At 32.7% G+C, this 72,089-nt stretch overlaps 3 protein-coding genes and 1 long non-coding RNA gene across 7 annotated transcripts; 1 reads left to right on the top strand and 3 right to left on the bottom strand.

The window, feature by feature from the left end:
* Positions 1–2,270: 2,270 nt before the first annotated feature.
* Positions 2,271–16,010, bottom strand: LOC117917980. The gene is made up of 8 exons (XM_034834482.1): positions 15,468–16,010; positions 15,237–15,386; positions 15,024–15,122; positions 4,955–5,041; positions 4,603–4,722; positions 4,106–4,504; positions 3,153–3,616; positions 2,271–3,053 (listed from the first exon to the last, which is right to left on the bottom strand). The coding sequence occupies exons 1-8, from the start codon at positions 15,976–15,978 to the stop codon at positions 2,448–2,450; spliced, it is 2,436 nt and encodes an 811-aa protein (XP_034690373.1). The 5' UTR covers positions 15,979–16,010; the 3' UTR covers positions 2,271–2,447.
* A 30,997-nt stretch (positions 16,011–47,007) lies between these two features.
* On the top strand, positions 47,008–52,687 carry LOC117919364. Of its 2 annotated transcripts, none has more exons than XM_034836546.1 (15): positions 47,008–47,175; positions 47,574–47,696; positions 47,843–47,902; positions 47,996–48,097; positions 48,844–48,927; positions 49,032–49,150; positions 49,247–49,348; positions 50,350–50,466; positions 50,715–50,780; positions 50,874–50,940; positions 51,206–51,253; positions 51,338–51,427; positions 51,881–51,943; positions 52,021–52,059; positions 52,221–52,687. In XM_034836546.1, the coding sequence occupies exons 1-15, from the start codon at positions 47,059–47,061 to the stop codon at positions 52,338–52,340; spliced, it is 1,317 nt and encodes a 438-aa protein (XP_034692437.1). In that variant the 5' UTR covers positions 47,008–47,058; the 3' UTR covers positions 52,341–52,687. The 2 variants fall into 2 exon arrangements, with proteins under 2 accessions (XP_034692437.1, XP_034692436.1); XM_034836545.1 differs by having other exon boundaries at positions 51,206–51,259.
* Positions 52,688–52,865: 178 nt separating this feature from the next.
* LOC117919365 (cis-3-alkyl-4-alkyloxetan-2-one decarboxylase) lies at positions 52,866–60,923 on the bottom strand. The gene is made up of 13 exons (XM_034836547.1): positions 60,767–60,923; positions 59,334–59,388; positions 59,196–59,251; positions 57,701–57,801; positions 57,466–57,535; positions 56,752–56,821; positions 56,204–56,260; positions 56,008–56,075; positions 55,856–55,936; positions 55,276–55,353; positions 54,931–55,086; positions 53,952–54,104; positions 52,866–53,165 (listed from the first exon to the last, which is right to left on the bottom strand). The coding sequence occupies exons 1-13, from the start codon at positions 60,914–60,916 to the stop codon at positions 53,082–53,084; spliced, it is 1,179 nt and encodes a 392-aa protein (XP_034692438.1). The 5' UTR covers positions 60,917–60,923; the 3' UTR covers positions 52,866–53,081.
* Positions 60,924–64,123: 3,200 nt separating this feature from the next.
* Positions 64,124–67,551, bottom strand: LOC117918961. 3 transcript variants are annotated; one of them, XR_004651978.1, is made up of 6 exons: positions 67,269–67,551; positions 67,132–67,160; positions 66,458–66,482; positions 66,117–66,250; positions 65,547–65,688; positions 64,124–64,381 (listed from the first exon to the last, which is right to left on the bottom strand). It is a non-coding gene; the product is annotated as an uncharacterized LOC117918961 (long non-coding RNA). The 3 variants fall into 3 exon arrangements; XR_004651977.1 differs by having other exon boundaries at positions 66,173–66,250; XR_004651979.1 differs by lacking the exon at positions 66,117–66,250.
* Between the last annotated feature and the right edge of the window lie 4,538 nt (positions 67,552–72,089).

Genomic DNA, 72,089 nt, shown 5'->3' with positions numbered 1-72,089 from the left:
TTTTATATGTTTTATATTTAATGTGTTATTTTTTTATTATAATTTTGATTTATTTATAATTTGAAACTAATTTTTTGATTTTCAAATAAAATTTGAATTTTTAAATAATATATAAATTATTATTTTTATTTTTATAATTATTTTAAATTTTAATAATTTATAAATTACATATTTAATTATTTATGTCATCAGTGATTCAACCGTCGATCCGATCAATGAACCATGAATCGATAACTTTTTTAGTTCACTGACTGGTCTGGTTATGAAAACATTGGTTAAAATAAGGTATATGTAGGCATAGAGGTTATAGGGAATTGATATCTCAAAGTTTCCAAACTCAATTTGTATGAATATCTCAAAAAATATTTTGCCAAATTCTAGTAGATTCGACAAGAGCGTCAAGCATTTGAGCGGTGCCAACGCTTGAGGGATATTCCCTGCTTGAGCGGTCCTTACAGTTTTTAAATTTAAAGAAAATACTTTTTAATTCCATAAAAATATACTAATCCCTTTTATACCTTTGAGAAACTTAACTTGCCACAAATCAAACCTTTTAAACGTACCTATGACTTTTCGGTTTGATGAACAACAACCTTAGATCTTCAATGGAAAGTAAGTCACTATCTAAAAAAATTTCTGGGACAGAAAATAAAATGGAACAAAATTACCAACAAATAATGACTTATTGTCCTAACATCTTTAATTAATGAAATTTTTTTATGAAGTTAAAGGAGATCGATTCATAAAAACATGTGCAATTTAAAGAATATCATATAATTTGAAGATTTTCAAGATGATTAGTATTGGATAGTGAAGAGAGAAGAAGAGTGATATAATGCTCAATTTTATTTTCTTTTTATGGTTCTTTTAATTTCTCTTGTTTTCCTTTTGTTTTTAATATATGGTGCAAATAACTTATACTTATTCTTTAAAAATTGTTTCCTATATCATTTTGTTTTTTAAAACTAGAAACAAAGAACAACAATCAAATGGTTTTATAGATTTTTAAAAACAATTTTATTGTTTCAAAAATAGAATTTTTTAAATCACATGGTCAAACAAACTCTAAATGACTCATTACTTCAATATATTTTCATTTTTATTTTAGAGTATTATATACCAATATGCCAAGCTTAAAGTCAGAGTTGCTGAAATTAAATAATGTTTAAAAATAGAAATGAAATGTGTCCTATCTACTTAAAAGTGATGGTCTATTAATTTCATGTATGTGACAAGGACATTACTAAAAAGGATTAAATCCATCTTTTGTCCTTGATAAGTGTGGTTATACTTGCCGCCCAAGAGGAGTTGGCGTGTAATGTTTTGAGGAACAGCTGGGGAAGGAAGTCTGTATTTCGAAGTTCAAAAGTATTTGCTATCAAATAATAGTAGATATTTCTATCAGGCACGGTGCGCATCCTCACTTCAATGCCACATTTCCAACCTTCAATCATCTAGCTCAAAGAAAGGATATGGTAATGCCCTAGGAATCACACATACGTACCCATTTTTGGCACCTTCTTCAAAAGGTTCGGCCCACATAAGATCAAAGTGTTATGGAAACTGAGGCACAGAGGCAGGCATTCCACAGCATTCACTGGAGATGCTGCATGTTCAATTCATCTTTAGTGACAAAGAAGTGCTTTGTGCATAGAGTAATCAATAATATGGATAGCTACTATTAATATAAAGCAAGTTGTCACACTGAAGGTTGTAAATGAGATGAAATGATTGCTTTTCTTCATCTTTAATATTTATATATATATATATAAGAAATTATTCAATTTGGTATATGGGTTTTCTAGTTTGGGATTTAATGATGTTTTTCTTTCCATAAGATCAAAGTTATGTATGTCATGTCTATTTATTAATAATTTTTGTAAGTTTATTCAATTTAGAGTGAGTTTGACAATGATTTCAAAAAGTGTTTTTAACCTTTCTAATTCTTGAAAGATAAAAAATTTTAAGTGTTAAAATGTTATAAATGCTTTTTAAATCACCGCCAAATGAATTCTTAATTGACATTGCTTGTACTGGTGCTATTTTTTCTATATTTTATTTTATAAATAATCTTATTTCTAGATATATATATATATATTATATATATATATATATATATATATATATATATTATATATATATATATAATTGATCAAACATTATATTGTAATCAAAATGGTCTACTAAGTTTTATTAGATTTCTTGATTACCCTCTCCTGAGTCAAAAGAGCATGCCAAATTATTTATGCTGAAGCTTAGAATTATGGGCAACAAAGCAGAATAATGTCAATTTCATTTGTGAAGTTTCAATGAACAAAGCGAGACCACAGAAAAGAAACTGGAACCAAACTCCTGACCATCAAAAGGATGGCTATTCTAGGAATCAACGAAACAGGGGGATAAATCACCATATGAGATAAGGAATAGAAATTAAAAATCATGAAACCCTATGTATCATCCAAACAAGCTTGTGGCACCTTGCTAAAAGTAGCCCATATGAGATCAAGGTATAATGGTAGCTGGGCAACAGCAAAAAATGTTGCTGGCAGGCACGTCACAGCATATACTGGCAATGCAGCAATTCTGAATTCGTCTCTGAGCACAAAGAAGTGGCCTGCGCAGAAAGTGACCAAGATAGACAATATGGATATGAAAAGTGAAGTTAGTCCTAGCAAAAGCTTTCTCGGCAAATCTTGGGCAAAATCTTTTTCCTGACGCCTAGATGTGAGAATGGCAAGAAACATGACAGTGGAGGTGACTGAAAAGCAAAGAGCAATGAGTGATGAAATAGCAAAGATATGAAAGGCTGGCTGCTGCTCAAGAATGGGTTTTCCGCTCCCTTCCTTGGTGCCGCCTGGTACCGCTGTAGATGTGGCGAAGGCCACGGTTGCAATGAGCGTAGCCACCACCGAGCATGAAGTAGCGGTGCTAGTCAGCCATTCTCCACCCATTTTCACCAGATCTTGGTGTTCACGTGTGAAAATCTGCTTCGCAGACTCCTTTTTTTCGTTGTGGATAGGGAAGAAATTTGGGGGCATGGATTGCTTCACATACTGCCATAAATGCAGCAAAAAAAACAAAGTACTTAAAAAGTGAGCCAAGGTCTATTTTTAAGGTCTATATATAGAAGAAAAGAATTTGATTTCTCATACCTGGTACCACTTGACTTCCCATTGCATTTGCAATGCAGCACCAGGAATAGGCCAAGGATGATCGCCTCTAAACATTGCGGCAAGATGCAATGCGCTATTCCCATTATTATCCACTGCACCAAATACAGTGTCTTTCAGAATTTTTTTCTTCAGTAAGAGCTGAAACACATGGGGATGCCTATTCTCCACAGCCAATAGCACCAGATTCTTCTTCTCTGAGTCAATATCATGAATGGCCTTGGGGTGAAAGTTAAGGATGCTCTCCACCATTTCACTTATACCATTCTTTGCCGCCATTAATATGGGCGTCGGCAACCTTTCCACCTCTTCATTTTTCTTCTTGGTTTCCAAATCGAGCTCATGAAGCTTATCATCCAATTTTTTGGCAGCTTTACCTGCTACAAATATTGGATCAGCAGAGAGGCCGGCTTTACCAATTCTGAGCAGAAGAGCCCAACTGGGATCTGTTACAAGGTTGAAAATTGAAAAAGATCATTATAGGGCATTGGATTGTCTCTGAACTCAGTTAGCGCCTAGAGATCAACTATTGAAGATTTGGACTCATTTCTATGCGTCACTTTTGTATGTGATATATATATATATATATATATATATTCAGTCCTTGAATTACTGTCAGAGTGGAGGCCATGGATACTGGACAAAAAGCACCATATACCCCCTTTAGACCTTGTCCCTTAACCTACTTTTCTTTTCAAGATCACAAGACTACAGATATTATTCACTCCACCAAACTAAACCAAGCTCTGGTTGAAACCATAAATGACCCAAAATAAGATATGTTCTGAGCTCAGTGAATGTTTAGGAAACAACCCCTGTTATTTTCACTTTCAAATTGGCCGTTTTTCACTCTCTCTCTCTCTCTCTCTCTCTCTCTCTCTCTATATATATATATATATATATATATATATATATATATTAAAAGGAGAACTTACCTTCCTCCGACCTTTCCTGCTGTCCCCTGTTTGTCTTGGAAGTACCTTCTTCAGGCCTTTTGCGTGGCAAAATGGTAAGTGAAACTTGTATCTTCTCTATTCCTTCCTCATTTTGTGTGGAGAACTTACCTTCCTCCAACCTTTCCTGGTGTCCCCCGTTTGTCTCGGAAGTACCTTCTTCAGGTATTTGGGGTGGCAAAAGGGTATCTGAATCTTGTATCTTCTCTTTTTCTTCCTCCTTTTTTGTACCATAAGGCATTTGCCTTTCCTCGTACCTGGGATTCTTTCCAGTTGTATCATACTCATATCTTTTAGTCTTCTCAAGTAAAATGTTCATCACCTTAGCAGCCCAAATGTTACTCTCTTTCTTCTTGCGTATCTTGTCTCTATAATTTGGCCCTGTCAACCATGTATAAAACAAAAATATTAATCCTTCCACCTATATTGTTTCTAGTATTAATAAAATAGATGGCTTGGAAGGTAATGTCATTTCCTACCCAGCCCCAAAACTAGGATACTCAGCATTGCTTTGATTAGAAGCTTAATGAAATTGAAGCAAGTATCATAATTTGGTGGATATTGCCTCCCCAGCATCATTCCTTCTTCCTTCATGCCAACTATAAAAGGAGGTTGAGTAAGGATATTGCATTTCATCAAGCAGAAGAAATTGAAAATATTTCATGAATGAATTTTGTATAGAATACTATTTCATAATGCTTGAAAATGTTAATGAATTGTTCTTGACAATGCATATGCAGACCATATATTTGTTAAATTCAATCCATATTAATTGAGTTTATGACTAATTATCAATTTGATTGAAAAAAGTAAAACTTGGGAATCCTTCACCTCGGATGCTACATTGCCCTTCTTCAATGTGCTGTTGACGGTTCTCTGCCTTAGCTGTTGGCTGGTTCTTGGTACTGGTTCTGGATACTGAAAGGGCCAGAAAATATATGAGAACAAATGATATAAAGAGCTGACAATGGTAGACATGCCTTTTTTATATATGTAAAGTTCCTCTTGGGGAGTGGTGGGAAGATTTCAGATGCCATATTGAGGATTAATTGTTTTCCCTATTGACAACTTAAAAACTCACAAGGGGTTGGTGAAATTTTCTCCTGTTATCACACGCACTCACATATTGATTGGTCTTGGTTTGACATGGTTTCCACGTTACTGGTTCTCGGAAGAGTTAATATCTCCATTAGTTAAACCTTTCTTACTCTGCCTTTGGACTCATATTTTGTTCGTACACAATCAACGGAGGCCTCAGCGACTAAGTTCTGGATGGAAATTATCCTAACCACTGGACTACCAAGGCCAAGGCTTAGGCAAAGGCATAGACTCCGGCTCTGGACAGAAAGGCCCCTTTATCCAGTCTTTAACTAATCATTCGACAAAGGAGTGTCCTTCTACATGGCTATTGACAACTTAAAAACTCACAAGGGTTGGTGCAATTTTCTCCCATTCTCACACACTCACTGACACGGGAGTGTCTTTCTACATGGACCAAGAATCAGAGTCAAAGGGGCTTCAAATTTTCACAGTAATTTCCTAAGCTTCAGCAAAATTAGAACCAGATTTTGAGAAATCTTTTGGAGCAAAGCTGGTGTTCATCTATCTAATTTTTGGTAAAATGGTTCAGCTTCATTCAAGTCACTTGGGAATTCCTAGTTGTACCTCCTTTTCTTACTTTCCTGAAATTCCTAGGTTAAATTTCAGTCCTACCATAAGTTCTTTAAGATGTCATTTATTTTTCAACTAGAAAACTTCTTGGCATTCACTTAGTTTGGTGTTGAGAATGTAAGTAAGGTGCTTTGAAAGCCTCTGCTTGGAGGGTTGTTCCAAGTCTATGCTATATAAGTCTTTTAATTTACATGGAATGAAGTTTTTTCTGCTTGAAAAAGAAATCTTCTGTTTAGCAGAGAGTACTTTTCTCTGAGAACTTTGTATCTCTTTGGTTGATTCCATTAGGTGGTGAATTCCAAGTTTTCAGTGGACTCAAAGGGTAGTGATTTTTGTATCCCTAAGGAGTTCATTGTAATTTTATCCTCTATTTTCTCCATTATTCTAGTATCAATTTGGTATCAAAGCCTAGGTCGTGAGTTCTCATGGCTGGTCATCATTGTCGCACACAAATGTTGAAGAAGAAGGTCCTACTCATGAAAGAGACGCTTGTGACATTGAGATGGAAGAATTAAGGATGCAAGTACAACAGTTGCAACAATGTTTAGAACATTACAAGGCTCTTAGCTGCACTGAATCACATCATAATATAGAACATGAGGCTCCTAACAATGAAGATAAAGACATTAACCCCTTTCATAGAGATCTAAACCAACACTCAAGAGAAGTCTCTCCTCCTCCCCATGTACGAAGGAATTGCAATGTTCTAAGAGATCATGATGTTGAAGTTGATATCCTAGAATTTGTGCGCAAAATGCAGCCAGACGATTTTGTTGATTAGCTTCATGTTATTGAATGGGTATTTGACTACAAAGAAGCTCCAAATATGCCTCTTTGTGGTGGGAAAATCTTGAAAATCAAAGGGCTCGTGAAGGAAAGGGAAGATTATGACTTGGGTGAAAAAGAAAAGAGAACTTAAGAGAATATTTTCTAGACAATTATGAGCAAGAGGTTTTCCTTAAGCTTATAACTTCAAACAAAAGGAGCCATCTGTAGAATAATATACAACAGAGTTTGATCATCTCATAATGAAATGTGATCTTGTTGAACCTAAAGAACAAACCATAGCTCATTTTCTTGGGGGTTTGAAGCCTAAAATTGATAATGTTATCCAATTAGATCCTTATTGGACATATGGAGGCATGTGCAAGCTTACTCTTAAAGTAGAAAAGCAACGTAAGGGATTAAGGGGCAATGGGTTTTAGCTTATACCTTGAGATGGATCTTGTGGTCAAGGACATATCTCCAATACAAAGGCAATGTAACTGTGAAACCCACATCTGAAATAACTCCAAAGGATGAAGGTGGAGCTAGTTATAATTAGCAGCAAAACTCATCAAAAACGTTTCAAGTCTCATGTACGTATATGGACATATTGCTTTAAAATGTCCTAATTGTAGAATTGTCACCTTGGTGGAAGAACACAATGATGAGGGGGCCATAAAAAATTCCCAAAATTCAATCAAGGTGGGTTGAGAGAGAGAGGCTAGAGAGAGATAGTTCATACGAGGGTCTTATCGTAGATAAAGATAGCTTGGTTCAACTAAGATGAAGGCAAGGGTGAGCTCCTGTCTTTGGTAGTGGATAGCCTGGTGTGTAGGTAAGGAAAGGTTGAAACCTTAATTTACTGCTCACGGTAACCCCACCATAGCATAAAGAGACTACTTACCTCCGAGAGAAAGGTGGGCCGATGAAGGGTCAATTAGACTTTGTTCGTTGCAACTAGTACTGATTGAAAGTTAGGTTATGCCTCTTACTTGTGTTCAGGGAAATAGCACTTAAAGGGAATTCCAAATGGACGATGATCCAAATCATCTGCCTCATCCAACGGAGCAGGGGGTACTCAACCCATATAATCCCAGGCTGCTTTCCCCCTCCAGTTCTCACTTTAACACCATCCTATCCCAAAAAATTTTTATTGAAAAAAATAAAGGAAAAAAAATGTGGAGAGCATCGTACTTGACTATGAACTCAAAATTAGAAATTTTATACTTGAACTCTCCAAAAAAAAAAAAGCAAAAAATGAAGGTAAGCTCATCATTGATCCTGCTTTGCCTTCGGACTTTGCCATTGAGTGAAGAAGAAGAAGTTACTTATGTTGATGAAAGGGAATCTCTTATCATGCAAAGAAATCTAACTAATGGCCATGAAGATGAAGAAGACTAGCTGCAAAAGAGTAATTTTATACTAGATGCACCTCTCATGACAAGGTGTGTAATGTTATTATTGATGGTGGCAGAAGCTTTCAAAATGTGGTGTATACTTGAATGATGGAGAGGTTATGTATTAAAACATAGCCAGATCTACATCCTCACAAACTTTCATAGCTTCAAAGGGAGAATGGGGTAAAGGTAAGAAAACACTGCTTTTGTGCCATTTTCTATTGAAAATAATTATAAAGATGACGCATGTTGTGACGTTGTTCCTATGGATGCTTGCCATTTGCTTTTAGGGAGACCATGGTAATATGGTAGAAGAACTTTGCATGATGGGTATAAGAACATATACTCCTTTGTCAAAGATGGAGACCTGCTAAATTAGAAGCCACCCTAAACCTTCTAAAAAAGGGAAGGAAAGTAACTTGCTAACTTAATCTGAATGTAAAAAGAAGTTGAAAATGGGAAATAAAACTTGTGTTCTTGTGGTCCTAGAAGAAATGAAGAAAACAATGAGCTACGTAACAGAGTGAAGTGTTTTCTTCAAGAATTTCTTGATGTGATTCAAGGGGATATTCAAATTGGCCTTCCACCAATGAGGGATATTCAACATCACATTATTCTTATACCTATGGTTATTTTACCAAACAAAGTAGCATAACAAAATGAGCCCTAAGAAGCATGAAGAATTACAAAGACAAGTAGATGAACTTATTACTGATGTCTTGATAAGAGGAAGTAAGAGTCCTTGTATTGTGCTTGCCCTTCTTGTACGTAAAATGGAAGGAACATGGTGAATGTGTGTTTATTCATTTGGTGTGGGTTCATCTTTGAAAAGAATGCTTTCCACCTAGGAAATATGCTAAGCTCAAACCTATGGCTAATGGGTCATTCATATCACTCCAATGGATTGGTGAAAATGCATACAAAATTGAGCTTCTTGATAATTATGAGGTTTCTGCTCTTTCCCCTTATCATGGTAAAATAGCAATTTAGACTCGAGGATGAATCTTTTTCCACCCAAAGGAGCTTAACATAGGAGTATCCATGAATCAGAGTCAAGGGGGCTTTGTATTCTCACATTAAGTTTCAGCCAAATTAGAACTGAATTTTGGGAAACCTTTTTGTAGCAAAGTTGGTGTTGATCTGGAAGATTATTGGTAAAATGGTTCTACTTCATTCGAACTCACGTGGGAATTCCGTCTTCATTTTCAAGATGACAGATTTTTATTTTTATTTTCCCTTTCTAGCATGCAACCAGGGAACATTGGGTTGGTATAGGACAGTAGAAGTTTTTGTAGTTTAATATTCCATGTACTTTTGTGGTAAGTGCATATCCCTTAGGACCTCAGTTGACTAAAGGAGTCTTGACAAAGGTTTGTTTGGATAATATGATCCCAACAACATTTGAAATGAGCAACTGTACATGATCAAACTTGAAAAGAAGAAGAATTGGCTGAATTGAATTTCATTGATGCCAATTGATGTATTTATACAACAAGTAAACTTTGGTTACACGTTAGTCTCTCCTATAATTAAGCTATCACCAATCAATCTAACTATAATCTAGGAATACAAAGGGAAATACAAAAGGGAAACTGTTATATACAGAATATATCTTCTTTATATAGAAGATTTGCTAGATTAATTTCTTAACACTCCCCCTCAAGTTGGAAAGTGAATATCATGTACTCCCAACTTGCGAATCATAGGAGTAAAGACTTCTTTTCCCAAAGCTTTAGTCAATACATCCACCAATTGATGTGTAGAGTTCACGAACCTTGTAGCAATGAATCTATCTTGAATCTTATCTCGGATTTAATGACAATCCATTTCAATGTGTCTGGTCGACTCATGAAAGACTGGGTTTGCTACAATATGCAATACAACTTTGTTGTCATAGTACAACAATGTAGGTTCTCGATGCAATACTCCCAAATCTCTGAGAAGGTATCTCAGCCAAATTAACTCACAACAAGCACCTGTCATAGCACGATATTCTGCTTCAACTGAAGAAAGTGACACTGTTTTCTAACATTTAGATCTCCATGAGACTAATGAGGGGCCAAAGAAGACACAGTAACCTATGGTTGACCTTCTAGTGATTGGACATCCTGCCCAATCTGAATCACAGTAGGCTCGCAACCTGAAATCACTATTTGAGGAGAAAAACAATCCTTGCCCAGGTACATTCTTAAGATAGCGCGCAACACGAAGTGCTACCTCCATATGAAGCTTACGAGACTAATGCATAAACCTGCTTAATACATGCATAGAATATGTAATATCCGGCCTTGAGACAGTAAGATATACCAATCTACCAACCAACCTCCTATAATGATTTGAATCCTTGAGTAAATCACTTTTATCAAACAATTTCAAACCTCGCTCCATAAGAGTATCAATAGGTGTTGCACCTAATAATCCCTCGTCCTTAATGATTTCTAAAGCATACTTACGTTGGGAAATAAAAATCACATTCTTAGAAGAAGATACTTTAGTGCTAAGGAAATACTTCAAATCACCATGATCCTTAAGACGAAATTGACTATGCAGGAATTTCTTAATAGCAGCAATACTCACAAAATCATTTCCAGTTATCAAAATATCATCAACATATATCAAGAGGGCAGTGAAGGACTTGCCTTGTATTCTGGTGAATAAAGAGTAATCAGCTCGAGATTGAACATACCCTGTAGCTCGAATAGCTTCTGAGAATTTTGAGAACCACTGTTGAGATGCTTGCTTCAAGCTATACAGTGACTTATGTTTGACACACCAAGTTTTCCTCCCCCTATCTCCGAAGCCCTGATGGCAGTGACATGTAAATCTCTTCATGAAGATCGCCATGAAGGAAGACGTTATTAACATCTAATTGGTGAAGTTTCACCTTCGAGCAGCAGCCAAGGCAAGGAGACAACAAACTGTGATGATTTTGGCAGTGGGAAAGAAGGTATCCTAATAATTGGCACCTCCAATTGTGTAAATCCCTTGGTAATTAATCGTGCTTTGTATCTCTCAATTGATCCATCGGAACGGTGTTTAATCTTATAAACCCATTGACAACCTATCGGTGTCTTTCCTACTGGAAGAGATGTGAGAGTCCAAGTACCATTGGTCTGGAGAGCCTACAATTTGAACCACATCGCCTCCTGCCATTCAAGATGGACGGCAACTTCGGAATAATTTCTTGGTTTTGTGACTTGACTGATCTGGGCAATAAAAGAGCAATGTTCAGGCTTGTAACAGTGATATGAAACATAATTGGCCAAAGGATAACGTGTACCTTTAGTCGGACCTGGAAGCAAGGAAAGAGATTGGTCAGAGCAAACATGTGTGATGTGAAAGCATACATAATCCTGTAGTTTCGCCGATGGATTATGGGAGTTGTTAGAGCGATGAAGTGTCTTGGTTGGGGTTGGTTGTGGCGGGCTAGGAAGAGCTACGGATGGGTCGGAGGGATTGGATGAAGATAGAAGCAAGGATGGTGATGAAGGAATGGATGATGTAGTTGGTAAGAGTGTCTCGACAGATGGGGAAGGAAAAGGAGGCGTTGGGATTTCCAGCAGAGGTGAAGGAGCATTCTTAGGGCAGCGAGTGTATGTTTTGAGGAAAGCTAGAGTTGGATTCATAGTGGGCTGCTCATCATGGAGAGAGTGGAGATTAGAAATTGTGGGTAAAGATATGACTGCAACGGAATTGAGTGTGTCTGAATTGGGTGCGACAGAAGAAGAGAGAGCAGAGTCTGTGGTGGGAGGAGAGATAAGGCAAGAAGGATTAGTGACATGAAAGGGAGTTGGGTCATTAATTGGAGTAGGAATTGGGCCTGAAGAGTAGCCAAAATTAGAAGTAGGAAGGACAGATTAGAAGGAAGCATAAGGAAAGTGATTTTTGTGAAAACGTACATCCCTACTAGTGAATATTTTTCTGGTGAAGAGATTGAACAATTTGTATGTTTTTTGTCCAACGGGATAACCAATACATAGGCGATGGCATGGTGATCAAATTTGTGAGAGACATGGACATTGGTAGCATAAGCTAGACAACCAAACATACGGAGGTGAGAGTAAGTAGGTGGTTTCAAGTAAAGGTGTTCGAATGGTGTTTTGAAGGAGAGAATGGGTGAAGGTAAGCAGTTGATGATATGGACGACGGTGAGTGCACATTCTCCCCAAAATTGAGTAGGAAGTTGAGCTTGAAATTTCAAGGCTCATGCAACTTGTAAAATGTGGCGGTGTTTGCGTTCCACTACCCCATTTTGTTGGGGCGTGTAAACACAAGAGTGCTGGAAAAGAACACCATTATCTTTGAAAAAGAATTGGAGAGAAAGGAATTCTTCACCATTGTCACTTCGAAAAATTTTGATATGAGATGCAAATTGAGTGGAAACATAACTAAAGAAACGTTTTATAAGAGGTTGTGCTTCATTTTTGTGTTTCATTAGAAAAATCGAAGTAAAGCGCATGTAATCATCAACAATAGTAAGGAAATAATGTGCACCAGAAAGTGAAAAATGTTTATAATGACCCCAAATGTTGCAATGAATAAGATCAAATGGTTTTTCGGATGAAATTTCACTAGTACCAAAAGGTAAACGCTATTGCTTTGCCAAATGACAAATAGGGTAATCATTATTAGACTAAATTGAAAATTTTTTAAAGTTCTTAGCAATGAAACTCAGATGAGAATGGGAAACATGCCCTAAATGGCTATGCCAGAGATCAGTAGATGAAGTGGTGAGGTTTCAAGTTGGTTGACAGTTTGGTGATGAATGAGAATAGGTCTCAGTTTTCTTTGTCGTTAACGCCACTAGGTGATACAATCCATCACACTGCTTACCCAAACCAATCATCCTCCTTGTAACCAGATCCTACAAAACACACCAATGAGGGGAAAATGTTACTAAACAATTCAGGCCTCTTGTTAGACGACTAACTGACCTTAAATCGACTTTGAATGTAGGTACACATAATACATCATGCAGATAATAAATAGAGTTTAGCGGCAAGGACCCCTTGGTGACAATGTTAGCCTTTTCCCCACTAAGTAACAATACTGGAGGCAATGAAATATTTTTATCTTTACATAAGAACAACTTTGGAGATGAAGAGATATGGTATGTTGCGCCGCTATCGATGATCCAATGGTGTGAAGAAATTTTAAACAAACCTAGTTTTGCTACAACTGCATTTGCCTGAGAACTTGTACCTTCATCTTTGTCATTCAGAAGGGACAGGAGTTGTTAAAGTTGTGCTTCTGAGATTCCAGTCAACACCGACTTCCCATCATCTTTGTTTACACCATCAAAAACTTGATTAGCCATAAAAGTATTCTTGTGGAAACTAAAATTGGAACCTGTTCTTGCCTTTGGGTGTCCTAGAGGATATCCATGCAACTGATAACACTTCTTGACAAAGTGTCCCATTTTCCCACAATAAGTGCACTAAGGTCGCCCTCTAGAAGATCCTGAACGACGTTTGTCTTGATTAAACTGTCGTGAATCTTGTGAACCACTGTAGAAGCGGTCTGAACGATTTGACCTTGCATTCTCAACAGAGTTGTTCTTCATTTAATTGCTCCTTACGGCCAGGGCAGTGTTGGAGTTAGACTCTGTAGTTGTGTGTGTTGCACTAAGAAGCCTCTGTTTTTCTTCTTGGCACACAGAGGAATATGTTTGACGGGCAGAGGGAAGAGGATTCATGAGAAGTATCTACCCATGAATTGCAATGTAGGATTCATTCAACCCCATTAGAAATTGCATTAATCTTTGTTGATCCTGTTGTGCTCCGCTTGACGCATCATTGTACGAGGCCAGTTCATCCCACAAGCTCTTGAGTTTTGTGTAGTAAACCAAGATAGAAAGCTACTCTTGTCGATGGTAGGCAATTTCTCACTGGATCTCAAATATGTGAGGTGCATTGCTTTGAGAGAATCGCTCACGAAGATCTTCCCAAACCTCATGAGCAGTTACATAATCGATTATAGAGTCTAAAATTTCAAGATTGAGAGTGTTGACGATCCAGGAATGCACCATATTATTGCAACATGACCAAGTTGCATAGTCATCAAGATGAGTTTCTTCTGAAGGCGGCTTGATGGTGCCATTGACAAAACCCAATTTGTTCTTAGCATTTAAAGCCAAGGTCATGGCTTTGCGCCAAGCTGAGTACATCCATTCAAGGGTTTGGAAATCAAAACCAAGCCTGGATGATTTGAGTGATGAGTGAAATAAGGATTTGAGAGATCAAACTTTGATGCATCTAATGGAGGGACAGGGAAATCGACTTGTTTTTCTATCTTTGATGAGTCTAGTTTTGATGTTCTAGAAGAGGTAGGATTCCTTTCATCAACCATGGTGGCCAAAGGATGAGAGATTGTTGCACGAGAAAGTAGAGTGCAGCTACAATAGAGTCAGGATTTTAGTCCCTGCTCTGATACCATGAAAAGAAGAAGAATTGGCTGAATTGAATTTCATTGATGTCAATTGATGTATTTATACAACAAGTAAACTTTGGTTACACGTTAGTCTCTCCTATAATTAAGCTATCACCAATCAATCTAACTACAATCTAGGAATACAAAGGGGAATACAAAGGGGAAACTGTTATATACAGAATATATCTTATTTATATAGAAGATTTGCTAGATTAATTTCCTAACAAAACTGACCTTGTTGCACCCAAAACAAATACGGAAATCTGATGCTATTTGTTTGAATAATATCAGTAACTAGAAATGTTGAATGCTATAACTGCAAGAATGGCTAAACACGAGAATAATTGTAAAAGGCTTGTGAGTAGTTACATGTAGGTATGAATCTGCATTTCTTCGTCTACTTATCCTGAAGACTAATCAACTACCAAATATACATTTGTCACATCTGTTCTTTTAGAAGCATGCATGAACCTGGCTTATAATGAAATACAGCCGCATGTCACAATTAATATTAACATTTCCATATGCTTGGAAAGTAAGTTATTTGATGCTAATAAAATTTTTATAGATTCATGATATTGCATTCCACAAGTGATTCACACATGTTTAGACAAATGTCAGTATAAAGAAAACAATACCTTCTGGTGTTTCTCTCTTGTACTTGTCATGTGTTTGGTTCTGGGAGTTCTTATCATCTCCAGAAATCAGTGGGTGGTAGAAGTCTGGGACAAATATACCTTGTAGAATGATACAGGAGTTCAACATCCAAATATAAATTAAATTAAGGGTGCGTATGCAGTACGTATAGGTCATATTGATGGCCGTCCAAGCTGTTGTTTGAGAAAACTTACATGGATAAATGATTTTTTCAATCAGGCTGAGTTTAGTTCCACTTCTGAATGCAGTAGGCTTATCTGCTAATAGATGGAGAGGGCTGAATCCTTTCTCGTCGAACAGGTTAACAAGATCTTCATACAGTTGAATTATTACAAATGCCAATTCTGTCGATCACAAGAATACAAGTGCTATTAAAATGGACACATGTTTGGAAAAGACTATGATGAGTGGATGCAAATGCTTACTGAAGTGTCCTCCAGTGATGGCACAGTGAAGAACTGTTTCACTTTTTTTGTTCCGATAAGGGAGATAATTCTCTCTTTCAATGCGAGCGACTGTAGATGCTTCTAGCAGGCAAAAGAAAACTTTGATCTTACCATGGCGAGCAGCCAAGAAGAGAGGAGTTTCTAGTTCTTTGTTGCGAACACCTAACGCTTCTGGATAGCGACCAGCAATGGTTCTGCACATTGAAACATTTCCAATTGAAGCTGCCAAATGGAGAGGGGTATTCCCTTTCGCATTTTGTATACGTAGAACATCCGCACTGATACCAATTACAGTCTCCAGTAGTTTTTCAACAACATCTTCTTTGCAATCAGAGATGGCTATATGCAGTGCGGTTTCTCCACTTGTAGTGATCTTTTCTTTGCTGGCCCAGGGCACGTCCTGGTATATTTTCACCACCTTATCCCATTTGCCTTCCATGGCATTATTGAATAAATCTATCCTCACTGCCTCGTCAGCTTCAATTTCCATGCCTCTTTTTATCTTGCAACAACTACAAAGAAGACAACGGTCTACAGAAAGAGCTGGTCAATTAACTGCAACTCTATGAGAATGCTGCAGGTACGCTTCCTCTAAATAAATTGAAGGCAGCTAGATACCTTGGTCCACATCTCATAAATGACGCTCCTTGCTTTTTGAAGAGTGAACCATGCAGGTAAAATCGACTAATCAAATCATATTGGTTTCTAAGAACGTAATCTTTAAGATGCCTAGCTCTTGGGTTTTGTCCCCACCTTCCTTAAAGCATTTGTCCCAAATAGACTTCAGAATTTCACTTTTCATGTTACTTAATTGCTTTGTCTTGCTCTTGTGTAAAGTGAATAAATAAAAGAGCAAAACTAAGAAGTTTTTGAAAAATAAAAAAATAAAAATAGAAGTGAAAGTTTTCCATTTATTTTCATATTTATAGTTTAAAATGCAAGTGAAGTGGGAGCATAACACTCAACCATGAAGAAACAAAATGACAGGAGCCTCTTTTCACTGATTTCTACTCCCATATGTTTAATTTTCAAGCTAAAAAAATAAAAATAAAAATAAAAAATAAAAACCCAAAATAAAAAATCAAAAAGCATTGTCTTGTACTTATGGGACATAAATGGTAAAAATAGAAAAGCAAAAGCCATATTCCTCTTTAGAATGTGCAAAGTTGAAATTTCATTTTCATATTAATTACAAATTTGACTGGAAAAGAGAAATGGGAAAAGGAAAAGCAGTGTCATACCAGCCCTATGAACATAATCAGACATGAAAAAAAAAAGGTAAATAATATTCCTATTTTGAATTGTAGTTGTAGATTTTTCCCAAGTTGGTAAAGAAAACTATTGGTTTCTAAGAACGTAATCTTTAAGATGCCTAGCTCTTGCACTTTGTCCCCACTTTTCTTAAAGCATTTGTCCCAAATAGACTTTAGAATTTCATTTTTCATATTAGTCAATCCCATTGTCTTGTCATTGTGTAAAGTAAATAAATAAAAGAGTAAAAATATTAGGATATTTGGTTTTTTAGTTTTTTTTTTTTTGCTAAAAGCCATTTACTTTCAGATTTTAAATTGCTTGTTTTTCTATTTTTTTTTTATGAGTTATTATAATTTTTTTGTTAAATAGAAAAAAACTAAAATATTTAATTTTTTCTAAATAAAAAAATAATATAATAGTTTTTTTTTCTTTTTAATGTTTAACATAAATAAAATATTACAAAAATAAACAACTTAATACTTAACAATAATAAACTTTATTTTGTTTTAATTTCTATTTAGTATTAAGTTAAAACAAAAAACACCACATAAGAAATTTTAAAAAAAATAGAAGTAATCATATTATAAAGTGAATGTTTTCCATTTATTTTCATATTTATAATTAAATTGCAAATGAAGTAGGAACATAATACTCAACCATGAAGAAACAAAATGACCGAAGCCTCTTTTCGTTGATTTCTACTCTCATATGTCTAATTTGCTAACCAAAAAAAAAAAACATTGTCTTGTTCGTATGAAACAAAAAGTAAAAATAGAAAAGCAAAATCCATAATCCTCTTTATAATATGCAAAATTGAAATTTCATTTTCATATTCCAAATTTGACTGGAACAGAGAAAGGAAATAAATTCCAAATTTGACTGGAAAAGAGAGAGGGGAAAAGGAAAAAAGCAATGGCATACCCCTATGAATATAATCAGACATGAAAAAAAAAAAAGTAAATAGCATTCCTATTTTGAATTGTAGTTATAGGTTTTTCCTAAGTTGGTAAAGAAAACCAAAGGATAGATAATTTTCATCTTCGACACTAATTTGAAATTTAACTTAAAAATCAACACCCATAATAAATTGTGATACATCATTTTGTTTTTTTTTGGTTTTTATTTATCATCAACTAGTAAGCAACCAATATGGTTTAGTGCCGTCCAGTCTTTTGGCATAATAATAAACTACATTACTAAGACGACACCATGGAATATGGTCTTAAACTAACACATCATCATTTTATTTTTTTTCGTTTTTTGCTTGTTACTTTTCTTCTTTTTTTTACCATCAACTGGTAAGCAACCAACATTAAGGTACAAAAATATTTGACCTAAAAGATTAAACTTTTATTAATGGTCCAATTATGTATATCATGTTATTTCACTTATTAGGTCAATTAAAACTTTAGACTTCCTTGAAAGTCGCCTTTTTTGAGTTTCGATGTTATTGAGTTGACATGTGGACTTAATTAATGAGAAAAATAAACAAACAATAACATTAAAACCTATGGCTTGCACAAAACTAAGATTATGGTATCATGTTAAACTATTAATCTACTATAAAGATTTGATTTGTTAGGCAATGGACCATCTATGCATAGTCCACTATTTTCAAAATCATCTTTTAGAAGCCCTTCATTCAATTGATTCCTTTCTTTTGTTCCAGTCCCTATGATACAACAATTGAATCATGGGATTTTCATACCATTATTGATTCCCTAGGGTATGTATGGTTCTCATAAAATGCTAGACAAAGGAAAACAATGCTAAGGAAAATCATTTCCCTTAATTTGGATGACATGGAAAATACGATGGCAAAAAAAGGGGAAGGAAACACATTAAAATATTTGCATTAGAACTTTCCTTGAAAAAATTAAGAGGAAAATAAGAGAGAATAGCAAGGGAAAGCTTGATGAAAAATTTCATAGGTAAACATTTCTTCATTGAAAGTACTCCTCTCTGATCTCACTTCCAACTATGCCTTCTCATCGTTGTCGACTCTTTCAATTGTTAGAACCAAAAGTGCTCTTGATGACCATATTAAGTATTCTTTTCTTAACAGTTTTGATACATTTTCCTTTGTAGGAATTGTTGTGAAATTAAATTCATTTTGAAATTCACAATACTTTTTAAGTTCACATTCCAATTATTGTTATTGATTAAAAAAAATTCAAATTAAGTATTTGATTAATGGTTCATTAATGGGAAGAACCATAATGCAAATATAAATAGAAGAGCTTTTGGTCTCTCTTTCTACTCCTACAATTTTCTATAAGCATTTCCATACCCATTATTAAAGAGTGCATAAAGGGAGAGTAAAAGAGTGAATATCAAGGATGAAAGAGTTCAAAATGGTTTCTTGAAGAACATCAAATTATATTGAAGTTAGGAGTACGAATCGAGGTGTGTTTTTTGCTTCATATCTTAGATGTTATCAAGGATGAAAATATCAATTTTTATGGATATATCAGTTACCCGATTTTATGGATATATTGGAATATATCAGGAAATATGGATGGATATTTTAAAATAAAATATTGGTGAGATAAAAATTGATTGAAACTCATGGAAATATTAAAAAATAAAAAAAAATAAACTCTAAAAAAAATGATATAACAAGTAATGATTAATAGACATTTTGTTGTTGTTTTATTAAAAAAAATAATATATCTAGCTTATAATTTATAACAACCAACGATAACATCCAGAATTTGCATGTATATTTTATAGAGATTTATTTGATTTGGATTTATTCAATGAAAAAAAAAATGGTGATACATGTATAAATATTTTTTATTTTAAAATATTGATAATTTATTTATAAATTTATATTTATTTTGTTTTTAATTATTATAAAAAATACATTGTATCTAAAATTAATTTATTTACAATAATTTTATTCTAATTAATTTATATATATTATGACATATCTATAATATAAATACATAGGATATTTGCATTTATGAATCATATATATATATATAATATTTGTTTGTAGTATAAATATATATATAAAACATGTACATTTGATCACAAACAACATGGTTGGCTTAATGACATGGGTCTTTCATTCTCTACATGAGCCTAAGGGTTCAATCTTGTTCTCTCTAGTTAATTTTTCATTTTAAGGATGGGATGCAATCCCACATCGGCCAGTAACAAAATAAAATTGAGTAATTTAAACAAACTGTTGATGATGTTCAAACGTACCTATAGAACTTCTACATGTTTAAAATTTTCAAAAAATCGGCTACATTGCTAAAAAGTCACAAAAAAATCGATGAAAGTCCAATGATTTAAAAATCAGACCGAACCGGCCGGTTCAACCAATCAAACCCTGGTTTGGTTCGGTTGAGCTTTTGAGTCAAAAAGGGCTTCAGACCGGCATTGAACCGGTGTTTGAACTGCCAAATCAAATGGAACAGGGACGGTTCGATTCAACTAAGAATCTAGGTTTTTCGGTCAAAATAGGCTTTAGTTTACCAATAGGCCACACCCATGCATGGCCCAATCCACCATAGCTAGCAAAAAACAATCGGTCTGGTGCGGTTGAGCTTTTGAGCCAAAAAGGGCTTCGGACCGGCATTGAACCGGTGGTTGAACCGCCAAACCGGATGGAACGGGGACGGTTCGATTCAACTAAGAATGTGGGTTTTTGGGTCAAAATAGGCTTTAGTTTACCAATGGGCCACACCCATGCATGGCTCAATCCACCATAGCTAGCAAAAAACAAATAGCATTTATATGTGCACTATGCACAATTTAGTGCCTTGGGGCTTGAATCTTGGACCAATGGTTCAAGGTGAGCATTTTGCACCAACCTACTGCTAATTGGTTTGTGCCAAAGGTTGTAAAAAAACATAATAAAATCATCTCAAGTATCTAATATTTTTTTCAACACTTTTTTGTATAAGGTGATAAGATAAGCACATAAATGAATATTGTAATAATGATTCCCTTTTTTTGCATACCCATAGAAATGGAGATATTTGTTACTTTTGTACATATATGTTATGATGAGTTATGTATAAAGTATGAATGAAAATTGCATGTTTATTCTCAAACTATGGACTCAACTGTTCTCACTTTTATTTATAAGAAACTTGACAATAGTTAAGTTCAGGTTTTGTCTAAAGATTGTAAACTTAACTACCTTCAAGTTTGTATATAAAACAACTTGACAATAGTTAAGTTTAGGTTTTGTTTGAAGATTGTAGACTTAACTACCTTCAAGTTTGTACATAAAACAACTTGACAATGGTTAAGTTCAAGTTTTGTCTAAAGACTGTTGACTTAACTTCCTTCAAGTTGGTACATAAAACAACTTGACAATAGTTAAGTTCAGGTTCTGTCTAAAGACTATGGACTTAACTACCTTCAAATTTATACATAAAACAACTTGACAATAGTTAAGTTCAGGTTTTGTTTAAAGACTGTGAACTTAACTACCTTCAAGTTTGTACATAAAACAACTTGACAATAGTTAAGTTCAGGTTTTGTCTGAAGACTATGGACTTAACTACCTTCAAGTTTGTTCATAAAACAACTTCACAATAGTTAAGTTCAGGTTAAAATGGCAACTGTAGACACAACTTCCTATAAGTCTATAGAAGATCAACTTGATACCTGTTAAGTCCAGATTAAATATGTTATTCTGGAATAGACTTCGACTTAATATCTGTCAAGTTTGTTCACAGTTAACTTGATAGTAGTTAAGTTCAAGTATTCTATTAAGACTATGGACTTAACTACCTTCAAGTTTGTACACATAACAACTTGACAACAGTCAAGTTTAGTTTAAAAGGTCAATTGTATACATAACTATCGAACAACATTCATCAAAATATCCAAGTATATATATCAAGCTATCCAACTATATTTATCAAAATGTTTAACTACATATATGAAGCTATCCAATTACATATAACAAACCATCCAACTACATTATCAAAATGTGAAATATCAACATGAATTCATTACATAGGCAAGTATTTCATATAAAATAACTCTACTGCCATCTTTTCCCAAAATCAGTCCATTCGAGCACTTGTTAATGACTTCAATGGATGGTTGTGCATTAAGTATTCAACATATTTGATAACAAACATGCCACAATCACCACTGCATGGTACACAGATAATCAATGTTAGGGCTATTATTAAGGATTAAGTGTATAAGATATGAAAGTAAATTTAAGATCATTTACTCATTTTCCTGTTGAGGAATATCTTGCAGTCGTTCAATTTCCCATTCCTAGTAGTTAACTTTTGTGTCACCATGAAACCCATAATATGCTATTGCATTCAGTATATGCGGCAACAATTTGGCTAATGGTTTAATGGCAACTTGCAATCTTGCATTATTATTGATGCCCATCAATGAGTCATATACATATATAATCCTTCAATGAAGGTGGACAACTCCTAATACCCAGTGACTAGCCCGAACATTGATGGAGACATACACAATGTCAACATTAGGCCATTTGACAGAATAAAGAGGCTACAAACCATTGGCATAATCAATAAGAATGTCATTCCTTGGTAATTTGAATTGGTTCCATTTCTTTCCATGCTTAATCCATCTTGCTTGAGCATTTTGCTACATAGAATAAAGTTAACATCTAAGTATATATATCAAGTTGTCCAACTACATTTATCAAAATGTCTAACTACATATATGAAGCTATCCAATTACATATAACAAACCATCCAACTACATTATCAAAATGTGAAATATCAACATGAATTCATTACATAGGCAAGTATTTCATATAAAATAACTCTACTGCCATTTTTTCCCAAAACCAGTCCATTCGAGCACTTGTTAGTGACTTCAATGGATGGTTGTGCATTAAGTATTCAACATATTTGATAACAAACATGCCACAATCACCACTGCATGGTACACAGATAATCAATGTTAGGGTTATTATTAAGGATTAAGTGTATAAGATATGAAAGTAAATTTAAGCTCACTTACTCATTTTCCTGTTGAGGAATATCTTGCATCCGTTCAATTTCCCATTCCTGGTAGTTAACTTTTGTGTCACCATGAAACCCATAATATGTTATTGCATTCAATATCAGCAACAATTTGGTTAATGGTTTAATGGCAACTTGCAATCTTGCATTATTATTGATGCCCATCAATGAGTCATATACATATATAATCCTTCGATGAAGGTGGACAACTCCTAATACCCAGTGACTAGCCCGAACATTGATGGAGACATACACAATGTCAACATCAGGCCATTTGACAGAATAAAAAGGCTGCAAACCATTGGCATAATCAATAAGAATGTCATTCTTTGGTAATTTGAATTGGTTCCATTTCTTGACATGCTTAATCCATCTTGCTTGAGCATTTTGCGACATAGAATAAAGTTAACATACATAAATAAATAACCAAGATCATAAGATTCATTATTACAAAAAAAAAAAAATTATAAATGATAACTAAAATTCAAACTACACATACCCAAAACATAGTATCCATTATGGTAAACTTTTGGGAAAAAATATGAGGATTTTCTATTCGCCGCTTCCGGAAAAAGAAGAAGGCAACATCAATGTGCTAACAATTACAATAAAGTAAATAAGTCATATTATTTGGTTGTAAGCTAAACATAATAATAAATAAAAATAAAAACAAAATGCATCATTTATAAACCGTGTTAGCAAGCCATGAACCATGATTAGACAGTGATTGAAACCATTTTTTATCTATATGCATGTAGTTAATGTCAATTGTGGACCTTTGACATAAAAATAAAAATAAAAATATTAGTAATTTTATAACTTGTGAAGAACACAAATTTACAAGTATGGATGTATACAACTCACCCTTGGTCATCACTCATCCACTTTTGAAAGGACTCTAATGCTTCTTTAGAGGTTGGACGCAAAGGATCAAATAAAGTTAATGGTTTCTCAATCTCTTTTCTTAGTTTCTTTCTCTTGGTGGGATCTGTAAAAGGGTGCTGCAAGATACGAGACTTTTTAATCTCACATCTTCGCTTAAAAATGGTAGGAGATAAATGGTGAGGTATGACATATACTGAAAACTCACCCGACATAGTTGGGGTACCAAACAACTTAGCAATATCAATAACTGGATCAACATTAGAGTAATCATCTTTCAACTCTTTAGTCATATGTTTTTCTACAAGCTGGAGGTTTCTAGAAGCTTCCATACCAATGTTCACATCCATGGGAATGTCATTCCTCTCCACTTCATCATCTATAACATCCTCAAAAATTCTAGTCTGGAAATCAAAGCCCATATTGTTGTCTTTTTCTTTTGTACTAGATTTTCTGAATCTAGTGTCATGCATACCATGTTCCTCATTCGAACTCTTAACCTAAAATTGCATACACCACCCAATAATAATAAATATGAGAAAACACAAATGTCAAAACATTGAAGTATTAGAAAATTGAAACAAGTAAACATGTCACTAACTTCTAATAAAAGTTGTTTCAATTCATCTATCTTCAAGTTGAGTCCTTCAATTTCTTTCTTTAGATGATTGAAATTTAACTCTGACCTTTGTCTGAATTTCACAAACTTCATCCATAATTTCTGCACATATTGCACATAAATGAAATAAAAATTTAACACTTACAACATTTATATATATATATATATATATATATATATATATATATATACATTATGACAAGTTTGTTCACTTTGAAATAACACACTTGTTAAATTTAGGTTTTTTCATGATCCCTACAAACTTAACTTCCTATAAGTTTATTTATAATAAACTTAACACTAGTTAAGGTCAGGTTCCATATGTTAATTATGGAGTGAACATCTTATATTAAATAAAGTACCAAAAAAAAGAACATGCATGCATTATTTATGATGGCTAAGTTTAGGTTAAGTTACCTCTATTGATGGGGCAATTGCATCATTTGTTGTTTTTTCTGCCATTGCAGCAGTAGCAGCAGCAACATATGCAGCAGTGTCAGATGAGCTTTTTTCATGTCTTAAGTCATCCTTCTTGGCATCTTGTGAGGCATTTGATTGGTGCAACATTTCTGCTGAAGCTCCTTGTTTATCTACATGCTTGTAATAGTCTTGTTGTTGCTCCTCTAAAATGGGTGTTAGAAGCGAATGAAAAGTTAACTACAAAGTCCAAATCAAATATAATTATTAATAAACAATAATACAATAATATTTATAATTGCATTCTTAAAATTTAAAGGTAAAGAATTACTTACATTAGGCTCTCGAAATACATTTTCAACCTCAGTAGACCTTGGAGCACTTGTTGCACTCCAATTTAATATTCAAGGATAGCTCTTAGATACACGAGTGGCATATTTCAATCCAATAAGTGGAATAGCCTCGTATGCCCAAACCTAGAAGGCATATGGAAATCCAAAAAGACTATATGCTTCAACTGCAGCTTCTCCCTTTGCTTTCTTCTTATCTTGGTATTTGGATACCCGGTTCTCCAAAGCTCTTTGCAAACCAAATAGTGTCCTCTCATAACAAATCCACCCCCCATGGATACTTGTTAAAAGCCTCCAAATTATCAACCAAAGCAACCCATTCCATATCTATTAAATTTTTCCCTTCTTTCCCAAATAAAACATGCTCTAAAATATACAATTAAAAGTGCCAACTTTATCACCTCTTCATCTTCAAATTCTTTTTTTTTCTTTCTTTTTCTTTTTCTTTTCCTCTCCTAGAGAAAGAAAACTTTCTCCAACTCATCATTACGCACCTTGTTTTCTCCTTTAAAGTATGTGTCCCTTATTTGTAATGATTTTTTATCACATTTTGTAATAGGACCAAAACTCAAGCCCGTAATCAATGCAAACTCTTCTTTACTAAATCTTAAGCCCTTTGACTTTAATAAAATCCATATTTCATTGTCTTTTTTGGTTTCACATTGACGTAACAACAATTGATGAATAATTTGGGTTGAAAATCTAAGTTCGGGAATGAGTAAAAAATGACCAAAACATGATTTTCTAAACATCTCCAATTGTGGTTCAGTCAATTTCTTCTTAATATTTTCAATGGCTACCAAGTGAGACAAACATGCAATTTTTCCAGGAAAGTACTCCTCTTTAGGTATTTTAGATATAAAAGATAGGAGAGGAGGAGGAATGTCAATCTGCAAGATAATAAAAAATTGTTAAAATATCAATATAAATTGAGCAAAATTATATTACCAAAGTTATCCAACTATGTTAAATCCATCATTTCGTATTACTTCTTAACATAGACTTTATTTTCCTATTATTTAAGGATGCCATGTGAAATGCTAATATTCTAAAGATATTATTTTACTAATGCAATTGAAGCTATTATATTTTACTAAGTTGCAACTACAAAAAATTGTAGACATTATTCTAGTGTTTATTGAAATTTGAAACAAAACCAAACCATTTTGAAATTGCAACCTGTTGACAGTGAACTTGATAGCAGTTAAGTTCAGTTTTTTATTAACATGTATATTTAAATCAAAATTCTAAATATTTGGATAAAATAAATTCATAAAAATTATATTCAAATACGTTATAAATTCATAACAAATAACTTCATTACACAAAATTTCAAAACCTTTTGATGGTAAACTTGATAGTAGTTAAGTTTAGTTTTTTCTAACCATTCAAATATTGCTTTAAACCTTGGACTATAACCTCACTGAGAAAATTTTCAACAATTAGATTATCAATTCATGAAAAATAAATTCATAAAAAAAAAATGGATAATTGATTAAAATGGATAAAATTTTAAAATACAATTAAAAATCAAATTTTCAAGTAGAAAATTAATGCTTACTGAATCAGTTGATTTCTTCTCATTTTCTGATGACGATGACGAGGTTTCAAAACCTTGCTTTCTTTCACTTCTCTTTTTTCCCAAAATTTTATACCTGTTCTGTTTCATATTTTTCATCATCGAATTTTTTTCTTCCGCCATTTTCATGAACTAAATCAATACACAATATTAGGGTTTGATTTAAAAAATAAAATAAAAGGAACCAAAATAAGACACTTAGGGTTTCTTCTCATTTCATGGATGAAGATTCATATGTACAGTTCGAAAAATTGAAATTAAAGAATGAAACAGTGAAACTTCCTTTTTGTTTTTTCATTGTGTTGTGTTGCCTTTTTGTTCTCTTACAATAAACGGAAAAGTCTTTCGTGATTTTTTTCTTGCAGGTTAACAGATGGAACAAATGGGTTTGCAGGATAAGGAAGAGACGCAACACAGGGAAAAATTAGAGTTGGAGGGAAAATAGGCTGAAAAGATAGCTGAGGGGTATTTTTGTCCGAGTTGGGTCATTTTTGAGACTTAAATAAGTGGGGGGTTAGTTTTACAATATTGAGGGATTTTTGTCCCTTTTAATCCGTTATCCCTTTTAATTATGGGGAAAATTCTCTTGATATGGAAAATTACAACTTGGCGCTATGAATAGACTACTTTATTTTGATAGTTCGATGTTATGATAATATTTATACTTTTATAATTAGAAGTTATGAATAAACAAATGCACATATCATAACCTAAAGTTATGAATAAGTGAGTTTAAATTTCATAACCTAAAATTTTGAATAAAGGAATTTATTAAGATCAAGACCTGGAGTTACAAAAAAAAATATTATTTTGCTATCACTATAACTTAACGTAGTATGCAAATTATTCTATAATTTTTCACAAATAAAGGTTACATATATATATATATATATATATATATATGTATATGTTAGTTTGTCTGTCACCAAACTGGTCAAACTAGAAAGTTTATAAATATCAATGTTCAATTATGCAATGTTTTTTTTTTTTGTTGTAAAGTGATAATCAACATAAATGATGATTATTATTTGACAAACAAAGCATGGTAAAATAATAAGTTAATGCAACTATATTAATATTAGACTTATACCCAAAGTTAGAGAACAGTTTTAGTTGGTTATAATTACATTAATTTATTAGTGAGTTTTCTCGCCTAGTTAGTAAATTAATAGCATGTTGTGAAGTACCCAACCCAAAAGAGGGATTGCAATGATGCAATGTTTACTCTTTATAATATAGTAATAGATTATGTAAAATTCTAGGTTATATTTATAATATTAACTCATGGTATAACTGATTTAATGAATATGTTTCTTTATTTCAGTAAGAACACCAGCTTCACTCTCTCTACGTTTGTTTGAGATTTTATAATTGAATGGTTCTAACTTTTCAAATTGGAATGAACAAATTTTTATTACTTTGGGCTACCTTAATTTAGATTTGGCTCAGCAAGTTGAGGAACCTCTTATGTTATCCAGTGGTAGTACATATGATGCAAAGACACTTTATGATAAATGGGAACATTCTAATCGAATGAGTCTCATAATTATTAAAAATAAGATTGCCAAAAATATTATAAGCTCAATTCCTGCTCCCACAAAGGTTAAAGAATTAATTTCTAGCTTTTGTGGAACAATAATTTGTAGCGGTATTAATTAGACATGTCACATGTCAAATCTTAAAACTATAGTTTAATTATAATGTAAAGGGGTTAACCCATAATACTAGAATTTGAAATGTGAATTAATGGATAATAATGATATGATATTTGTAATATAGTATATTAATAATTTATTTTTATATTAAAAATTTATATATATATATATATATATATATATATATATATATATATATATATATATATATAGATATTCTAATAGAGAGTTTTTATATTTACTTTGTATGTTACCTTAACCGTGTAGAAATTTCACTAAGTATGGAAAACATGTCATTTTTTAAAAATTTCAAGATTTAGGATAAATAGTGGTGGATTTTTTTGTTTTATATTGGTGATACTCAAAATACTTTTTCTAGATTTTTATATTTGATCATTTTACTCGGTCGAATTTTTTTTTCAAAGAAATTCATTAAAAGTTGTCAATTTATAACTAAAATTGGAAAATCATATTTTGATAACACAAAATCAGGTTATAGAAGTAACTTTATTGGATTAAAATGGAGAGTATTTTATTATTCACATTGTAAATATTTAAGTAAAGGTCCATTTACTTTAAGTTTACAATGTGAAACTAGTGTTAAGAGTAAAACCATGTCGAGCTATTAATTGGCCCAAATTTGTGCCCCTCTCAAACTGCACACCAACCCTACTCAAATTGCGCACCTCTAATCTAAATTACAAACCACAAACCTACGAACCCCACCTATGCACCACTAACACCAGTTGCACGTTTCTCCTTAGTGAATCCCAATTGGGCACCTCCCTTCTTTCACAAATTGCATGTCAACACCATAAGCCACCTACATAATCTTTCTTCCCATGTTCTTTAAATTTAATATTTTTCAACAGTGGACTAAGTTTTGTAAGTTATCTTTTTCTCTATTAAGTGATCTTCAACACTAAAGATGGCAAAGGGGCGGGTTCGGGACGAGTCAACCCCATCCCAACTTCATCCCGTTTATTCAAAATAATTCTCATCCTCATCCCATTTAAAAATTTAAACGGGGCGGGGCAGGTATGATAAATTCTCATACCAGCCTCGCCCCGCCCCGTTTAATTTTTTTTTGAACTTTTTAAATTTTTTAAAATTACTTTTAAAAATTTTAATTACATTAAAATAAATATATTTTATAAATAATTAAATTATTATATTTTTATAACTTATTTTATTAAAAATATTTTTTTATTATCTATATATTAAAATAGTAAAATTAAAATTAAAATTAAATTAATTTTATTATAATTGGGGCGGGACGGGGCAGGGCGGATAAAGCAGTACTCGAACCCACCCCGGATTTTTAAAAAAAATTTCAAACCCGTCCCAAACCCGTTTATTAAAATTGAAACCTGTCTCATAAGGGACGGGGCGGGTACCCAAAAAAACTCGTCTCATTGTCATCCCTATTCAATACCTTAGAAGCTTCTTGTTGTACAAATCATGAAACAACTAAAAAATTCAACTCATAATCAAACCCATATGACATCAACCACCTCAACTTAGTTTATTTATTTCATCCAAACTCTATACATACTACCCAATTTAACAAGATACAAGCACAACTATTACATACATTATAGTTCTCTCTTTCTATTATTATTTTACAAAATTTTCTAACATCAAAACACTTAAACTACAAACCCTCAGTTTCCAAGACCTCATATTAATAACCTAGTCAATCTAATCAATCAACTCCTTCCTTCTTGAACGCCTCTAGCTTAGTATGTGAAGAATAATTTAAAAATAAATAAATAAATAATGGGGTGTAACAACTCAGTAAGGAAGAATTTAATTTTAGCAAAAGAATTTATAGATTTTCATTTCACATGTACAATTATATCACATCAACCAATAAATATCACGTTAAATTTATCATCCATCTAACTCTTCTTATGTGTTCATATACTTAAATGAATATTACTATTTTATTTTTATTTTTTAGACTTTTTTAAAAAATTATAAAATTTGAAATAAAATAGGGTGAAAAAATATACATGAAAGTATAGCAAAAATTATTAAAAAATAAATTTGTTTAATGTGAATAACATTTTTTCATAAGTGTCATTCGAAGTATTTCTATTTTTCTAGTTTTTAAATTTTATAAAAACAAAAATTTTAAATAATTGATTTTTTTCCTTCCTTATTTAACAATTTTTTTTTCTCTTTTTTCAATCTTTTTCAAAAATGTTTACTAAGCATGTAAATGACATAATCTCATATATGGTGTTTGAATGAATAGAAGTAACAAAATGATGATAGAGTAAGTAAAGCTCTATTGAGCATAAGTAACTTAAACTCACATATGAGATTTAAATTTGGAACAAAAAAAAAAAAGTAAGAAGCACCAAAATGATGGTCAAATGAGTAATGCTCTATATAGCACTTGAGAGTAGCAAATATTATATATATTATTGGACAACTTGAAAGAGTAGATTTAATTTTTTTCCCTTCAGTGGAATATCCTTTAAGGTCACATAAATCACTTGTTAATAATTTTATACTACAGAAAGATTCGTAGATAAATCCTAGAAAATAGACATTTCTATCTTGGTCATGTAAATATTTTTCAATAAAAGTCTTTTTATTTATTTCATTAAAAACAAAGTTTATAACTGAAAAATGAATTTAATATGGAAATGAGAAAAAAAAATATTAATCATTTCCCATATAAACTTTATTTTAATTTTTGAAAAAAAAAAATATTTCATATTCAAAGGAATTTCTATAACATTAATATTATTTAAAAATTTAGTTTTGACTTTAGTATAAGCTTCTATTTTAATATAATTTTTTTTCTTTAGACCATATCATGCCCATAAAAATAGGATAGTGATAAAAGAGAGAATAATTACCATGAGATGTTGAAAGAAGAATTTGATATAAATGGATTTTAATTTTTATGAGGATGAATTTTTATCCTTATTTTCTTTTTTAATAAGTTAATAATACAAAGGAAAATAAAATAGCTTTCTTATTTCCTATTTCTTATTACAAGTTTTAGATCTTAATGAACTTTAGGAGACAAAATGTTTAAATTGATATTATCATCTATAACATCTCATAGTGGATTAATATTTCATTAAAAAAATACCTATTAAAAAAATAATTGATATATTTCAAATTTTGAAATATAATAACAACAAAATTTAAACTTGATCAGATGTGAGAAATAGTAAAAGTTATTTTTTCAATTAAAAATTGGATTATCTCATTTCATCTAAAGTTTCTTTTATAATATTACCCATAATGGAAAATATATATTTTCTTAAAATTAAAATATCTCACTCCTTTAAAAGATTGATTAAATTTATCTAAAATTATATATATACATGATTTTATTTAAATTATAGATATGAGTATTTCTTTTCCTTTTTCTATGGAATTTTATATAACATTGTTAGCTTTAGCCTAGATGGAGTGAAATGAATATTTAACCTGCTATCATGATTTTATATTTATATTATCATACAAAAATCCATGGGAAAAATAATAAATGGTATAAATATTAAATATAAATATCAATATTTAATCTTAACAAAGTTTGAAGGAACAAAAATAAAAAATAAAAAATAAAAAATAAAAGGCAACTACCCTCACAACAATCCCCTCGTGCCTTGACAAAAAAATATTATAATTTTTATTTTTTTTATGTATTTTCTAAATAGATTGACACTTATTAATTAATTTAAAATTTCCAATCACATAGGTACACAAGCAATATATTTGGAAAGCCACACATATAAAGCCCCTAGGAGACTTGGCAAATATAAAAATAGTTAGGTCACAAAGTACAAATGAGCTAAAATCCACTGACTATTAAGTAATAAGTACACAAATTTATTTTATTGTTAGTCCATGAGACTTACACTATCAATACTGACACCTACTCTTAGAAATGTGATGAAGCATCCTAGTGCTCCTCAGTGAACTCCTCAACATCTTAAAAAGATGTGATCCACTTAAAACTAGTTTGAGAGTATGAAGTTAAAAGCAAAGAGTAAAGACGCAAAAGGTAGGCACATAAAGACCAAAATTGCTTGATATTAGGCATGTATATACAAGCTGAACCTAGTGGACTAGATGAAATTTGGAACCCAAATCCCAATCAAATTAAATTTAGAAAGACCCTTAAAACTAGGGAGATTTGATCTTGAGTACTAGAGCCCCATTCTAGGATGCTTAAGCGCTCTGCCAAAATTTCCTTTTTCAACTATTTTTTGGTGCCCAAATTTCTATTTCCATTTTTTATTCTAAATATCTCGATTAAATTCTTTTTTAAATTGATTTTATTTTAACACGCGCAGCTTTCCTTTTTATCCACTCTATACACTTTGGAAGTTTTCCAAAGTGATGGAATGTATCTGGGAGCTGTATGTTAAATCTGATCAGGAAGTTAGATATAACTGATTCTGAAACTAATTGGTTAGTCTATAATGAAATACCCGTCTCCATAACACACCTCACTGCATATATGAATATTAATGACCATCTAAACTTGAAATTACAAGCAGTCCACAGTCCATTGTCCATTTCATATACATACATACTTCAAAGTCGATACATGTCTCCCTCAAATCAAGAAAATGTCTGAGAAAAGGCCAAATTTTGGACTGGATGAAGGAATGAAGAAAAAGTTGAAGTTGGATGGATCTGCAAGTGGAACAGTTGCTAATCAAGAAACCTTGAAGCCTTCAAGGGGAAAAGGAAAAAGAAAAAGAAATCAAGGTAGGTACCTTTGGTATATACAAGAAACCCAAATTTAGGGTTTTTCTTTTTCAAGATTTCATTTGATATCTTTCCTCTCTCTCTCTCTCTCGTCCTCTGCATGGTTGCCAAGAAATGGTGGAAAATCAGAAAATCGTTTCCACCATTCAACAAAGCTTGGCAGACTATACTAATTTAAAAAATCCTTCACATATATAGCTTATCAGGCATATGACCCACTTGCGATTGATTAACTTTTGAGTCTAAAAGAATTTCTCTCCAGTCTTATTTCTCCAAAATATTTCTAAGGCTCCTTTTACCAATACTGGTAAAAATCAAGAATGGTATAAACACAATGATTATGATGTTGCATGGCAAAAGTTTGCCAAGAAACCCAAGAAACTTTGAAAGTTTTAGAATAATGGGGACTGAGAAAAGTGAAGATAAAGCCATCTCTTCTAGTTGACATTTTTCTTCCTTCTGTCTCATCATCCAAACCCAGGGTATTTGCATGTATGATCTTTTATACGTAGAATCTCATCTCATCAAGCTGACTACTTTTATACAATTCTAAAGTTTATTGTTGATTCACATCTGCAAGGGCAGCTGATGAAGACAGCTTAAAGGAACAAATGTGGGAAAGATCCAGGTAAGATTATCCTTATATACAAGCATGGTTGCCAAGAAATGGTTAAAATAAAGAATCATTCCTTGTACACTATGTACAAGAGTTGGAAATTTTGATTCCTAGCTAGGTTCTTTCAACAACCAAACAGTGGGAGAATTTCTCTGATCTTGTGGAATCACATTTTATGATCATAGTCAATAAATTTCATACATTTTTCATGGTCATAAAATTCTACTGATGCAGTTCATCTTCCTTGTTACCATGTTGCAGCAGCAAAGATCAGACTCCAACCAAGAGTCGATCTGGATCAATTCATACCATAGTTCAAAGTCGCAGTATTGGTCATTGACTCAGGAGGTCCTGAGGCACATCGGTCTCAGCATCTCGGATCGGTATCGAGTGATACGCAAAAAATTCTAATTTAAGAGCTCAAAATAATTTTAAAAAATTATGAAAATTATTAAAAAAATTAAACGCAAATAAGTAGAGTGAAAAATTAATAAAATAAACTTCTATTATAGTAAAATTATTCGAATTATAATAAAAGCATACTTTTGGGATGATTTATAATAATATTAAAAATCTCTAAAAATATTTTAATTTAATCACTTGATAATAAATGTTTCTTATTGAAGATGAAAATAATAAAAAGTAATTTTTTTATTAAAAATTGTTTAAATTAAATATTTTGAATTTTTTTAAAATATTTTTAATTATTAAAAAAATAAAACCATGATTCATCTTTAAAAATAAAATAAATATAATTTTTCATATAAAATATATTCATTAATTTTAATTTTTATATAAATATTTATTTCCTATTTATTTGATATAAGTCTAATTTTCATTATTCATTTTTTATCATTATAATTTTCATCAAATTATTTAAAACCCGAATCCCCACCAAATACTCATTATCTACTTAAAAAACAAATACATATTATTTAAAACTCGAATCCTCATCTCCGTTAAATACCCATAACCCTCATTGACCGGTCAAACACCTATCTCTCTCAATATACCCATTTATCCTCTCAACCAGCTCTTCCGTAGCCCCACTTTCTCTCTTCTCCCACTTCCATCAGCCACCTCATCGTCGTTCTCCGTCGATAATAGTGGTGTTGGAGTCCAGTGACTCTGCCTCCTCCTCATGTTGCTCAGTTCCATCTCCGACGAGAACTTGGGAGATCCGAACAAGTAGACGTGCTTCTTCGACCTCACCGGTGACTCCAAGATGTAGGGTTCTAACTCTCTGTAATATGTATTTTTCATTTTCGTGGGCTTTAATCCTCTCATCTTCTCCACCATTTCTACTCCAATATTACCTTTTTTTTTTTCCATTACCAATTACCCAAATAGCTTAGTCTCAACATGATCTTGGAGTTGTCTCAACATTTCCATGGGATTCACTCCGAGATTGTTCATTTATCTTCAATTCAACTGAACTTGTTTACAAAATATCCAACTCGGGTATCGACCGAGATTCTGAACCCTAATTCATACAACCCTCCTCTAGAGGAAGAGATTAACCTACGAAGATGTCCTCACCGGCAGGCTTACGATTCCATCGAAATCTGCAAGAATCGTTTTACCAAAGAGACCTAAAAGGAAATATGACAGGATCATGGTGGTTCCATTTAAGGACAATAAGGGAGCGATCTGGGAGATGGAGGCTACACACCAAGGGCTTTCATTGAACTGGGACAAATTTGTGGAGGAACATGGATTGCAACCCAACGATGCGATTTCCTTCTACGATGATGACCCCAGTTCTGATTACTACAACATTAACTATGAAAAAAATGGGGATGTTTTCATGGGTTAAGAGCATTCAGAATCCAGGTGATTGGTCTTCTTAATTTGCTTTTGGTATTGGGGCTTCCCAAGTGGTATCTCACTTGATTCTTTCATTCGTAGCATTCGATTCCATCAATTGTAAGTTCACAGCCTAATATTGTTTATATATGTTTCTTGGTTGTGGAAAGTGATAAAGTTCTTGGAAGTATTTTCTCCAATTTTTCAGTTATTATCGTACATTTTTACACTATTAAAAAACCAAGATCCTTGTGACTGACATGATATAAAAATAATTTTCTATTTTTAATGAAAAAATATTTTATTCTTAATTTGAACATATTCTTGGAAAAGTATATCGGAGATCAAATGTACTCCTTTTAATATCATTGATTAATAAAAATCTTAATTTATTTAGTATTGCATGTAACCAAATTAAACCGAAGTAAAAAAAGTTAATTGTCATTTAGTAAATTAACTTAATAATTTAAAGTAACTTAATAATTTAATTTAAGTTATTAAGTAAATTCAGTATATTTGATAAAATAACTTAATAATATGATTTAAAGTAAAAAAAATAACTTTAAATAATATATAAAAATAATTTATTTATTTTTAAATCTACATCTTCATTTTAATTTTGTATATTTATTTATCCTAATTATTTTAACTAATATGATGATTTAAACTATGTTTTAAGTTAATTTAATAAAATAAAAATTAAGTAATAAGTTTTAAGTTAACAATTTAAGTGTAATTTTATTTAAAATTAATTTAAATTATTAAGTAATAAGTATTAAGTTTTATCAAATAACCTGTTGTTTATTTTTTTTAAGCTATTACTAAAAGTAATTTGGTTTTAAACTTCACATGAATTTTTAAAACTTTTACTTGACTCGTCACTTATTTTCTAATGTTTTTAACAAAAAGTCAAAACAATTAGCAGTTTCCGGAATAAAAAAATTAATTTTATAAAGCCCTTGAAAACCCTCTCTAATCATCAATTCAATCATCTCTCATCACCAAGTTTTAATCCCTTGATTCCAAACCCACCATGAGCACCGCTACGAAACCTAAACGCTCTCTTAATTCCAAATCCACCATGAGCACCACCACCAAACCTAAACGCTCTTCACCTCATCCTCCATTTTCACCAAAATCCTCTACGCATCCTCCCCGATCTGGATCAAGTCATACAACCCTCCTCTACAAGAAGAGGTTAACCTACGATGATGTCCTCACCGGCAAGCTTACGATTCCGACAGAATCTGCAGGAGTCTTTTTACTAAAGAGACGTGGAGGGAAACATGACAGGATAATGGTACCATTTATGGACAGTAAGGGAGAGCTCTGGGAGATGGAGACTACGTACCAAGGGCTTTCATTGAACTGGGACAAATTTGTGAAGGATCACAGACTGAAACGCAACGATATGATTTTTTTCCGCAATGATGACCCCAGTTCTGAGTACTACAACATTCACTATAAAAGGAATGGGAATGTTCACGTCAGTGCATGAAGTGCATTCAGAATCCAAGTGATTAATTTTCTTGATTTGCTTTCTGTATTGGGGCTTTTCTTTCATTCATTGCTTTCTGCATAAACGCGGTTATCTAGTGGGGATAGTTGGTTGGCATGAAAGTAGGATCCAAAGAAATTAATTTTTGAACTTTTCATACTTTAATGCCAGTTGAGGGTTTGAGATACTATATCATGGAATTGAGCGCATGTGAACAGGTTATCCTTCTTTATGTCAAAACACTCAGAAAGCCCCACAAAAACCGAGAACTCACCTGCCGTTTATTATCCTGTGCATCCATCTATATACAGAAGTATATGCTATACACGGAATCTGATTCCTAATATTCAGCATCTAAACATGGTAAGCCAATCTGTATAGCTAATATTGATAGAGTCCTAAATTATATAACTTCCTAAATTGTATACGGTAATATTAACATCCCCCCTCAAATTGATGTTGGTAAGTCAATTGGCAACAATTTGCCAACAAGTAATTGATGTCGTTGTCGAGTCAAAACTTTGGTGAAGACATCAACCACTTAGAGATCAGAAGAGATGTGAGGAAGAGATATCACCCGACTTTCCAAGGTGTCTCAAATAGAATGACAATCAATCTCAATGTGCTTGGTGCGTTCATGGAAAACGGGATTGGTGGCAATCTAAATAGCACTAGTGTTATCAACATGAAGAGGGGTAGAAGTAGTCTGAGGAAACCCAAGCTCCTCAAGAAGACCGCGTAGCCACACAATTTCAAAACAAGCAGTAGACATGGCACGATACTCAACCCCAATAGAGGATTTAGAAACATGATCTTGTTTCTTACATCTCCAAGAAATTAAGGCATCACCTAAAAACATACACCAACCCATAGTAGATCGACGTGTATCTAGACACCCAACCCAATCAACATCACTATAGGCAACAAGTTGAAGAGAAAAGTCGGTAGGAAAGAACAACCCACGAGTAGGTGAACCTTGAAGATAACTGATGATGCGTCGAACTACAGCAAGATGGAGATGCAAAGGAAAAGACATAAACTAATTGACCTGATGAACAACATAGGAGATATAAGGTTGAGTAGTGGTCAAGTAGATAAGACTCCCAACCAGGCGTCGATAGAGAGTAGGATCATCTAGAAGGTCCCCTTCATCTTTCCTGTATTTGACATTTACCTCTATAGGAGTATCAACAGAGGAAGTGTCCTCCAAACCAACCAAAGTGATAAGATCTTGAATATACTTATGCTGGTTCATGAAAATACCACTAGCCCGATGATGAACTTCCAATTCTAAGAAGTATGTGAGTTGTCCAAGATCTTTCATATGGACAGTTGTATGTAACAATCATTGAAGCTTAGTAATCAAACCACAATCAGTGCCAGTAATGATAATATCGTCCACATAAACCAAGAGAAGGACAATACCTGATGCAGATGTGTGGAAGAAGAGGGAAGAATCATTCTGACTTTGGGTAAAACTAAATGAAAGAATTGTACTACAAAACTTCTCAAACCAAGCTCGGGGCGCCTACTTAAGCCCATACAAAGAACATTTTAGCTTACAGACATCATGAGGAGAAGAATTAGTCATACCAAAGGGAAACTTCATGTAAATCTCTTCCTGGATATCACCATGAAGAAAAGCATTCTTCACATCCATCTGATGCATTTGCCATGACTATGAAGCGGCAATAGCTAAGATGGTTTGAACCATGGTCATTTTGGCAATAGGAGCAAATGTCTCCTCATAATCAACCCCATATTCTTGCTTGTTACCTAGAGCTACGAGGCGAGCTTTGTACCAGTCCAAAGAGCCATCAGAACAAAGTTTTATAGAGAAAACTCATTTACTCCCAATAGGTTTGACTATAGGAGGACAATAATATCCCAAGTATGATTCTCTTTAAGTGCTTGAAGTTCTGCTTGCATTGCATTTTGCCAACACTCATGTTCCATGGCCCGTTTGTAGCAAGAGGGAATAGAAATAGTGGATAAAGTAGCAACAAGAGAGACATGAGATAAGAATCCATACCAATCAGGGGGTCGAGAAAGACGAGTAAACTGACGAAGAGTGGTAGAAGCAAGAGCAGGATCAGGCGTCGGTTCAAGATCGGAAGATGGCACAAAGGAAGTGGAATCGGACTCATGTCGACTATGTATTTCGTGCACAAAACCAGGTTTGAACCTTTCCACAATTGTTAGGGATTCAAAAAAAACTGGGCAGAAGAGATACAGATGCAAATGGCAGCTCAACATGAGATGGAAAGAAATATTGATTTTCAAAGAAAATCACATTCCGGGAAAATCGTATACGATGAGCATGGGGATCATAACAAACATAACCCTTATAAGGGATAGCATAACCAAGAAAAACACACTTAACAGACTGAGCAATAAGTTTATGTTGTTCATGAGTAGAGAGATGCACAAAACAAACACAACCAAATGTACAAAGATCAGAATATAAAGGAAAATAACCAAACAACTTAGAGAAAGAAGAAACATGATTTAACATAAGAGAGGGTAAGCGATTAATCAAATGAACTACAGTAGAAAGTGCTTCACACCAAAAATGAGGAACAAATGAGTCGAGTAAAAAAGTTCTTACCACATCAAGAAGGTGGCGATTTTTCCTCTCAACAACACCGTTTTGTTGTGGTGTTGAAGGACAAGAACGCTGAGAGATGATCCCTTTCTTTGAAGAAAGTCCTGAAACTCATTAGACATGTATTCGTAGCCAGAATCAAAGCACAAGACCTTGATGCTGGCAGAGAATTGAGTCTTAATAAGTGCAAGAAAGCGCTTAAAGATTGAAAAAACTTCAGCCTTAGCCCAGAGGAAGTAAACCTAAGTAAAGGGACTAAAGTCATCAATGAAAGTAACAAAGTACTTGTAATGTGCATGAGATACAATAAGTGCAATCCCCCAAACATCACTATGAATAATATCAAAACGTTGTGAGGCACGAGATACAGGATGAGGAAAAGGTAGAACTTTACTTTTGCCAAGTTTTCATGATGTACAATCGAAAGAAAGATCAAGAGAAGAACATGCTTTATTTCCCAATAATTCATAATTAAACAAAGTACGAAGTACATCAGAGTTGGGGTGGCCAAGACGTGTATGCCACATCTTATGTCCAGAACCATCAACATTACATGCAAAGGAAAGTAAAGGAAAACTAGGAATAATAGTGGAAAGAGAAACATGAAGAGGAAAGAGTCGTCCCACTTTAAGCCCCTTCGCAATCATCTTCCCTGGCACTTGATCTTGCACAACACAACCAGAATGGGAGAAATTGACATTACAATTATTATCTACCAATTGACCAATAGAAATAAGATTTGTGGAGAGGTTAGGAGACACAAAAACATCAATTAAGGAAGATGAAAGATCACCAATAGCACTGATAGGCAGAGAACTACCATCAGCAATGTTAATTTTCAAATTTCCATCATAATTTCTGACATTGGAAAGAGAAAGAATAGTATTTGTCATATGGTTAGAGACTCCAAAGTCAAAATACCATGGCTTAGAAGAAACCGTATGATTACCTAAGAGCCCAAAAACAGAAAAAGCAGAAATGATCATTTGTTGTACCATTTCAGGAGTGAGTGTGTATGGGTTTGCTAAGGCTGTAGGAACAAGAATAGGAACATCCAACGAGGCAGCAAGCAATGCAGCAGAACTAGAGGCACCAATGAAGGCATGATAAGCAGTACCCTGCTTCCTTTCAGGCCAAATGGGACACGTAGAGATGATATGACCTTGTTTCTTGCAGTAGTTACAGAACTTCTTAGGACAATCCCGAGCAATATGACCAAAATATTTGCAACTAAAGCACTGGATAGCATGCATGTCTCGGCCCTTATTTCGCCTCTGTGCTGCATAAGCCATAGAAACAAGTGCACTAACATTAGCCTGATGTTCCATGGTAGTTTAAGTTACGATACGTTGCTCCTCACACAGAAGTTCACTCAAGCAAGCATCCAGAGATGGTACAGGATGACGATTCATCATATCAGACCGTGCAATTTCAAAGTCGAGTCATAACTTCATCAAGAATTGATCTCGCTTGCTGGTTGCATGCACTACTTAGACAGTAGAGAGAGCTGCAGCAAGAACATTAGCATAAACAATGTCGGAATAATCAGTCCAAAGAGTTTGAAAACCAGAAAAATATTCCTCAATTGAGAGACTTCCTTGTGTGAAATTAGTCATCTCATACTCTAATTGAAAACGCCTAGCAGAGTTATCTTCATTGTAAACCATGTGGAGATAATTCCACATAGCAACAGTAGTTTTATAAGGCCTTAGATTGAGAACAAGGTGAGGTTCAACCAAGCTAAGGATCCAGGTCATAACCCGAGCATCCTTAATTTCCTACTTAGACAAAGCCTCGACATCACGAGGTACAAGATTGCTCCCATCAATATGACCCCATAATTATCTTCCTTCGACAAATAATTTAAATTGAAACTGCCAAGCACAATCATTTTTGCCAGTAAATCTAATAGGAAACGATTCCAACTTATCTGATGACATGATGCAACCGAGAGACAAGGAAATAACCCACCAAAAAATTGGAATAGAAAAGACCAAGAACCAGGTCGTGATGAATCCAATCAACACTGTTTTCGATGCCAAGCGTTTGATTGGTAGAAGATTCTCTGATGCCTCAGTTCAAAGTGATCCCAAGCACTGGTCATTCAAGGTCATTCCTGGTCCTGGTGACAAGCCCAAGATCTCAATCACCTCAGTTCAACTGTGAAGAACATGGTTGTTACAGTGCCTGCCTACTTCAATGACTCTCAGCGTCAAGCCACCAAGGATGCGGGAGTTATTATCGGCCTCAACGTGATGCGTATCATTAATGAGCCAATAGTTGCCGAGACACATCCCTCAAACGCAGCTACTGGAGGGATCAAAACCCATAAAAACACCCACAACAATCACCAAAAAAAACCACAAATGCACCAACAGGAAGTGTCGAAACCTCCAATAAACACGAACTCCACTCAGAAGGTGCCAAAACCTTGCTCTGATACCATATCAAAACACTTAGAAAACCCCACAAAAACCGAGAACTCACCTATCGTTTATTATCCTGTGCATCCATCTATATACAAAAGTATATGCTATGCTATACACAAAGTCTAACTGATTCCTAATATTCAGCATCTATACATGGTAATCCAATCTGTACAGTTAATATTGATAGTCTCAATATAGCTAATATTGATAGAGTCCTAAATTATATAACTTCCTAAATTGTATACGGTAACATTAACACTTTATTTAGCCAAAAGATTAAAATTTTAAAATTTTTTATGGATTTTCCAATTAAATTGATAATTATTAATTAATCTAAGAATTCTAGTCACTCAAGTACACTGACGAATTTATGCGAATGTAAAAACTATAAAGTCAGATAATACAAAATTAAAATTCACTAACTATGAAGTTGCCACTCCTTGTGACCAACTTACTATGTTCTCACATTCACAATGGAGTACTTTTGTGTTAATCGATTCCTTAATATTTTAAGAGAATGTGATCCTTTACAACGAAGTCAAAGAATAATTGTGAAATGCTTTGAGAATGTCGGGTTGATTTAAATAAAGATACAACACTGTTTTCAACTCTTTAATAGATTAATTTAAAGAGTAAAATGTGTTATTTAACCAATGTTTAGAAGAAAGGGGAAGTTTCCATGAAAAAAAAAATGAAACCTCTATAAAGATTAGTGATCCATTTCATATGTTGTATGACATCCTTGTAATTTTGTTAAACCTTAGCACATGTCAATGTACCTCTCCCTATTTTTTTAATGCGAGAACACCATTGATAGACTATCCTTGCTGAGAATGTAGATAACTACAAACCACAAAATCAATGAATATAATTTGATAGTTGTTTTATGCATCAAGAATATGCTACCCTGTCAAAACAGAAAAGCTATGTCTTGTTTGATGACGATTTCTTGTTTTTAAACATAGTTTTATGTTAAGAGAACAAAAAAAAAAAAAAAACAGTTTTTTAGAATTTCATAAAAATAAAGGTGTTTGACAAATTTTTTTTAAAAATAGAAAACAAAATTCTTTTAGATTAGTTATTTTTTATTTACAATTGAAGTTAAGGTAAGTGCATCTCCATTATGCAATCTCGTCTCTTATTGACAACCATATAAAGAATTACAAATAGTAGACTCGGAATTTATCCACTATTATATATTCAACAATGATAATATGATGTATTCTTTCATTTTCCTTAGATAATCCTGACATTCTTTTCCTATGTCTCAAAGGCCACAAAAGAATCACTTGCCACTGAACTTGCTCTCTCATTCTCTCCTTTGAACTTTCTTTATTTGATGCTATTATTCTTCTTCTTGGTAGAAGAGCCTAAAGAACCCTTTGACTTCCATATGAATACCTTTTTTATCTTTGAGAATCCCTTTATCTATTCCATAGGAATCTAATAAGGTCTTGATGATCAAATAAACCCCTGTGTTCCTTGTCTGGCTTACTTGTCTTTATCATCAAATATTCCTTACAAACTAAAGAGAATATCATAAACCGTGGCAAATAAACATGTATTGTTGTTGCATCACATAATCTAAAGACCCAAATATGAAACACTTTTCTTTTAATCTATCTTATGACACCTTTGATATGCCTTTTTCTTCTTGTAAGGATTGTTCAAAAAGGAATTACTAACTCTAATTAAGTCAGTCAACACTCCTTCTGGTTGTTACTTTAAGCTAAGCAAGAAGTCTTGTTCTACTGTAGATGATGAAAAGAAGAAGATAGGAAGCATTCCCTATTCTTCAACTATATATAGGGGGCTTGATGGATGCAATAGTATGCACAAGGTCAGATATTGCTCATTTGTAGGGATTGTGAGCGAGTTTGTAAAGACTCTTGCAAACTTCTTCAAATCCAACAAGGGGAAAAGGTTCCTCTCCTATTTTTGGCTCATTGTATTTGGTAAAATCCCTACATTATTGTTGAAGTGGTTGCTTTCATCTCAAGATTATAAATTTCCACTAGTTCTCGAAGGAAAAGCTAAGTGAGATTTTGTATTGCTATTTTATTTCTTGGAAATTAAGAAAACTTGATAGTAGTTTCTTACCTTCTATGGGAGGGTTTTTCCATTTTTAAATTTAGTGTTCCTTGTGTTGATTTAAAATTTATTTTTTAAATAGACTCTTGTAGAAAATGGTCCTTATTTTTCACTTTAAATAGAACATTTTTTATTGGGAAAAGTAGATTTTGATTCACTAATATGAAAATATTTGAAAAAAAAAATCTTAAATTTTTAAATCAATATTGTTTTCATCTATTTAAAAAATAATTTAAAATATATGCACTTTTTAATGAATCATTTAATTATTCTTTAAAATACTCATTTTACTAGTCATATCATCAACATCAATTGACAACTAGACTTCTACACATAAATGTAAAATGAATATTTTAGAAAATAATTAGATGAATTATTAAAAAATATATGTATTTCAAATAATTTTTAAATAGATGAAAATAATACTGATTTAAAAAATTTTAAATTTTTTTCATATATTTTCATATTAGTGAGTCAAAACTCACTTTTCCCTTGAAATATTACCACATCATTGGTTTACCATCATCTCATACTAATTCAATACTTTTTTTGTCATAAATATTAGAATATATGATCTCAAACCCTAATCTAATGTATCATAATTCGTGTATCATTGGTTAAAATAAAGAAGGAAAAAAAACAAAAAAGATGTGTGAAGATATACGATTTTCCCACTTTATTGATATTAAAAAAAAATTAAACTATTCTAAGGGTTTGACTTTGAGGATTTCTACCCATGAGTGCAGAAGCATTTTTACTAAGTAGTTGACTCGTCACCAAGTTCTACTTAACTTGATGTGCGCATGTTAAGGTGCCAACATCCATGCAGATATAATACACATTCATGTGCTGATTCATATTATGCAATAAAGATTTTAAATCTAAATAACCCTAGAGACCTTTTCATTTGCATTATTGAATCAATATAAGATATTTGACACTACCTTTTAATTTTGGTTCAGTCTGAATCTTGAAAAGTGGAAAAACCAAAAGAAAACTAAAAATAAAAATAGATTAACTTCAATAAAATTTTCTCACATGCAGCCCTTTTTAAATTTATTTTTCAATCTTTTAATCTCATATCAAGAGTGAGTAAAGGATTTAAAATTTTATTTCTTTAAATAATTTTTCTTATGTTTGACTGATACCCTACTTTTCATGATAAACAAAGTAATATATTTGTGTTTTTTTTTCTTTCTTTTTTTGGTTGCTTAGGGTTTATAGAGACAATTTTGTTCTATGTCCTAACTTGAATTGCCATCGTCTTTCTACTAATTGGATACTTTTTTTATTATAAATATTAGAACGGTATGAAAATCAAAGCTAATAAGACAATTGACAAAATTTAAATTTAGGGGTCACTTTTAAAAATATAAAAAATCACTTAGTATTAAAAAATTATTTGTATTTTTTAAAAAAAATATTTAATAAGTAATTTTTTTAAAAACACTTTTAAAGAAAACATTTATACTAAAAACACTTCAAGTGTAAAATACTTTTAAAATACATTTGATAATAATTTTAGAAAGTCTTTCTAACCCTTCTGATACTTAAAAAAAAAAAATTAAATATTAAAAATATTATAAATACTTCTTAAAATTACTATCAAACGGATTCTTAATATCATTGATTAAAAAAATTAAGACCACCAAAATAACCTCATATGAAAAAATGTAAAACTTAAAAATATAATTTCACTTTAAGAAATGACATAACCCAATTTTTATTTTTTTTAAAAGGTTTAATAACATATGATCAAATACTTGGGTAGTAGAGTGGAGCCAAATCTACTCATTGGTGCAAAAGCATGTTGACTAAACTTGATGTGGGCATATTAGGGTTCCAATATCCATGCAGATATAATACAAATTCATGAACCCCATGTGCTGATTCATATTCTACTATAGCTGGTCAACACATTGGATGAAGGGAAATAAGTTAGACTATTTTTTTACGTTATTCATTTGATTTGTAATAATTATTTTAAATCTAAACAACTTGAGAGACTTTTCTTATTTGCATTGTTAAATCAATACGATATATTTGACGGATTTGACCGGTGGTGCTCTCTTTTTTTTCACTTAATTTTAAATAAAACTTAAAATTAAATAGTACTTAACTATTAAGTATCAAATCATTTATTTTTGTAATATTTTTATTTTTATTAAATATTAAAAAAATTTAAAATTAAATATTTTAATCTTTTTCTATTAAAAAAAATTATAACAAGTTATGAAAAAATAAAAAAATAAAAAACAAACAACTTAACATATGAAAATAAATTATTTTCAATAAAAAAAAAGATAAAACGATAAACACCAAAGTGGTGTTTATTTTCTTTACTTAATTCTAAATAGAACTTTAATATTTAATAGTGTTAAATATTAAGTTGTTTGTTTTTTTAATTAGTAAAAAGTTTATACTAAATTATAAAAACATAGAAAATCAAATAATTTAAAGTTTGAAAGCAAATTATTTTTAACAAAAAACTGAAAAAACAAACATCCCAAAACTCATTTTGAATCTTGGAATGTTTTAAGAAAATTAAAATAGAAATAGGTTAAATTTAATAAAATTTTCTCACAACCCCATTTAAATTTGTTTTTTCATTTTTTTAATCTTATATAAAGAATGAAAGATTTGAAAATATATTTTCTTTTAAAATTTTCTTATATTTGACTTTTATAGTACTTTAGAATAGTTTTATAAAACATTGACAACATAACTATTTTAAGAAACATTTTTCTTAAAATAGTTTTATAAAACATTTTTTTTATAGAAGGTTTCTTTTTATAATTTTTAAGAGACAAGTTTCATCAACTAGGACAATGAAAATTACAACCAATTCTATTTTAAAGGATATTATTTAAACTTTTCAAAAAATGAAAAAAAAAAAAAAAAGTGGGCAATGAGAAACTGCATGGAAGCTAGAGAGTTATTTTTAAACATTGGCTGCATTACACTCAACTGAAACTACACTCCCCTGATTTTCTCTCATTCACTTTTTCCCTACTCCTCCGTCACCGTTCATGGCTTATGGAAGTTGCAAGCAACAACAAATCAAATGCATTTTCTCTCTCTCCCCCATCATCTCTTCTTTCAGATTTCTTCTACATCTCACTGCTTTCATCACGGATGAAAACCCCAAATTCTGTGAGTCTCTCAACTCAGGGTTTGTAGTTTAGAATTCTAGTAGTGCAACATCTTATCTTCTGTTTGGTTCTGAGGAAAGAAAATGAAAATATTCAGTGCAGTTCATTGGTTATTTCCTGCTTGAAAAATACTGGGTTTTATCTTGTAGCACTTCAGATTAATGGCAGCTTCATGGTGATAAATGACCAAATTTTTTGGTTCAAAGCTTGTGTGAATTAATGGGTTGTAAAATTAGAGAACAATCAACTGAATTGAAATCTTTTAATCATCATATTCTATACTCTATTAGCCATGCTTTGGCTGAAGTTTTTCATTACCAATTTTCATGCTATTTTCCAAGGATTTCGAACCGATTAACTAACTGAATCTTAATTTTCTCAATCCCTTTTTGCTCTCAGATATCTCCAATGGTGGTATCCAAAAGTGGAAGATTTTTTCTATGCTGCTTTCTGCCCACAGCAATTTTGGTTTCTGCAGCTTTCTTCATGGGGAATCTGCTCGTGGTCACAGATTATAAAGAGGTATATGCTTACTGATACAAAAACCATAATTTGATTTTCGTTTGAATTTTGAGACATCTACGAACGACATGAATTCGATCCTTTGATCCCAAAATTGGGGAAAATTTGGAGTAGTTTAAGTCATTGTTGAGAATAATTATGTGCAGAGACTTTCTGGATGGATATCGATTGGTGCAATGCAGATTACAGGAGCAAAGGTTTGCCAGGTTTGTTATCACCATACATCCTTCTTTTTTTTGGTTGTAGCATGGAAGCTTCAGTTTTAGTAGTCTCTTATTTACTCTGTTTTATGTATTTAGGCTCAATGCAGGCCTGATGAGAGTGAGTCATTACCTAGAGGCATTGTTTCCAGGACTTCTGACTTGGAAATGCGATCCTTACAGGGGGCCCCCATTAGAAAGGTATGCGAATTTACAAGTGAAAGTCAGTGATTTTTTGGGTTTTTTAGAGCTTGCCATTGAGAAATTTCTCTCTTTTGCTAAGGGCCCATGGCTACTCCTGAGGTGAAAAACAAATGTTACTAATATTCCGGGTGCTTTAGAATTTTAGCAGGCTTGAGGAATCCTGATCTACTTACTAGAACTTTACCCTGCTAATCAGGCCTGCAACAAAATTCCCAGAGTCCCAGACTCTGTATTGGTCTCAAGAAGTACCCAACCTGAATTTGATCTTACTCTAGATGTTAGATTTGGTCATTGGAATAAAAATGTATTAAACACAAAATACCAATAACCCAGTTAGTTCAGATACAAATTTTCTGAATCATGTCAAATTTTGATCAAGATAAGAGAACTTATTCTCAGTCAATGTCAAGTTCCAGGCCCTTCCCCGCCCCTGTCACAGGACTATTCCACATTCTTCTGAACCGACGTTCGTATTTTTGTGAAGAACACCTAGTCTTATATCTGTTTTGTAAAACAGTATGGTGTAGTTTTATGCAGCATTATCACACATTTTCCTTTTGAAGTAATTGATCTTAGGTTAAAATTCTTAGTTGAAGGGGAGAATGACTTTGGAGTTGTGTGTGAGACTCGTTTATTAGTTAACCCAGAATCTTTTATTTGAGTATTCAGTTGTAATAGTTTTTCTTCATATGCTGGTTATCTGATTTGGATAGTAACATGTCTCCAACACTTAACTTGTTTAGAAGAACTCAAAGACATCAACCAACTTGTTGGCCGTTGCAGCTGGAATCAAGCAAAAAGAAAGTGTGAATAAAATCGTAACGAAGGTGATGATACCCTGGTTACACTCTTCACCCCTGATCCAGTAATAGTTTTTTATTTTACATTTCTTTTTTGGATTTTAATTTCTCTTTTTCATCCCACATCACAGTTTCTATCGAGTGATTTTGTCTTAATGCTTTTTCACTATGATGGCATTGTGGATGACTGGAGGGATTTCGAATGGAGCAGTCAAGCCATACATGTGTCTGCTATGAATCAAACTAAGTGGTATCAATTCATAGCCGTGACTTAATACACAGTTAGCTGTTTTTCAGATAGGCTCACTCATTTTTCAGTAACCTGTGATTTGTTTTGGCAATTTAGGTGGTTTGCAAAGCGGTTCTTACATCCAGATATTATTTCAGAATATGCTTATATTTTCATTTGGGATGAAGACATTGGAGTTGAATATTTTGATGTGGGAAGGTAGGAATGAGCATGTATATAGCATATTTTTTTACATTTTTACCCCCTTTTTAAATAAAACTTTTGTAAAAATGGTAATTGATAAAAATAATTTGGAATTTATGATAGCTGAAAAAATATTTCCACATCTATGGCAATTTGAGAAGCACCAATTAGAAGTCTCTTTCCTAATACATTTCTAGCGTTTTCTTCTGTTTCCAATGGTACATATACATATAACTGTCTTTTGGAAGCCAAGCTAAGGATTATGTGTCATATAGCAATGAAGAAGCAATGCCATTATCTTCTTCAACTGTTTCAGTTGCATGATTTTATTTTGTTTTTACTGATTCTATATTTGGATTTTTAGGTGACTGCATTTTTCTTTGTTGGGGTTATGTCAACAGTTTTGCTTGCAAAGTTTTATTTGTTAGAAATTTCTTGTTTTTCTATTAGGCTTTCAGTATTCGAAGGCTTCCTGTTTCTGTTCATTTTCCACTTGGGTTTCAATTAGGACCATTTCCTTGGATGCAACCCATCCCACTAGATTGCTTTGCCTGGTCTAGTATACAGATAAGGCTTCCTATAGCAGAATGACTAATGGGATTTTAAGTGTTTTGGATTGATTATTTAAAAACGTTTGGCTTCTCAAATCCAGCCCTGTATGAAGGATATAGACAGAACCCTTGTTTGTAAACTCACTTTGCTTTCTATGGCCAAGATCCACAAAGCATAGCATAACTAGATCCTTAGCCCTATCACTCCTACCCAATCTGAGCTCAGTCCAAAGAGTCATGGAAAAGACTAATAGATAATGAATGGTCTCAGGTAGCCAAATTTCAGAGAAGAAAGCCTTACCTTTTGAAGGGCTAGTGCAAAAAGCCTCAGTACTTCTCTATTCAAGAGAAACCTATTCATGCTTGAAGTTCATGATTGTTTGTTATACGTAGTTTCCCTGTAATACCATGATAATGTCTCTAGAGTATTCAAAGATCTATTTTGAACTGATTACTTTCCTGCAGATATCTATCAATCATTAAAGAAGAAGAGCTTGAAATATCACAACCAGCACTTGATCCTTATAATTCAGTGGTGCATCATCCACTTACATTACGAGAGAAGACATTAAAAGTACACAGGTCATATCTCTTTTACAAGAAATGATGTTTTGAAACGGGAAAATGTATGGTCTCAGCATGATATGCTGCAGTTTCCATCCTGTTAAGAGCTATCCTATTTGTATATACTATAATGCTACTGTATTTTAATACTCAATACACATTACTCATGGTTATCTAACAACTTGATTTTGGTTGAGGTAAATGTATCTTTGTGGGAGTTCTTTTGTTAAAAGGTCTATGTGGTTGGTTTTGAATTGTGTTAACAGGAAGACTCACAGGCGTGAAGGTGCAAGGAGGTGTGATGGAGACAACACAGGCCCTCCATGTGCCGGGTAAAAAATTTGCTTATATGTCTAGTTTGAAAATACATCTTCAAACACATCCATTCATCTTCTTGTGAAAGACAATAATATAGCATTCTACAGGTGGGTAGAAATAATGGTCCCTGTTTTCTCAAAGGCTGCCTGGCGCTGTACATGGCTTTTGATTCAGGTGTGGTATCTCTACCATATGAACCAAGAAGTTTTCTTAAATAATCAGATCCCCTATGAGGAGAAAAAATCTGATTGGACTGAACTGTCGCTAATAAAATTGCCGGTTTTACTAATTTACCAAGTATTCCCATTAAGATTAGAGATTTTAGCACTAGTTGAAGCTGACAGGTGATTGAGAGGTTCTTGCATGTAGGATTTTCCCAAATTTTGTCCCACCTATGATATTACTGTTTTTTTGTTCTTGTGTTCTAATTTCATGACAGAGTGACTTGATTCATGGATGGGGTGTGGATGAGCAGCTTGGTTACTGTGTAAAGGCAAATTTCCGTTCTAGTTGGTACTTTCTATTTATTATCTCTGACAGTTTTCTAATCAACAAAATATTCTTTTAATAGGGTAACCGAACCAAAAATATTGGGATTGTTGATTCAGAGTATGTAGTTCACAATGCTCTTCCCACACTTGGGGGCTCACCTGAAAATCAGGTAAAAACCTCATTCATATCACATAATCATAAGACTGCCTTCAGCAGCGAGCTAATTTCAATTTTGAAACCTCTGTAGTGCCTTGGTTGAGGTTGGACAAATGCTACCTCATTTACTTTAGTGCTGCATTGTTCTCCAATGCATGTCATATTACCTAATATCTTTTACATACCATGGTCTTGAATAAAATCCTTCATCTGTGTTGGTGCATTTGAGGTTTTCCTTGCACATGATTCATGACTGTCCTTCATCTTCTCCTTATATGGTGTCACCTAGACCTTATCTTATTCCATTTCTCTCATATTACCATCTATCTAAACATCCTCATTTAGGAGACTGTCCTTTTTTCACGTTGTTCATTTGGTACACAAAATTTTGTACCATAACCTTACTTTGTCTTGTCCAAGATCCTCATTCTTTGACTAATTGTATTGGCTATACTCATTAATGCAGACAAATCCTCAACTACCTGATCAAGCTGCTCAAAACACAAGTTTACCTAATTCAGAACTACTGGTATCCATTAAAACCATATATTCCCTCATCACATTCTCCACTTTTCTACTGTGAACTAACCACCTCTGAACTTTCAGGTCCCATCTGTTTCCACTCAGCATGATGATAGAGATAAAGTAAGTCTTGAAACAACTCTTAATGTCAAGAAATATTCTACTGTTTTTCCTTAATATTTTATTTTTCCATTATCAGATGATGCTGATTTAAGTTCATTAAAAATGATTTAACAAACTTTGGTACTCAACATATCATTATCCTCTCATTCTGTTTTCTGCAGGTGAGAAAGCGGTGCTTTGCTGAGTTAGCCATTTTCAGGAAGCGATGGAATAAATCGGTTGAAGAAGATGAATGTTGGGTTGATCCATACAAGCAACCACCAAGGCAGAGCAATTACTAGCACTGACTGAACAACACTCGTCAATTTCCATATGATGAGAAGTTGGTCTCTAGCCTATAGACAAGTTTAACAGTATGCATACCTCTTTATATAAAGAATTTAAATACCATTATAAGGTGTTTTTGCAGTTTGGAGGACACTTGAGATTGGAGGGACAATAACCCTCCATGTATAATAATAAAATTTTATGCAAGCTTGTACCCATATTTATACATCCTTTGTCACTGTTTAACATGTAATTCACTTCATGGGAGTAGGAAATAATAACCTTTAAGTCTCTAGATTATAACAATAATTCTCTTTGTTTCACCATATTTCTTATAGTTGAAAAATATTGGAGATTTAGCTGGCAGATTATTTGGTATCACTTGACTTCTATTTATTTGCCCAATTTCTGGGAATCTTTTTCTTATCATTGGAGAACCAAAACATGGTCTAGTAGGGTACTCCTATCTATCAATTAACTGCCTCCATGGCATGAAACACTTGGGCTATCAAAAACAGAAAAGATCAAGATTTGCATCCTAATTGCAAACAGATAAGAAAATATATCACATTCTCGGTTTAGTTGAGTATTTTAGATGTCCATAATCCAGGTACATTTTAACTCTAACTATGCAAACAAGAAAATGAATAATGTGTGTGAGAGAATGAACACTGCTTTTTTTTTTCCAAAAAGACAGCACAAAATCACTGGTTGAAGCATTTTTTGATTACTCAGGAAACTATTATAAAGCATCATCAAATTCTAACCCTTCTGCTAAGAACTCCATTAATGACTTGTCCGAGTTCTTCCCCACAATCCTCCTGTACATGATGCCCAGCCTGCAATACACATCAATTTATCTGCAGTTGTCCTAAAATTATAGCTTTAACAACTGATGAATGTAAAATAGTTTAGGAGATGGTAAAAGAGGTTCCCTACTCTGTCAACCATTCAAATCAGAAAACCTAGCAAACTGCTTCAAAACAGATATCGAACACTGAAACAAATAAAGAATCTAACCAAGGGATTTTACAAAGAAAATATTCTTAAAAGCCCTTCCCATAAACAAACAGTTCCTCCACCATGTCTTTTGTAATGGAAATGCCACCTGGGAAATGGATGGCCTGAAATTTTTGAAGATTTTTCCTTCTGTGAAGGGATTTTTCTGAATGCAGCTTTCCCATTCCTTCGTTATTAAGGAAAACCAGTACTGAAATGATTTTTCAGGAATCAAATATATATTTGATGAATCATTTACCATAACCTATCACATTGCTTAACAGTTCTCAGCAGCATTGCAGTTTATTCATTAGAAAAAGTATATATAAATCACCTTTACTTAGTTTTTTTGTGAAAATAACATCATTGCCCCTCTATCATGTGCTGTGGTGCATTGTGACAGGTGAAGGATCTTGCAACTATTGCAGTAAAACTCAGATTACAGGGAGTCCACTTCCTTAAAAGGATGAGTATGCAATGAATAATAGGAATTCAGTGTTTAGACATGTGAAAGAGTTGAAGACATCCAGTTGTCTAATATCTATGAAGGATTTTTTTTCTAAGAGCATGCAGTATCTAAAATCGATATTTCCCAATAGATGTAAATGAGTTAGAACAGTTGGTACCATTGGAAGTTTGAGCAGCTTATGGTTTGACCTCTTGCAGAAATCCTCAACTCCATCATAGCTCAACCACCGGTCTCTTTCACCCCAGCATATTGTGGTTTGAACTTTCCAGTCTTTATCGGTGAGTATCGTTCTCATTTCTTCCACATATTTCTGCCAGGTAAAGCAACCAGAATGAAAACAAAAATAGGAGAAGCATTAGCAACTTGTCCAGCTTCTTTCATGAAAACATGGTATGCTTTGAGTTCCCATCATGCCTGATTTTCATATGAGATGGACATCTAAGGATGGAAGTTGGAAGTCTGCAACTAAGATTTTATCCATCTGGGAGGTGTTTAGATTGAACTCTGTTGCTACTCTTAGTGATTGCACAAAATGGATGGAGCTAGTAGAGGCATTTCAGGTTTGGGAGGAGGAGTTATCAGGATGCAAATGATCATCTTAGTTAAGCCATCTTCATTTTTTGGTCAGGCTACAAACTTCAAAACTGAATTGGTGCTGTTTTCTAAGGAATTAGACCTTGTGTGGAGTAAAACACCAACTTTGTGGAACCTGACACTAAGGTGAATGTATCAATTGTTGTTTAAGCACCTCTTTCTCCAAAAGCTTAAGCTGTTGGGGAATGAACCAAGTATATCAAGCAAAAAATTTGTTTCCCTCAATTGTTCAGTTTCTTGATCCCTGTGGTACAATGTGAAATTCTTTTTGAGATGAGCTAAAGCTTTTTAAATGATCTCTGTCACATATCGAACAAAGGTAGTTTAGTAAATCATATTTATGGTGCTCAGATTTTGTAATTGTTCACAATTATTCCAGCCATGGTCTAAATAGAATTAGGCAAAAAAGCTAACTTTGCCCTCTGCTTGATGGATTCTTATTTTGTTAAAGCAGAGGTGATGATAGAAGTAGAAGTCTGGAGCAAAAAGGAAAATAACATGATCAATAGGAAGTTTAGAACAAAAAGAAAGAAAATTTTCACCTTTAGCTCCTTCTTCATGCTCCTACTAATTGCATTTAATGCAAAACCTGAGGAACCAGATGTAAGATAAGGTCTTCTATACACCATTGCATCATCCTCTTTCATTTGGTAAGGACCACAGCTCGTCAAAGCTTTATCGCTGGCCCTTAGAGGATCCTGATAGGATTTAAAGCACAAGTTCATGGATCATGTTTGTTATGGTCTGCAATCAATCTGGACATCACAAACTAAGAAAGCATATGAATGTAAACACGTGTAAAAGCACCCATTAACTCAGTCAAAAATGTGTGTGCATGTATATGAATATATGATAATAATTCAAATTCTGTGATGTAGCTTTCCTACCTGAGAAAAAATCTCCCCCAGCAAAAAATTGCTGAATATTGACAACGCCGATGGCAGGTTGGCATGTTTGGCCGTCAGCTAGGGCAAATAAGGACAAAACATTCATGTTAGCTCTTTTTGTAAAAGCCATTAAAGAGATGTGTATATTGGTTTCATCCTTAAGGAAAAGTACTGAAACTCCCATAAAGTTTCAGAACACAATATTGACCTTCATTAAAGTTAATCAAGTAGTCAGCTCCTCTTAGGTATTTAGCCATCCTGGCAAAGAAATATTATTATGGTACGGAAAAATTAGGGAAGTGTTTTATAACACGAAAACCTCGGAGTCAAGGAGGTAAGCTTAAGGCAGTGCAAAGCTTAGGAGCTCCATGTTACTTTGAAGAAACTCAATAAAAACAGTGCTGTTTCAGAAACCTCAGAGTTCAGAGCTGTTGCAAAATCCCCAGTGGAGAAATCTGTAATTTTCCCATTTTCTTGATTATGAAACTTGACCTTCTAGTGAAGCTAGATTGATCAAAAGAATAGAATGAGTAGATCTAGAAGTTGAGAACTGAATGGTAGAGTTACAAGTAATACATACAGGAGGATTGAGAAGTATAAGATCCTTAATCTTCTCCTGATGACTGCTAGCATATTTAACAACTACTGGTGAAAAGTAGCCCTGCAGCACATTAGTTAATCAGAAACCTGGCTTACAATATATGCTTCTGCATTTGCAAAGAGCAAGCATACCTGGACAACAAGTGAAACTTTGTCGGTGACAAGTTCATTAATAAGAGATCCAAAGGATGATACATACTCTGTGAACCATTAGCAAAGATCTATTATTAAAAAAATATTCAATCTTTCCCCTTTTTTGACTTGTATTAATATATAATGACTATCTATAGTTTTTATCTAGCCATCATTAGTTTGATACAGAAATTACCATCCAAGGTGTAGTCAAAACCATATTTGGGTTGAGGCTTATCTGAAAATCCAAAGCCTGTAGAAGAAGAGGGAAAGGAAGAAAAGTTCCTTCATTAGCTCAGCATCAATAAATATTATCATGAAAAAATGCGATCTCAGAACTGAAGTGAACTCTGAATCATTGTACTGAAAGCGTTGATTAGAGCATGACAAATTTGATGTCTAAAATCAAGGAACAAGAAATAGAAAAGAGAAGTTAAGTGAAAAGCAAGAATTACACTGAAAAGTTGTAAACCTACATAAAAGATACTATCAGGTTACAACCATTACCCTGAAATTTTTTATATCGCAAATATTTTCAGAATCACAACTTCCAATTGCAGGCCTCTAACAGCCATTACAGAACTCTGCATACTAATATTCCTTTGTTTCCTCCATCTCTTTACATTCCAACCATTACAAAATTTTCTAATATATTTCAAACAAACGAACCTAAGGGTATCTGCCCTTGGATTTCAGCTTCGTAGACAGTTTTAGTGGGCTCACAAACTTGAAGCACGATCTTACCTAACCAATCAAAAGCAATGGCATGGTACTTCTTGGAGAGTACAGGAAGAACTTTGCGGTAAGAGTAAGCCTGTCAACAGCATCAAAATGGCAGTTGCTTATAAGAAAGTCAATCAGTATATGTTAAGGAAACAATAAAAAATTTCCAATTCGTCTCACATTCTTTTCATAGACTTTACAATTTACATAGGACACAACAACACTCTGAATTAACAAACTCACAGGGATAAATCAGTAGAAGGAACTTCCAACAAAATGGAAATTGGAAAACCTGAGAATTTAAAAATGGCATCTGTACTAGCATGACCCTTATCTGTACATCTAAAAACATACCAAATCTAAAATTTTAGGTTAGAAAAGAAGAGGATGCAATTATAATTAGAAGATTGAACACTAGATGCTAGGGAAGAGTTCAATTTTAGGATCCTTTGAGAGATAGGAATATATTGTGAAAAAGGTAAGCGTGAAAATGATACATTTGGAACAGCAGAAAAAATAAATTGTACGGATTTATAAAACTAAAGAAATTTTCATTTGTACTATAATCATGAATAGAGTGGTCGGTCAGTTGATGCATAAATGTGTGCCACAGCTAATTCCATGTTGAGAATCATAAAAGGAAATGGGAGTTATCTCATTGTCATCTTCATGAATTATGTACTTTCTAAAACACAACAAATTTATTCACAAAGCCAGCATCTGAATAGGACTCACCTGAGAAGGAAAACCATGAATTAGAATAACTGAATGGTTGTCTGGACTTCCGCTTTCAATGCAAAACCATCTATTGCACAAAATCATAGATACATAGCATGTTTCAATCGATAATCCCTGCAAATAATCAATCCTCAATCTCTGCATTACCATGGATCAAAGGCCACAAAATTACCAGGATTTAAGCATGTTAGAATCCTGAATTAACTTCAAATGTTCTAAAGATAGAAAATACCTGAAAAGATCATCAGAGGCCTGGGAACCAGCACCCATTTTAAGTCCAAAAATCGGATCACTTGCCTTCTTGCCAGAGCCAAGAACAGGATGAGCTTTCACCTAAAAAAAAACAAATGACCAAATACTCAGATGTCCATCAACTGTAAAATATAACATGATAAGTTCTCATCAAGGAAAAATTAAGGCTATGTTTGGTTCCCGGAAAATACAAAGGAAAGAAAAAAAATGCTAAGGAAAATGATTTTCTCATGTTTGGTTGTCCTATGAAAAATATCAAACAAAATCAAATATAATTAAAACTAATTAAAAACTTATGTATTTTTAAATTATTTAATCTTTAAATTGATGAGTTAAAATAAATAAAATGAATTTGAAGTAACAAAAAAAATAATTTATCAACTTTTAATCATTTTTTTATTTTCCTTCACTTTTTCTTTCCTTCTACTTTTCCTTTGTATTTTCTTTCCCTCGCATTTTCCCTCAAATTTTCCGGGAACCAAACATAGCCTAAGAAGATGGTAAATATGCCTCTAAGACAACTAAATATGATAGTAAAAGAATTTAATTTGATGATTCATACAAATAATGGAAATAATCATTAATAGTTCACATTAAGCTGAAAATGAGGCAAATTATATGAACATGTGACATAATGAAGTACTCAATTAAAGTAATCTTTCCTACTCTACACTCCTTTCTCTCTCCTTTTTTGTATATTTTTTTTTTCTGAGCCTAGCAAGTGGATTTTTTTGCATTAAAGTTTCAGGTTAGGCCATGATATCTAGTTTAAAAAGTTAAGAAAACAAGAAAATTACAGTAATAGAATAGAAAAGTATTAAAATAAAAAATAAAAATAAAAAAAATAAATAAAAAGACCTACATGCATTTCCTAATCACAACAGCATTTGAAATCAGCCTATTTTATTGCATGTATAGAATCCTTTTCAGAATTTCAATAATAATGTTGTTTAGGATATCACTTCGGGAAAATAGGATTAGTGCAGCCAACCCTCAAAAATGATTGTTGAGTTGTGCTGAGTTGCAAGAATGATATTACAATTTTTCGCTGCTACCTCATAACATCTCCACCCTTTCTGCAGTTACATCAAAACAAAGGATGCACTCATGCCTTCTAGTGTTTCACAGACTCAGGTGATTTATAAGACCTCTCTATTGCAATGCCATCAATTTTTAAAAGAAATATGTCCTGGCCAATGGTGGTTTATAAAACCCCTGAAGGGATTGGTATGAACATGCAAAGCTAGGTAAAACTAAAATTGTCATTAGAAGCAAGATCAGCTAAAGCCAAGAAATGGTTAATATATCTTTTGAAACTAGAAGTGATTAAAAACTATCCCTTTCTAATCAAGTCATGATTGTATAGAGATCGCCAATGACAAACTCACTTCTTAAAGAACAGGTTTATAAGCACAAGGGCAATTTATTCTTGCAGTTTACCCAAATGAAAAAATTTAAGGAGAGAGAGAACTCACTATATTTCCTTTCTCAAACCACTCATCAGAAGGGCTTGGCTCCTCTGAGTATTTTCCTGCCCAGAAATAACAGAAATTTTTCAGCAAATTATAAGAAGCTTATATGCTTGGAATTTTCAAATAAAAACTGGGGCAAACCTCCGCCAAATGAGAAGCCATCTCCAACTGAAACAGGAGCATCTATATAATAATCCTGCTTAAAATGATGTTCCCATTTGGTTAGTATGCTTTTAGATTATCTGAAACCCAACTCCACTGAGCCTAACACAACCGCTTTCAGGCAAAAACAAAATCAAAACACTAAAGTTCAATACTTTTTGTTCTCTTTTGTTTTTTCAATTTTCTCAGCAACCAAACAGATGATACTGAACCATAAAACAATTTTAGCTCCAAATTTGTCCATATTACTTGAAACCCAATACCCTGAGCCAAAGACAACCATCACTGACTGAAAACAGAAGCAAAACATTACTTTAAGCAACTAAGCAGTAGACAAAGAATTAACACAAAAAATTAATTACAAGTTTATTTGGATTATTAGACACCTAATCCCAGTGAGCCTAACACAACTAATATTGACTAAAAACAAAAATTTTGAAGTTCAAATATTTATTTTCTTTCTATTCCTCAATTTTCTTACAGACCAAATAAAATGCAAGCAATCAATACAAAAAGTTCAGCTAGAATTTTGTTGGATTATCTGAAACCCATTTCTAACACGACTAGTTTTAGATGAAACTGGAACAAAAATTTCAAGTTCAAAAAGTTCTATTTTTTTCCCATTTCCTCAAATTTTCTAGGCAGTCAAACAGAGGATAATCAACCAACACAACAAGCTTAGCTACAAATCTGTTCACATCATTTGAAACAGAACTCCATCGAGCCTAACTAGAAAATAAAAATAAAATATTAAAGTTCAAATTTGAATTTCTTTTCCGTCTCCTCAATTTGCTTGCCAACCAAACAGAACAGAATGAACCAATACAACAAGGTTACTATAAATCTCTTCACACCATTTCAAACCCAACTGCACGGAGCTTAATATAACTACTTTGACAAAAATAATTAAAAAAAAAAATTAAAAGTTCAAACTTCTATGTTTTTTTTCTCCGTTTCCTCACTTTTCTCAGCCCACAAACAGAGAACAATCAATCAGCACAATAAGTTCAGCAAGAAAGTAGTTAAGATCTGAAACTCAACTCCACTTGGCCTAACACAAGAAGTTGTTAGCTGAAACAACAACAAAAACAAAAAAGAAAAAATAAATTTAAAAAACTTTTACTTTGTTCCCGTTTCCGCAATTTTCTGAGCAATCAAACAAAGGATAATGAACCAATACAGGCTACAGCAACCCTAGCTTTTGAAACCCAGTTCCACCGAGCCTAACACAACTATTTAAGCCCGACAATAGAAGCAAATCATTAGAGTTCAAACTTCTATTTCCTTTCCTTTTCCTCAATTTTCAAGGAAACCAAACAGACGACAATGAATCAATACATCTGAATCCACCCAAAAATTTGATCAATCTGAGAAAGGTAGCGACTTAGTTAGGATAAAGTTGAGAAGCGTACATCGTCGGAGCTGGATCGGATGCGAAGTCGGAGAGACTTGGTCCGGCGAATGGGAGCCGTTGATCTGGGCGACCGTACTAGGCATGATGGAGATGCGATGCAGAGGTGAAGCGAGTGAAGAGAAGAGAGATGATGAGCTTGAAAGGCCATGGCACTATGGCAGTTGTGTGGTTAGTTTTTGACCGTTAACATGTTTTTAAGGTTAAGAGGATAGGATTTGTTTGGTCCTCCTCCATTTTAAAAATCATATACATTTTTTTTTTCACATAATAAAATAATGCAAACTATAAATTATTATTAAAAATAAATTATTCATATATATAGTGCTTTTTATTGATTTTAAAAAATGTTTAGTCTTGAAGAATAGAAATTTTCAAATGTTAGAAATATTAAAAATACTTCCTAAAATCATTCTCAAACAAATTTTAAATTTCTTATTAGTTATAAACCTTAATTTTTAAGTTCTTTAAAAACAATAACAATCAATATGATAAATGAAGTTAATAAAAATTAATCTATCACTAACCCACTAAAAATCACTCATCACCTTGCCCAGTTGAATAGAAACATTAAGTTAAAAGCCCATGCAAAATGAGCACCTAAGAAAAAAATGATCATATGCATATAATGAAGAACCATAAGACTAAATTATCATAACAAAATTCTTTTATTTTTAAGATGGAAATTAGTGGCTAAGTGAAGGAACTTCAATTATGGATGAAAATTTATAAAAGTTTATTTGGTATTTTGCTCCCAAAAGATAGTAAGAAAAGGGGAAATCTTTTCTAAATGCAATAAAGGTTGGAATCTAAAGCAAAATAGCAACTTGGGTGAATCTTCCAAGTTTAAAAAAATTGATGCCAATCAATTGAGCTAGGAACCAATCCATCGATATAAAAAGTCCAAGTTACTATCAATCACCTACTCATTCCCTTTCATGATTTTCAACGATTTTTAAGTTATATTCTTTTTTTATTTTTTAAGAAATATATACTCAAGATATTTTTATATAAAACGTTAAAATAAAATAGGCCCAAATTCTCACATTCATACCTCTATCGCGAAGATTTTACAAAAAAACAAAAACTCGTTTCAACGACAAAGTCAAGGGAAGTATCAACAAAACTCATATTCTTAATTTCGACCAAAATTTGCAACATACATATATCCACTCAAAAACATAAAAAGGAAAAAGAAAAGTTAAAGCACTTTAAGGTTTTCCAAATGTTCAAATATGAGTATGAGATATCTTCCTTCATTATATTAATTATATCAATCAATAATAATGACTTTGTATTAAACTTTATATTGGATACATATATCTAGCTTTAGTAAAAATGTGACAATTGCGACATCATTTTCATGATTTTAAAACACATCATATAATTAAAAAAAAAAACTTAATAAATTATAAGGATATTTTGTTAAAAGGACTAAAATAAGTTTGAAATTTGAAAAATGACATTCTTTTTTCATTCTTTAGGGAAATGACACATTTGAGACATTTTTACCCTTTTTAATCCTTTTAAAAACACCATTTATCTCTCATTTCTTGTCCATTTTCCTCCCGTTCCCGCTACCTCCCTTTTTAGAAAAGTTCAAACCCAAAGTAAAGATCAACAGGTTGAAGATTAAAGTCTTACACATGTCAACAATCAAAGAGCAAAGTTCTCTCATATTTCTTGCTTCTATAAGATTCTTCTCATTCTCTATTTTTCTTTTTGTTCATTGTTAGGGTTTGTTTTGGTTTCACATAAACTTCGATAATGTTGAAGATGAGATCGAATAAAAAGTTGTCACAAGTTAAAACTCTAGATTTTAGTTGATGTTGTTGGAATTTTTTTGAAATTTATCTACTTTTAGTAAGTTCTTTAATGAAAACATCCACTCACGCTCAACCAATTGAAGAATCAGGGTACGTATCAACCTTAATATCTCATTACTTCACAAATATAAGTTAACTATATTTGCATTCAAATAAATATTTTAACTAAAAACATAACATTAATCAAGTTGTTTATAAATAAAATGAAACTTAACTATAATACAATTTAAGTAATCATTATGATTCAGAACTTAACCTTAGTTAAGTTATTTATAAATGAATTTAACCATTATACATCATGAAAACTTTTCTTAATTTACATTAAGTGTATGAACCGATAATATTTAAAAAATAAAAGAGTGATTTGTCATATGTTTCTCTCAATTTTTTTATTTTTCATCATTTATTTAGTTTTTTAATAGTTGCTAATAATGGTGAGAACATAATTTATCACAAAAAGTATGATTGAGACATTATGAAATGAAAGGAGATCTTTCTAGAACATTATCCATTAAGAAAGAAAGAGAGTGAGACTAAAAAGAAATAAAAGTTAAAAAGACAACAAGAAAAAAAAAATTCTAGTGTTGAAAGACTAAGTTAAAGATGAAGTTATATTGGGTACCTTCGGAGAATTAAAGATACAAAATGGTAGAGAAATTAATGTGCATTAAAAAATGATAGGGAAAAAAAATCAAAGGGAAATAAAACAAAGGGCAAACTTGTCTAAATTGGTCAAATTTTAACAAAACTAATAAAAGAGTCATTTTTGCAATTTGGTGAATATTTTGACTCACTTATCCAAATAACTCATAGATATATAGTGTTAGGAACTTCTCTTCCTAAGTAGTCGATGTGCATATATATCACAATCACTCTCTTCCCTCATGCAGGTTATGTCCCATGGCCAATTAGAGCATTCACACAAATTCCAAAACCGAGGTTGAAAATTGGTTGTGATACCATTTGTAAGAACTTTGTCCTTCTAGCGTAGATGCTATTTGTTTTCGGCCCAAGGCTTCGGAGCTTTAAAATGCGTCTATGCTTTTGGTTGAGGCTTTCATGACTTTAAAATGCATCTATGACAAGTGTTCACTAAAACTCTCTCCCTACCCAATGTAGTATCCATGGAGAACATTACCTATGCATGTGGTTGAGTACATCTAATGATGAACCATGAACAATATCTCATTTTCATGTGTCATTAGGAGAACTTTTAGGGCAAAGTGAACTCCATAAATAATGGAAGTGTTTGAAAGTCTCTAGAAATAGTTATAACAAACTAGATCTTTTAGCATACACTGAATTTTAGGAAGATTGATAACTAATCATTTGCTTATATAACTTGTAATTCTTTCGTGCATGTGTATAGGAGTGAAATGAAATAATGCATACTTTCCCTTTTATGACGTCTCCACCAGTGTTGAGGTAAATAATATACTCAAATGGTAAAAGTCGAAAGTTAATCGCAAAATATATAATATATGTTGAGGTGTATACATATATCCATGGATGCTTTGGATTAAACACAACAATTGTAATAAAATAAATATAATTTCATTTCATTAAAATGTGACATCAAGATTATCCAAAATCCTTACACATGGTAAGTCACTAATCCAATCAACAACACTCATATCTAATCAGATGGTCATCACCAAGAAATACATGACATTCTCATCTTCTAGCTAATTAATTACTTGAGGGCCGGGTTATCTTTGATGGATGATACTGACTGATGTTTCCTAAGCAGCAAAACACAATGTCTTGTGAGCATATCAAGCCAAAGTTTTCTGTCCAATGAAAAAGAACAAAGTTTACTTCAGAAATGCAAAACAAAAAATCTAGAAACTAAAATGAGAAAAAACAATCTATTTATAAATGACATGCAAGAACCCAACCAAACTGACTTTTGACATGTATAATTCGCAAAAAATGATAAAAAATTTCTCGTATTTCTCGTGTTAGCTTATATAACTAGGGAAATCAAAGAGAAAATAAATAGGTACTTTGTAAATTTATACTTATAATTCATACATTATCCTTTTCACGATAAGGATACAAGTCGGGTAGTCCAACATTGGTAAAGAAAAATTAAGTATTGTATACCTCCACTTTATTACATCAACATGCTGATATAGTACAACTATTAATTCATATTCCATCATCTCATCAAGATTTAGTTAACTTTGAAATAAATAAAATGATATTTCATTAAAATAAACATCAAAATTTATTTATCTAATAATTCAAGTTTTTTTCTTAATTATTTTTAGATCCAAATAACTTTCTCATCATTTTACTTCATTTTTAAGTTTTGAGATGATAAAATATAAGTAGGTAGTCATACCATATCAACAGGCTACTATGGTCCATGGTAGATACCACATACTTTCTCGATAATAATGTCATGTCATATGACATCATTTCTATCCTTTGTTTATAGGGCTTCTCGATAATAATACTTTCTCGATAACATTCTCTTTTTCCTCTTCGTCTTTTTTTCCTCAAGCTTTCCAAGAAGGAACATAGTCTTAAGCTTTCTAGATCCTCTATAAAAGCTCAAATCTTTACCAAGTTTAGGGTGGTAATCTCAAGTTAATTTCACCAAAAAACAACAAGCATAATAGCAATATTGAAAATAATAATCCATGTATTGATGCTTTGATCCAAAGTGATGTTTCTGTTCAGTAAAAAGGAAGATCTACAAGGATCAAAGCTTAACCCTCGAAATACATGGGCTTACTTTCTTCTTACAATAAGTAGGGGAAAAAGTAATAAGAAATAAAGCTTGATGTAAGATGAAAATTCAGATCATACAAAGAGGTCATTTTCTATTTATCAGCTTTGCTATATAGCTTAACAAATACAAGGTAACTAATGATAAAAATCGATAAATTAATGACAAAAATTAACACAGGCAATTAACAATTGAAGATGACATCAAAACAAATTTACCTGCAAGTTTATCGAGACTGAGTACTCTACCGCTCAGAAGCATTCGCAGAGCATGATAATAGGAGGATGTATGTACACTTCCTTCTTCAAGTGGATGGTGCCGTAGTATTATATTCAGTATTTACATTCAGAGCTGCAGATACTGCAAGATATTCAAAATCAACAGGAGAAGACATGTGCATGCATAATATTCCATTAATTACTTCTTTTCTCACAGATGAAATTCTTAAAGAGGTAATTGGAAATGATAATAGTAATAGCTATTTAATTCATACTTTAGATATAACACCATAGAGTTTTTCTTAAGATATCAATTGGTAAAAGAAATTAGCTCTGCAAGGATTATAGTAAGTACTTCATTGGGGACATGCATATAGTTCAGAAAATAACAAAGAGTTCCACATATTTCTCATAATGACAAGGAAATTGAATAGGACATATATCATCTACACAAAAAATTTATTCTTACAATTCCTTTGGTACCTTTTGTTAAAGAGTGATATATATTGTGAGTTCAAATTCTGTAAGCTTAAACTTTTAGGAAAATCGGTAGTTTAAACTTCTACCTACATGCAAACCAGGATAGGGAAAGGGACATAAAAGAAGGATTTTTTTTTTTTTTCAACCTGAAGATGGGTCCTAATTTGAGGTATAGAAAGTCCCTTCACATCCATGATTCTGCCAAATCATTTTAGGAGTAGCCCCTGGAAATCAAAACCCATAATTAGACTGACATTTTTTGAATTTCTGGGATATCAAGAAGTACTAGATTCTCTATCTGATAAACCTTGGGCAAAGAAACCAAGGTTCCTAATCATAGAACAATAAAAAAGGAGAAAAGATATGGAATAATTAGACTTCAATTACTGTTACAATCAATGTGTTGATGTTTAGAAATGCAAAAAACTTACCTTCTTCTCCTCCTAGCCTTTCCACCTGCACAAAGAACCGGTGAATATTAGGTATCAGCCCGTCGCCAGAGAACTCTCATGGTACACAATACAGTCATCAGGCTACTGTTGGATCAACTAGATTCATTCAATTGTTCTAAAGCCAGCAGATCAAGAAAATATCTAATACGAGCTAGCTACATTCTTACCGCATGTGATAACCAACCCCATCTCAAAGGAATAAAACACACAGCACTCATCTTGATTCCACATGTAAACTAAGGAAAGAAAATCTATATAGACCCTTTTAGTGGAAAAATTAGAGTTTCTTGATCCTTCTGTGATTTAACTCATCTTCGTTTCATATATAAACTAGGAAATAAACTACCAGCAATATGGATCCTTTCAGGGAAAAAAAAATTAGGGTTTCCAGATCTTTCAACTTAAATTTTCATTACGTTTTGGATCCTTTTAGGGAAAAAAAAAATAGGGCTGGTTTCTAGATCCTTTAACAACTCATCTTTCCAATGTCTTGGATTAGCATTTCACTCCCACACAACACACCAGGTATAACACCAATAGAAGGTACAGTAAACAAGCAATAACATTCCCTGGATTGGGGCTTTGGATCCAAAGCCATAATCTCTATCACAAGTGAGAAAAGCAAGTACAAGGCAACTTGTAATTAAACTTACACTTCAACCGAATCCTTCCCTTTGCAAATCTGTTACAGCAAACAAGAATTCAGCATCGTTAGAATTATACTGGAGAATATGAACTTCTTAAATACATGAATATCTCAGAAATTAAACAGTTTGATGTGAAGGATTACAATGGTAAATTACTGATCCAATCAACTGTCATTATCATTTTCATTGTCTGCGTCATCATCATCCTCACTTTCATTTTCACTTGTCATCTTTACAACGTGACTTTGTTGATATTCTCTGGAGATTGCACCTTCTCTTACCAGTATCTACACTCAAGGAAATGGTAAAAAGGATGAAAGAAGGAGGGAACTAGGGATAGGGGATCAAGAGTATACTTTCTTCCTTCTCCCAAAAGAGATAGAAATTAGGGTTTGGATTGCAACGAGGTTGATTTCTTTCCTCTCCTCAAAGAAATGCGCACTATCATATTAAGTATATATAGTATGAGTTTTCTTTTTTGTAGGATTAGGGTTTTGAGGTTTTTCCTCCTTTTTCCTTCTTTGGACTTTTGCTAGACGCCAAAACTTTAGATAAAACTATTTTAAAGAGGAAGCATTAATATTATAAAATTTTACCAAAGATCATAAAATAGATTTCCAAACAATCCAGGGCAGATTGCCTCAAGGCCATGTAGAAGCTATTCTTTAAGTAGTCTACACTAGAAGCTATACTTTAGTCATGATTATAATTAGTAGTGATAAAAATATCAAAAATTACAATTGTTGCATTTTACGAAAATATTAGGTGAAAATTAATTTCTATACTTATAGTTAATTACTATACAAAAGAAATAAAAAAGATTTATTTAAAAAAAATATGAATTTTCTTTTTAATTTTGATGGTTAAATCAAATGTAAAAATAAGATAATTAAAATGAATTGATTTATTAAAATTTTAATTTAATATTTAATTTTGTGTATAGATATATGAGAGTGTTACTTTAATATGGCATATATGTACAAATAATAAGGGCTAGTAGCCTAAGTGGCAAAAGATCCAATTTTCCCCAACTTAGTGATCATGACAAATTGTAAAAAATTTGATGAAAATTTCTTCTCATTATTATTATATTGCATTTTTTTTATATTTTTTATATTTTTATTTTAAAATCATGTAATTAAATATTATAAAATATTGTAATTAAATATTATTTTAATATTTCTTTATGTTTTTAATATTAATATCTTTTCATATTATATATGATCTCACAAGATCTTTTATATTATTTTATTTCATTTTCTGTCAACTTTTTGGAAGTATGGCTTGTATTTTTTTTAGAAAATTTTGATCGAATACATTAAATTGATATTTTTCACCTTTTCCATTTTCTAAACTTAGTTTTTTCAAAAAAATAAAAATAGAAAAAATACCATCCCAATATATTTTCAAACCTGATCTTTAGTTCTTCGAAAATGAAAACAAAAAAATAGTCTAAACATAACTAGTTTTCTCTATTTTACTTGGCTACTATAGATCAGGCCATTTGCTACCTCGAGATCCAATTAAAAGGGTGTTGGAACAGGTGTATATAGAGAGCCGAATAGGAGATACTCAAGATGTTTAAGCATGCAACAAGTGTCAACAAAACATAATGGAATCTCTAGTTTAATCCTTCCTAAGCCCCCGGATCATGGAGTACATACTACTAGCATCCCAGGGATACTACATCTATGCAAAAGAAGCATTTAAAAATTTTGAACCTTAGATCTAGGCGCTTCAAAAACAATACATGTTATTTGACTGTTCTTAAATCAATTCCATTTGATGAATTAGGCTGTGCAGATCTCAAATACTTTGCAATCTTCCATTTGATGGTTCTCTCCTAGGCCTAGGAATGCATGTGAGGGTGGTGGAATCCTCTGCATAGGGATGAAGGATATGACTCTCTCTATCTAGAAGACTGAATGGCAAAAACTATAAGCCTTAAACCCATAAGGAAATATAAACTTGTGAGTTGGTTTAAGTGACTTAAGCACATCTTGGGCTTGGGTTCCTTAATCTAGCTTATAGGGTCCTAATTAATTAATTAGCATAATTAAAAAATACCATTCATAAGTTATTATGTTACTTGTGTTGGCATCTTAGATTTAAGCAACGAAAAAGTAATTCCAATTTTTTAAAAAAATTGATCTTTATGGTTAAATTACCAACTTTTAGGTCTAAATGTTCTCAAATCCTCAATTCCAAGTGTTGAAGAATCAAGTCAATGTTCTTGGAAGTCTCATAGACCCACAATTTTCTATCTGATGACTCTTCCTTGATCTTAACATAGTTCCTATGAGAGTGAAGACACAATTCCTATGAGAGGGAAGGGAGGGTGGAGGCTATGACTCTCTTTCTTTTTAGAGGTGAAAGACAACTATATGGAAAAGATATAGAAACCGTAATCCCTAAGGCAGTATTTTAGGATTCCCCAATAAGCTTAAGTGACTTGAGCTTGCTAAAGGTTTGCGTCACTTAATTCAGTTCAAAACGGGTCTTAATTGATTAATTAACCCAATAGGACCTACTAATTAATCAATTAACTCAATTCAAAAACATTATTCACTTACCCTTGTGTAACCTTATGTAATTACCAAAACACTCTTATGCACAAAAGTGAACATAGAATCAATCCAACCCTTATAACCCTTTGTTAACAAGGTATATGAGCTCAAGCGAGGACCACTAGAACCCATATAACAATGCTAGCTCCCTTGAAATTCAATTCTAAAGTTGATTTAGCATCCCACTATAAAGAATCGACTACACTCCACTATCTTATGTAAATAACAATGAGACATTAAGTACTCACATCCATGACCTACTATCTATTACGTTCAGTCTCCCTATGAATTGGTGTCTAAAGTATAACAATGTGAAAGTTATCAATCTTTCAAGATTATCTTTACTATATATCTTTGAGTTACAAATCCTCTTATTGAGTGTTCAATTGACATGTCTTACCTTTCTAAGAGCTAATGTCGAGTTCCACTTAAGGAACTATTATGACTTTAGTTTACATGAACACACCTTCTTAGAATCACCCAAGGGGACACTATCTCAATCCCATGAGATATTATATATCGTGTCTCTATTGAGAATACCTATTACTACTAGCTTTTATCAACAATGACACAATCCATAAGAAATATATGATCAACTTACAATCTCACGCATAGGTCAAAGTCACTTCTAACTTTAGCATAAACTCAATGTTATCTTAAGGTTGAGAGATAATACAATGAAGCAACTTAGTGAAGTCATGATTACTTGATAGTGTTAGATCATGACTCACCATAGGTTCTATCCAATATGTAACCATACACACTAGTGCAATCACAATAGGAAACACATCCTAATGGCAAAGACTAGTCATTCTTTCGATTAGGAGGTAGTATACTAAATTTCTAATGGATTGCTTAAATCTATGAATCGACTATGAAAAGTCATCTACTTGCAAAGGAACCGAAAACTTGGATCTTTCGTGTAACTTCTAATGAACTCAAGTCATGTACAATGCAATATATGTTAAGCGAGAATGATCATAAAATGGAAGTTTTATTTTCATCTATTTAAAAAATAGTTTAAAATAGATACAATTTTTCATAAGTTAGATAATTATTTCCTAAAATGACTCTTTTGCTTGTAAGATTTATAACGTCAATTGATAATTTTTACCGTGAGATCTTATTTGAAATTAATAAAATAAGAGATTTTAAAAATTAAAAATACTAAAAAAACTTTAAAGCTAAAAATAAAATATCAACTTTTTCACTTCGCTAAAGCACATTAGTAGAGAATATAGATACCAAGAAAAAGTCGGAAATATAATGGAAATGAATATTTATTTTTAAATTCTTAAGTTTTTTTATCTGTATTTAATTTTTAAGTATTTTAGTTTTAATTGTCTTCTTAATTTTTAAAATTTGTTATTTTATTATTGATGTCAACTAACAAAATTTTTATTCAATTTTATTAAAAAAATGCCAAGATAAGTGAATTTATATAATACAAGATATAAAATTATTATTAATTAGAGAATTAGAAAAATTTTATTTATCACTTAAGGATCTTGAAGAATTTTTTCAAAATGATTTGTATATCATATTATATAACAAAAATTTTATAATATATTTATTTATAAGATACTTTTATCAAATTATAAATGATAAATTAATTTTTTAATAATTTTATTTAATATTATCAAGTAAAAGGGTATTTTATGACTTGAAAAATAGGGTTTCACGGGAATAATAATCCTTCATTGAGATTATTTTTTTATAGAGTTTACAGCATATACAAATCCTTCAAATCATGAAACTAAATCACTGATTAAAGGGAAAAAATTACTCCTAACAATTATTTTCCTAAAAATACACAGATTGACAACTAATAGCTAATTTGCAGCTTTACAAAGTTATTTATTTCCATATCAGTTTCGGTTTTCCAACACTCCCCCTCAAGTTGGCTTAAAGATATCTTCCATAGCCAGCTTGCCAACTAGAAAATCGAATTGCCTCTTGTGTAGTCCCTTGGTGAAGACATCAACCACTTGTTCCTTAGTAGGGATATAGGTCATACAAACCAATCCGTTGTCTATCTTCTCTTTGATGAAATGCTTGTCCACTTCCACATGTTTGGTGCGGTCATGGAGAACCGGATTGTGAGCTACTGAAATTGCTACCTTGTTGTCACAATACAACTTCATAGGAGATGAACATGTCATATTTAACTCTTCCAGTAATCTTCTTATCCACATAATCTCACAAATACCATGAGCTACAACTTTAAACTCAGCCTCAACACTGCTTCTAGCAACCACGTTCTGTTTTTTACTTCACCACGTAACCAAGTTGCCACCTACAAATGAACAGTACCCAAAGGTGGACCTTTGATCCACAATGCTTCCAACCCAGTCTGCATCGGTGTAGGCTTCAATTTGTAGGTGTCCTCGTGACTTA

This window comes from Vitis riparia, chromosome 7, assembly GCF_004353265.1.
Source record: "Vitis riparia cultivar Riparia Gloire de Montpellier isolate 1030 chromosome 7, EGFV_Vit.rip_1.0, whole genome shotgun sequence".
NCBI classification, from domain to species: domain Eukaryota; kingdom Viridiplantae; phylum Streptophyta; class Magnoliopsida; order Vitales; family Vitaceae; genus Vitis; species Vitis riparia.
Note: the sequence above shows the minus strand (reverse complement) of the source record. Positions and strands in the feature narration are given on the sequence as shown.

Bases quoted from the DNA above. Each gene is read 5' to 3' on its own strand.
- LOC117917980 (XM_034834482.1), bottom strand. From the start codon at position 15,978: ATGGAAATTGAAGCTGACGAGGCAGTGAGGATAGATTTATTCAATAAT. The intron at 15,123-15,236 runs GTAAGTTTTCTC...TCATTCTACAAG, and splicing joins TGAAAAAATCATTTATCCAT to GTATATTTGTCCCAGACTTC. The intron at 4,505-4,602 runs GTAGGAAATGAC...CATGGTTGACAG, and splicing joins TATCCTAGTTTTGGGGCTGG to GGCCAAATTATAGAGACAAG.
- LOC117919364 (XM_034836545.1), top strand. From the start codon at position 47,059: ATGGAAGTTGCAAGCAACAACAAATCAAATGCATTTTCTCTCTCTCCC. The intron at 48,098-48,843 runs GTATGCGAATTT...TAACTTGTTTAG, and splicing joins AGGGGGCCCCCATTAGAAAG to AAGAACTCAAAGACATCAAC. The intron at 49,151-49,246 runs GTATCAATTCAT...TTGGCAATTTAG, and splicing joins GCTATGAATCAAACTAAGTG to GTGGTTTGCAAAGCGGTTCT.
- LOC117919365 (XM_034836547.1), bottom strand. From the start codon at position 60,916: ATGGCCTTTCAAGCTCATCATCTCTCTTCTCTTCACTCGCTTCACCTC. The intron at 57,536-57,700 runs GTATTTTCTATC...TTTGTGCAATAG, and splicing joins GCCTCTGATGATCTTTTCAG to ATGGTTTTGCATTGAAAGCG. The intron at 53,166-53,951 runs GTACCAACTGTT...TGTGTATTGCAG, and splicing joins AGCTGCTCAAACTTCCAATG to GCTGGGCATCATGTACAGGA.